This window comes from Myotis yumanensis, unplaced genomic scaffold (assembly GCF_028538775.1).
Source record: "Myotis yumanensis isolate MYYU_CA2020_CCGP unplaced genomic scaffold, mMyoYum1.0.hap1 SCAF_1, whole genome shotgun sequence".
Classification (NCBI taxonomy): Eukaryota; Metazoa; Chordata; class Mammalia; order Chiroptera; family Vespertilionidae; genus Myotis; species Myotis yumanensis.
In genome coordinates, this window is record NW_027223752.1 from 103,449,147 (window position 1) to 103,521,235 (window position 72,089).

The window sequence follows — 72,089 nt, forward strand, 5'->3', positions numbered from 1 at the left end:
GTCAAGGCCTACCCAAGTACCCAACATATAAGAAATGTTAAATGAAAGGTAATTCTCACCTCTTCCTCTCAACCTGGTGTCACTTTTGTGTTGCTGTATTTTGTTATCACTGATGTAGTAACACACTGATATGTCCTATTCTCCCAAAATGAAAGCTTTTTTTTTCTTCAATTAATGTTGGTGACTAACTTAGTTTTGTGGCTGTTCACATATTTCCCAGTTTTTAAATAAAAACTCACATAAGGTTAAAGAAAACACTCCAGTTAATTTTGGTTGGTTCTTGATTAGCTGATGTGTGATGGCTGGCAGACAGCATCCTTGGGTGGCCAGATCTGGCCATCCTACTGCCTTCTGGAAGCCTCATTTGCATCACCTTTGTACCAGTCGGATTCCAGCCAGCCACTGTCATTCCCTGGAGGACAGGAAAACAGGGTTTTCCTTATGAATTTGGCAAAGAATTGTAGATTGCAAGCAGGGGGATATTGGGAATGTTCTGTCAACCACAAGTAAACAGCAGCCCTTTCCTCAGATGAGTTGAGATAGGTGAGGCTGGTTTCCATTAATGTATAGCTTATGGAGGAAAAAGCTGACGAAGAGACAGCAAATACTTACAGATTCATTCTCCTTAGAGTGAAAGTATATTATTGAAAAATATTTATTATTCTTTTCTTAACCCCCAGGGGTATAAAGTTTTCTGTTTGGGAAGTGTCAAATCTTCTAAGCAACAGTTAAGAAACACCTCATGAACTTATTCCAGAGGGACATTGCTAGGTTGCTCTTCATCATCACACAATGATGTCCATGGCTACTGGTGTTTTTTGTTAATGTTTATTATGTACCAATCATGTTGTTAGACTCTTGACACAATATTTCTATTTCTTGAGCTGTATCCCTGCTTCTCATTTGGGCATGTACTTCCAAGTCCAGAGTTTAGGGTCTCAACTGTAGGCTGTGGGAATTAGAAATTAAATTCTGCTTGTGTTCATTGTTGATGAGTCCCAGGGGCCCCCACCCCGCTCTCCTGCTCCCCGCCCACTCCTCCACCCCCCACTGAGTTAGCCCTGAAGTAGGTGGTCCATGGGACACACTTTGATAAACAGATTTCATGGCTAAAAATAATTATGCAGTATCACCTCTGAATTAATATACAACATGTCCATATCTAAAAACAAGTTTTATTATCAACTGTTGACATAAAACTCTCTATGTTTTTTCTATAATCCTTATTGTTAGACTTTCTAGAATAAGCCAACCAGAGAGACTTCAAGGTTTTATCAAGAATTTTAATCTTTTTTTTTAAAAAAATGAGAACTGGTAGTGTTTTTCAGACTAAGAAAAATATCAAAGAGTATCCAAGTCAGCTAAAGGAAACCTTCTAGTAGGTCATCACGGAAGGGCCCTGTAGCAGGAAGGAGGGTCATTCTCAGGTCCTTGAAAAGACAGCAAGTTAAAGAAACAAGGGTTTTGTCTTTTTTAAAAAAGAAGGCCATTAAGCATTCTTTCTCTGGTCATTGCACATCTGCACCATGACTCAATAGTCCAAGTTCCTTCCTGAGTCTGTGAAATCCCTTCTCCAGGACTCCGAGAAAGGTGGCGGCATTTGGGCCCTCCAGCTGGGCTGGATACTAGCACATGCTCCCAGGCAACACTGGATTTCTAGCAGCATCACACAAAAAGTTGTTTTAAATCATATTTTAATTTTAAACCACATAGACAGTCAATATGTTTTCCTGTGTTTAAATCTCCCACAGTCAAGTAGGTGGGAGAAAGGGCCTGCAGTTGCATGGAAGCATGAGTGGGTGGTGATTAGAAGGGATGTGATCTTCCAATGGTCAAGATAAAACTTACCCATGTGCTTTCTGAGTTACAAAGACCTGACTTAGGAAGAAATGTCCTTTTATCTGAAAACATAATAAGAGCCCTGGTTGGTGTGACTCAGTAGTTGGAGTGTCGGCCCTGGCAACAAAGGGTACAGGGTTCGATTCCTGGTCAAGGGCATGTACCTGGGTTGCAGGTTCGATCCCCCTATATCCAGGTGCCTTCGGGAGGCAACCAATTGATGTTTCTCTTTTACATCGATGTTTCTCTCTCTCTCTCTTTCCCCCTCCCTCCTTTTCATCCATGCTCTCTAAAAAAAGCAATGGGAAAAATATCCTCAGATGAGGATTAACAAACCAACAACAGCACATAATAAGAATATACATATGTATATTTGTACGTGTGTGTACACATAAAAGACGTAAGATTTTACACACACACACACACACACACACACACACACGGCTGGTTTCTCACGTTTCATGTCCACCATCTCATGTCTATGTACTGGTGATTTATTTGGGAAATGGCCCCATGGATTTCCTCACCAACTTTTATCTTCCTTTGGGGAAGCACCACACTCCCCTTCACCTCTGTCTTCTTCCATTATAATGCAGTCACCCACTCTTACTCATGTATCTTTTCAACCTTGTCCCCCTTCCTCTTCATAATTCTACTCCCAAATCTTCAGAAAATCTCCCACCTTTCTACTTGTTGCCCAGCACCACCACCTCCTTCTATCCTCATTTTTTCCCATTCTGCTGTTCGCTTGAAATGGCCTTCATCATGGCTGGAGAGCCTTAGAACAGGGCTAGTGATATATCAGAACTGAAGAAAGAAAGAAACTAAACATTTTGAAATGAGGGCTTCATGATAAAGAGCCAGTGTCAGGAAACCACATAAATCTTTAAAATTGTGAAGTTGTCTTTTTCAGAATCTGGTATTTCAATCTCTTAACCTTCCTTACCAGCCATTCTGCTAAAACACAGTTTCTTCTTAAGCTTTATTTTGGGTGCTTTCACTTGTTCCTAGCATTGCTTCAATGTTGTTTTCTACTGCAACTACATAGCATTTCAGTTACATTATAAAACTTCTGTGAGGTGACCCAGAAAGCCAACAATATAACATTGTTCTATGGGGAAAACACGGATCCTAATCGCAATTTGCTGGCTGATTAATGATCTTGCGGAAACATTTGGCTCCATATGTGTCTGCATTGTGCTGGGAACATATAGGTGCTCCACAAAAAGCTATTTCACTGAGGACAAACGGGAATTGTATGTCATTGAAACAATTTATCCCCAAAAGATGTTTTATGAAAAGAAGTAATGTCACCATTGTTAATAACTGTGATTTCCTGGAAAAGCTGTAGAATCCCCCCCTCCCCCCCCTTTTTTTCCCTCATTGTAATCCTCCAGCCTGGAGATGATACCCTTTGTCTCTGCCTAACCACAACCCTTTAAGGTGCTTCCCATCAAGCCTTCCCTGGTGGCTCCAGCCGACAGAGCACTCACTATTAGCACGAGTATTAGTGGCAGCAGCTAACATTTCCTTCATTCCTACAATTGCCATACTGTGCTGAGGGCTTGAAAGACATTATTTCATTTAATTCTCATGGCTTTCCTATGAAGTTAGCATCATCATTATCCCCATTTTATTCCATAGGGATCTGAGGCTACCACAAGTAAAGCAACACATCTGGAAGAAGCCCTCAAATTGGGAGCATGCTGTCCACTACCATCTTCCCACCTGGGGTCCTCAGATACACTATAGCTAATTCACAGCATGGCACCTGATTATAGTTTTTTTTCTCCCCAGCTCTAGTGTGTTTGGTTTGCTTGCCCTCTTAGACTGTACACTCTTCATAGTTAGGGTCAGAACAAGGGTCTTGGGCCAGATTCTGCAACATGGTAATTACGTGCTTCCCTGAGTCCCAGTTTCCACCCACCTCAGAGAACTGTGTGAAGATTAAAAGAAAATAATACATATGAGGGGTTAAGACAGGGTGACAGTGAAAACAACTTCAGGTATTATTGCTTTATTGGTGTTATGGCAGCAAGCACAGCCCTAAATCCATGGTGTGGTTAAATGTTTTTCTAAAAGTTTGCTCTGCAGGGACTCCAGTCTGCTTTGCTATCCATTTTTGCCTCCATGGACTTGACTTAGCCAACATCCTGTCCTTACCCCCAACTTGTCAGCAAAGTTGCACATATTATGTCTTTTTTTCTGCTCTCCAAAGTGCAAGGACTTTTGCCTCTTAACAGACCTGGCACCAATCTAATTTCTGCTGCAAGAGAAACTTGGAGTGGTTGGGAGACTGTAAATGCTCATTCTGGTCAGAGTGCCTCACTGACCTGCTCCTACTCTTGGCTTTAGGTAAATCCTACTCCTGGCTTCGGTTTCCTCATCTGTCACTGCTGACCTCCAAGGTCTCTTCCAGCCTTCAGCTAAGATTTTCCTTTTTTTTTTATTAAGAAGTAAACCACAAGCACTAAGCTGTTGTCACCATCACTGTTTTTGCTCTTCATGCCTTCAATGTGTTTCTGTGTGTGCTGTATACAGAGGTGTTCGTGTGTCTACTTCATGTCTTTGTGTATGTGTGAGTTTGTGTGTGACTGTATATGAATGTGTGCATTTGTGTGTGACTGTACATGAGAATTTTTGTGTTTTGTGTATAACTGTGTGTGTGTATGTGTACATTCTTACACGGTTGAAGAAGCCTAAACCCAAGTGTCAGGAAAAGACAGGAAAGGGTGGCCAGCCCACCTGTGCCTTCAGCACGACCCACCCAGGCAGGGACAGAGGCCCATGCTGGGTTCTGTGTCTGGGTGCAGCCCTCCCACCCAAAGAGCCAGAGCCTGGAGGTGACCGGCCCGGCGGGGGCGGCGGTCGGTGGGCGGGGCGGTCGGTGGGCGGGGCGGTCGGTGGGCGGGGCGGGGCGGGGCGGCGGGCGGTGGGCGGGGCGGGCGGCGGCTCCGGGAGTGCTGGGCCGCGGAGGCGGCAGGCGGCTGGTCGCGCGGTTCCGCCAGCCAGCGGGAGCGGCGGCGGCGGCGCGGGGCAGCATGAGGGAGACACTCGGTAAGTCCAGGCGACTCCTCATTCCTGACTCCCACCGTGCCTTTGGCCCGTTCCCACGGCGCTTTCCGGGCCTCGCCCCCAGCGTCCAGCGCTCGCCCCCCAACTTCTCCAGCCGGACGTTGCTCGGGTCCGAACCGCTCTCAGCCTTGGGGGACATACGCGTCCCTCCCCGAGACCCCCGGCGGTGCCCAGTCCCGCAGCCTCCGCTTCGCCAGGAGGGCTGGTCCCGGCCCCTCAGGTGCCCAGCTCGGGCGCGGGGCACGGGGCTCCCCGGCATGGCCGAAGGCCGCGCCTGGCGTTAGGGGGTTCGCCTCGCCCCTCGGCGCTGCGAGGGCCCGGGAGGGCGGGGGTCGCTGTTCCACTCTCGGCGGCGTCCTCGCGACAGCCCTAGTCCAGCCACCCCACCCCTTCCTCTCCCGCGCGCCACGGTTTGGCGGAGTCTCCACCCGGGAACTGACAGCCGCTGCTCAGAGTCCCGAGGTCCCGGGTTCCCACGATACCCGCTGTGGCGGACCTGCCCACGGGACGTTGGGAGCTGGCCTCCGCGTCCCCCACTCCCTGCTCGGGTCCCCGCCCGGCCTGGGGACCCCCGCTCCTCGGATCAGGACTAGGGATTAAGGCGCTAATCGCCGCTGCTCCCAGCGAGTGCCCGGGTGGCCCGGCCCCAGCCGCGGGTAGTCAAGCGAAAAAGAAAAGAAAAAAAGGGGTGGGGGAGAGGGGAGAAAAGCGAGAGCTCCGCCCGAGAGTGCTGTAAATCTCGCCATCCGCTGGGCTGTGGGATCTGGAGCCGCCCGCCCTCCCGGGCCGCCGCGCTCGCCGTGCTCGGGTCTCCCCCGCACCGTCAGCTCCCCACCCCAGATCGCTGTCAAGTCACCCCGGAATGCCAGGGTTTCCCTAGGCGACTGGACTGCAGTGAGGCTGGGCACGTGCAGCTGAAAGCGCCGCTCCTGCTCCTTGTCACTGGCAATAGCAGCCGGGCGCCTCGGATTCTTCTGGGGGTTTGAAAAAGAAGCTGCTTTTACTACTGAAATAAATAAATAAATAAATAAATAAATAAATAAATAAATAAATAAATAAATAAATAAATACATAAATAAATAAAAACGGGAACTTTATGCGAGCGCAACCTGGACATGCCCTGGTCTTGCTCATCCAACCTCTCCAGGAGCAGAGGACTTTGGGGAATTAGCTTAGACAGATCACCTCCCCCCTTCCCCACCACACACACACACACACACAGCCACCCACGCTCCCACCCCTGCATCCCCTCCCCTTAACCCCCAGGCCCTCATTTCCTTCCTCTGGTCTTGGAGAGGAAGATGAAGGAGTGTGGACCACATAATTCGGACATTTCCCCCCGCAGCTTCATCTTTTCCTTTTTCTTTTTGTCTTTTCAGATTTGCAGATATCTCAAGAGTTAGGGGTGAGGGTTGGAAGATGATTCTTGATAGGGAAAGGGAGTGGGAAATGGGAAAAGACAGCCAGAAATTTTCTTGACAGAAAGGGCAGACTCAATAATCTAAACTTCTAAACTCAATGGTCACAGACTGTGCAAGTAAAACAAGAAAATGATGCCTTATGCCAGAGAGTTTTTGAATTTAAGAGACTAGATTAAGAACACCCAACAACACAAGGTTGAGTAAAGGTTTTTATTTGTTTGTTTTGTTAATCCTCATCCAAGTATATTTTTTTTCATTGATTTTTAGAGAGAGTGGAAAGGGAGGGGGAAAGAGAAACATGGATGTGAGGATGCTAGAGAGACACATTGATTGATTGCCTCCACCACGGACCACAATCCTGCCGGGGGATCCAGCCTGCAACTGAGGTATGTGCCCTGGACTGTAATTGAACCCTGAGGGCCCATGTTCTAACCACTGAGCAAAGCTGGCTAGGACGTGAGTAAACTTGTTTTTGGTTTTTTTGTTTGGCAAATCACACTCAGATTCTATTTCATGGGACTTGTGCTGGTTTTCATGTGAAATCGGGAGTTCAGTAAACTCATTTAGTTTTCCATGATGTACAATGAGTTTGGACTTTCTATTTACCTTGATATGAGGTGTCTAATTCTTAGCCATCACTGAACAAGCTTCCCAGAGGTCCCTAAATATTACTCTGGGCAGGCAGCATGTAGCAAACTGTTTCACTCTGGTTGGAGTGGGTGAGCAAATATTTGTTGAAGAGAGGCCTTAATCTGCTGGGTCTTTCTCCCGCCAAACATCACCCTCTGTTGTGGAGACTGGAAGGTCAGGACCTTGGCAAGCCCAAGAGATTTAGGGGGATTCAGTGGGTGGAAGAAGCCTGTGCCAGAAAAGAAAGAATTTTGTCTTTCCACCTCCTTGGAACATAACTTAAAATGCCTGAGTGTTCACATGATTAGTTTGACAATCTAATCAGAGTAATCTAATAACCCAAGTGAGTGGTCACAGATTCCAGAGGAAGACGGTAGCTATAAAATGTAACTGGGCAGGGGTGATACCATAAAGAGAATAAGTAAAGACCAATTTTTCAGTAAAACAACAACAACAACAAAAGCAAATAGGAAAAGATCCTTGGAGTCTGATTTTTTAAATGCAATTTAAAATTTAAAAATAAGTCCGAGAAATACTACCAGTAAAGGAAGCCCAGGAGTGTGTGGTTCTGCCAAGTTCTCCTTGTCCTTGCTGGGAGAGCCCTCTAGTTTGGGAGGACAGCAAACACCAACCGTGTTGCCGGAGTCCCGAGTTTCTCTCTTCATGAGCTTGGTGGGACTCCACGCCAGTTAATCTGGAGACTGTAGAACAGTTCAGAACACATAGTGTAAAGTTGAAACAATTGTTCTGTTGTGATTTTTATTTTGATAAGCAAGGGGTGTATCTCTGAAATCCTCCAGGCCTATTGCTGAACCCACTCCTGTGGTTTATTTGCTTTTTTAAACAGATGTCTTTTACCTTTTGAATGGGGAAGGGTTATATCACTCATTAAAACCTTGTTATTGTGCTTCATTTCAAGGGCCTGCTGACTTGAGGAATGCTAAGGGACACCCACTTGCCAAGGACAGCAGCCCAGGGAAGCTAGATCAGTCTCCAATGCTTTAAACACTAAGTGTCATTTAAAAAATATGGCAACTGCTCCAGTACTAAAACCTCTGTTATCTTAGTTTGATTTTGTGGTATTTTATTTAAAATTTGGATTACTACCCTTACTTCCTTTAAATATATTTTCCAAAAATTTTATATAGATAACAGAGTTGGAAACAGCCTGTCCACACTGGCAAAGATGACCACTAAATATCTTTGTAGTTTGCTGCTTATTGGTTATCTTGCAATAGCTCACCTCTTAAGCTAGTTTCTTATCTATGTAAATGAAAGAATTTAGATACTATTATAAAGAGACACCAAGATGTATTTCAAAGAGGGGAAGAAAAAGAAAGACAGAGCCCTAGCTGGTTTGGCTTAGTGGATAGAGCATCCGCCTGTGGACTAAAGGGTCCCATGTTCGATTTCGGTTAAGGGCACATGCCCGGGCTGTGTGCTTGATCCCCAGTAGGAGGGCATGTAGGAGGCAGCCGACCAATGATTCTCTCTCATCATTGAGTTTCTCTCTCTCCCTCTTCCTTCCTCTCTGAAATCAATACAAATATACTTTTAAAAAGAAAAGAAAAGAAGACAGAGACAGAGAGCATGCAAGAAACTGTATGTATAGGTAGAAGACTTGGAGAAGTAGAAATGAGTTATTGCTGGTTATCTCAGTGGGGTTATTGGAAACTTACTTTTGCTTAAACTCTAAATTATGTAGTGTTTACTTTTAGAATAACTTTAAATGACGCTTGTAATTATAAAATCAAAAAAAATATAAGAGTTATATAAAATCATTTAAACTTTAAGATTTTTATAAAACCTTGGCTCTTTTATTCTAAAGATATTTGAAAACAAAACTAGTGTGTTATAAGTTTAATAGACTGTTTTAGGAATCTTTATATGTGGAGTGTGACATATTTGATAATAATGGAATTAAATTCTAACCTATTATTAAGTTTCACATTATTTTATCAAGTAGCCAAAAATTTTAGAAGATTTAAAAAATCTTATATAATTTCAATTCAGTTCTTAATGACTGCTAATCTTTCAGAAATGTTAATGGAGGTACTTGTGGTCTCAAGAAAATGTGATGAGGTCCCCAAAGCATAATAGTGTGACGGAATTTAAAGGTAAAAGAGAGGACAGGAGTGTGTGTGTGTGTGTGTGTGTGTGTGTTCACACAAGTTGTGGGGGAAAAGACAGAGGAGATAATATTTGTGAAAAAAATGAAGTGAATAATAAGTGAATAATATTTTCTTCTCTTTATTTATCAATGCCTTAACACCGACCCAACCCAACAAGATTGGGTTCCAGGGTATTTTTTTAATCTTAGACCAAAGATTTTTCTTTCTCTTGTTTTTTTTGTCACCATATAGAAACAGGTCAGTGATGGTTGCCTTATTATAATTATTACTTCACAGATTAAATATGCTTTTTTGTCTTAGGAGATTTTTAACAACTTGAGGGCCCTAGCAAAGCTGGCCATCACACTATGTGGTTTGGTAACGACATTGTGTGAGAACTTACTCTCCCAGAACTTAAACTGGAACTGCTGAATTCTTTATCTCTTAAGACTGAAAGGGGAAACGACAATCCTATTGCTCATTATAAAGTACATAGTTCTACCATTTTTTTAAAAAAGAGCTATAGAAAGCGTTAAAAATTCACCTATCAGTTAAGCAACATGCTCCATTCCAGTTCATTTTATATCTTGACTATTTACCTCTTGTTTAAAGAAAGTACTTTGTTATATATTAATCAGAACATAGACCAAAAAGTTGTCAGTTGAAGAAATATTTTCAGTGAACTGTCAACAATTTGAGTGACTAATTACATCTTAAGTATGGAATGTCAGTGAATACAGTAAAGTTTTAGGTTCTCTAGAGGAGCAACAATGTCTAATCAAGACCTTTAGAGTGCTATTTGTAATTTTGTATTAGATTTTATCAGCAAAATATGTAATTTTAGGCTTGCTGGAAACAGGTTAAGAATCTTTGTAACAGATAAGACACATGCACCATATACTAGGCCCTTAGAACCTTATGTGATTTAACCATTTATTCTTTTCTTGTTTTATTCTCATTGAGTCATCCAAACATGTAATATACTTTCAAAGATAGTTTCTTAATCCTACCTAAGCAACACCTTGTTTTAATTTTCTGTTGATGACATAATATTAAGTTAAAGTATATGAAAGTGCCAACATTTGACCATTTTCTCCTGCAAAATGGTATTTCATAAGGTTCATTTCATGGCAGAACCTCATAAAGTACATTTTATGACAGAACATTATTAAAAAACTTATAAAATACAATAAAATATAAATAAGGACATTAAAAAAACACCACAATCCAATACCACTGTTGATATTTTTGGTATTTTTCATTTCAGTGTTTTTCTCCCCTTTACATATGTATATAAATGAAATTTGTATTACACTGAACCTAGGGGTTTGTATCCTGTCTTTATTATTTAACTTGATACCATAGACATTTCCCTGTGCCATTATATATCTGAAAACATAATTTTATATGTGTGTATACATATTATAGTCTATCATGTGGATATACCAGAATTTTGATCCATCCCTTAAATAGACATTTAATGTAATATTTTACTATCATAATTAACATTTGGATAAATATCCTTATAAAACTTTGTGTATATCTCTGATTATTTCATTAGGATGGATCCTAAGTAGTGAGATTCATCCATAGTGTTTCAAATTTTTAAAGATTTTATAACATATTAATTACTTTTTAAAAAATTTAAATTCTTTATTGTTGAAAGTATTACATATGTCTCCTCTCCACCCCCCCCCCCCCCATTGACCTCTCCCTGGCAGCTCCCCACCCCAGCATGTGTCCCCACCTTGTACTGTCTGTGTCCTTTGGTTATGCTTATATGGATGCATACAAATCCTTTGGTTGATCTCTTAACCACCTCCCACTTCCACCCTCCCCTGCCTTTCCTCTGAGATTCAACAGTCTGTTCGATGCTTTTATGTCTCTGGATCTATTTTAGTTCATCAGTTTATGTTGTTCATTATATTCCACAAATGAGTGAGATCATGTGATATTTTTCTTTCTCTGACTGGCTTATTTGGTTAGTATAATGCTCTCCAGGTTCATCCATGCTGTTGCAAATGGTAAGAGTTCTCTCTTTTTTATAGCGACATAGTATTCCATTGTGTAGATGTACCACAGTTTTTTAACCCACTCATCTGCTGATGGGCACTTAGACTGTTTCCAAATGTTAGCTATTGTAAATGGTGCTGCTATGAACATAGGATGCATATATCCTTTCTGATTGGTGTTTCTGGTTTCTTGGGATATATTCCTAGAAGTGGGATTACTGGGTCAAGTGAGAGTTCCATTCTCAACTTTTTGAGGAAACTCCATACTGTCTTCCACAGTGGCTACACCAGTCTGCATTCCCACCAGCAGTGCAGGAGGGTTCCTTTTCCTCCACATCCTCACCAGCACTTGTCTTTTGTTGATTTGTTGATGATAACCCTTCTAACAGGTGTGAGATGGTATCTCATTATTGTTTTGATTTGCATCTCTTGGATGATTAGTGACTTTGAGCATGTTTTCATATGTCTCTGGGCCTTCTCTAAGTCCTCTTTCGAAAAGTGTCTATTTAGATCCTTTGCCCATTTTTTTATTGGATTGTTTATCTTCTTTTTGTTAAGTTGTATGAGTTCTCTGTGAATTTTGGAGATTAAACCCTTATCTGAAATAGCATTGGCAAATATGTTCTCCCAGGCAGTGGACTTTCTTCTTGTTTTGTTGATGGTTTCTTTTGCTGTGCAGAAGCCTTTTATTTTAATGTAGTCCCATTTGTTTATTTTCTCCTTAGTCTCCCTTACCCTAGGAGCTGTGTCTGTAAAGACATTGCTATGACATATGTCTGCTATTTTGCTGCCTATGGAGTCTTATAGGATTTTTATGGTTTCCCGTCTTACCATTTAAGTCCTTTATCCTTTTTGAGTTTATTTTTGTGTGTGGTGTAAGTTGGTGATGTAGTTTCATTTTTTTTTGCAGGTAGCTATCCAGTTTTCCCAACACCATTTATTGAAGAGAGTGTATTGCCTCCATTCTATGCTCTTGCTTCCTTTGTCAAATATCAATTGAGCATTATGGCTTTGGTTGATTTCTGGGTTCTCTGTTCTGTTCCATTGGTCTATAAGTCTGTTCTTGTGCCAGTACCAGGCAGTTTTGAGAACAGTGGCTTTGTGATACAGCTTGATCTCTGGTATTGTGATCCTTCCAACTTTTTTTCTTCTTTCTTAGTATTGCTGCAACTATTCAGGGTCTTTTTTTATTCCATATAAATTTTTGGAGAGTTTGTTCTAGGTCTGTGAAATATGCTGTTGGTCATATTAATCACTTTTAAGAAAGGAAATTCCCATTTACATATGACCCTCCACATTTATATACCCACAGAAGGAGAAACCTCATAGCTCACTATGCCCTCACCAACAACCAATACTGTTTTTAAAAAATAATAATTGGCCCTAACCTGTTTGGCTCAGTGGATAGAGCATTGGCCTGTGGACTGAAGGGTCCCGGGTTCGATTCTGGTCAAGGGCATGTTCCTTGGTTGCGGGCACATCCCCAGGAGGGGGTGTGCAAGAGGCAGCTGATCAATGTTTCTCTCTCATTGATGTCTCTCTCTATCCTCTCCCTTCCTCTCTGTAAAAAATCAATAAAATATATTTTTTTAAAAATAATAATTGGTTAGTGAATAATGACATTCTTGTTTAATTTACATATCTTTGATTATAGGTGAGGGTGAACATTTGTTTCATATTTTTAATGGGGTATTTGTTTCTTTATTAATTTTCATTTCATGATCTAGGCAAATTTTTAAAAGGAAGACAAATTCTGGTTGATTTAATAAGGTTATTCATATTTTGTTTCATTCCACTGTCCAGGGGAGACTTATAACTGTAAATATGAGAGTAAAATATTTCAACTTTTGCAAATGGAAAGGGAGGAAGAAATAGTACCATTTACAAGTCTCAACCTCTAATGATTAGAATGCCCATATTCGAAATCACACAACCTAGACCATGACATCCACAAGGAAGGGTGTTGACAGGTCTTATGTATTTTTATGTTCTCCAGTACAGAGCCCAGTGACTGGCACTTCCAGTGTGGAACAAGAATAAGTGTGCAACAACTGCGCTCTGGAACTTCTGGGATGGAGAATTGCTAGATGGTGTGCGTACTCCCTGGCCTCCTTCCATCCCCCAGTACCCATCTCCTGTTCTCAGTGTGTGGCCATTTAGCTCTGCTCTCTTGGTTGGCCTCTGTATGGGAGCTAACGAGGCCAAGGTCAGAGGTTCTATCTTCATATGACCTATTGAGCTTTGTTTGTGTCATGGCCACAATCTGTATTCTTTTCACTGTGGCCAGCTGACATAGAAATGCATGCTGTTCATCACAAGGGAGAACAGGCTAGAAGGGGGCAGATTTCTAGAGCTAGAAGGACCCTGAAGAACCTTTCATTCAACCTTCTTATTTTTTTTCCCCCAGGGGAAGAGACTGAAGTTCAAACAGGTCCTTCCTTTTCTCTTGTGAAGTGTCTCAGGGTCAATTCAAAATAACAGATATCTATTGAGCAACATGGAGACATAGAAATTTATCCCTACAGTGAGTGTGTGGGCAACTGAACTCTATGCTTAAATGCTGATGGATTGTTAACACTTTCCTAAATCCCTTCTATGTGAATATAAATGATACATCTAATATTTAAAGAACTTAGAAATCTATCACAATAAGATTACTTTAAATAGTCTCATTCAGGTCTTTGGAAGGGACAAGTAATCTGATGAAGATCCATTTGAAAATGATTTTGGGAAAGAAAATTTTGTGGGAATTGGTTGGTTAAATGAAAATCAAATTACTTGTCATCTTCTCCGGCCAATAATTATTTCCGACTTCTATATTTCTCCTAATGAAAAGACCATTATCTTAGTCACCAAGACTCAAATTCATTTTACTTCTTCCCTTAATAATTACTCGTCTTATTTCTTTATTTCTTAACCATCTCCTGCCACTCCTACACATTACAATAGAAGGGTTTTGTAACTTCTTGTCTACACATCTATTCTTGGTCTGGCCACTTCAGTCCACTTTCTTGCTACATTCTTTGTGGAGCAGCCTTACCCTTGCTTGCCCAAACCCTTTGTGGTTTTCCATTATCTGCTCAAATAAAGTCCAAATTCTATTAATGATGTAAATAAGAGTGGCTATTTCTATATAGATAATTTTTTTCTTTTAGAATTCATTTTTTTCTGAAAGTTACTCCTCTTCCATTTAGCAGAGATATCATTTGTCTGGCTTTTCAGATTCACATAATAGGTTTTATGATGGCTCCATGTTACTGACAAGGACCCTGAAAATTCAAATGATGGGAGAGGTCTGCTGAAGGTCCTGAAGCAATTGCATGGCATATTTGTGAATTACGTGTATTCAGAAATTAATACTAGTATTGCCATTAAGGCATTACAGTCAAGTGAGGCATCGACCCTGTGCATGTGTGCGCATGCACGTGTGTGTGTGTGTGTGTGTGTGTGTGTGTGTGTGTGTGTGTGTTTGGTGTGTATAAGGAAAGAAGTATCTAGAAGAGCCATTCTAATCCCAGAGAATAAAGGAGATTTTTTTCTTTTTAAATATACAGTTTTTCAATTTAATGTCACCATGCTTTCTATCTTTTCTTGTTTATGCATTATTTGGTAAAGTGGGAACTTTTTTTGCTATATAGAAGGATGAGCCTAAAATAGTAGCATGGGTTCTGAAGCTAGCTGACCCTTACTTGATCTTGTATCTGTACTTATAAGCAGTGTAACCTTGGACTCACATATGGGACTTTCATAGGTATATCCAGAAGTATGCTGGAGTATAAGATGAAATAAAGTGTTCCAAGCAACTAACAGAGCATCTAGCACATTGCAGATGTTCAATGGATGGTTGATGTTATTGTCTTCCATATGTGCTGCTATTTTGAGCTTATAGAGCAGTCACTTTCTGCTTTGTATGTAGAGACTTTATTGGTACAGGGGAGGATAAATTAACCATGAATTGGAAGATATTCTCGATGAATTTGTTATGCATTGACCAGAGAGTATTTTGAGCATTTTACCACCTATCACAAGTATCTTCAGGGGGGCAAAAGTAATAGAATATAAACCTACTGATGTTATAAATCAATCAGAAAATCTACCAGAGGCAAACTTGGCTGTTTAGCACTGTTATTCCTCTACCTCATCTCCTTCAAACCACCAGAATTAGAGACTGCATGTAATAAGCATTTCTCTTTGGGTGTCATCTCATGAATTTAATTTAATTAAACCAGTCTCATAGAGTTAAACAAGAGAATTGTGGGTTGAGCTCTGTCTTCCCACCCAGCTCAGTGTTACTTGTTTTTTGTTTCATTCACTGTTTCTTCAATTATGCTATAAGTTTCCAAGCTTGTAAGTAGCATTTTAATAACAAAATAGAAAAAAAAAGTGTTTGCATTTATCTTATCCTTTTGTGTGTGCATTGTATACTTGGCACAGAATCTTTCTTCCATAAAAAGAGAATTTTTATAAATCCAGTGTTTCTTCTTTATGTAGCAGTTGACCCTTGAAACTATGGAGGTTAGGAGTGTTAGGGGTGTTGAAAATCCAGGTATAAGCCCTAGCTGGTTTGGCTCAGTGGATAGAGCATCAGCTTGCAGACTGAAGAGTTCCAGGTTCAATTCTGGTCAAAGGCACATGCCCGGTTGCAGGCTCGATCCCCAGTAGGGGGTGTGCAGGAGGCAGCCTATCAATGATTCTCTATCATCATTGATGTTTCTATCTCTCTCTCCCTCACCTTTTCTCTCTGAAATCAATAAAAATATATTTTAAAAAAAGAAAAAGGAAAGAAAGAAAAAAAAAAGAAAATCCAGGTATAACTTTGTATCCCCCAAAGATTTTACTAATAGCCTACTGTTTACTGGAAGCTTTACTGATAACATAAACAGTCAATTAAGACATAGTTGGTATGTTATCCTATATAATAAAGAACTAATATGCTAATTAGGCCAGACAGCAGAACAACCTTCTGGAACAACCAGTGGGTGGGGGCGGGGCTGCAAGGCAACCTGGGCCTCCACCCTTTGCAGGGTGATCAATGGGGCGGGGGGGGGGGGGTGGTGCTCTGCAATTGATTACCCCACAGAGGGTGGCGGCAGTTGGGGCTGTGAGGGCCGAGCCCCTTGCATGAATTTCGTGCATTGGGCCTCTAGTATGTATTATATATTGTATTCTTACAATAAAGTAATCTAGAGAAAAGACAATGTTATTAAGAAAGTCATAAGGAAGATAAAAATATATTTACAGTACTTATTGGAAAAAAATACACATATAAGTGGACCTGCAAAGTTCAAACCCATGTTGTTCAAGGGTCAACTGTATGGTCCGAAAAAGTTTGTTTCAATCAAATGTTTGTTTTGCTCAACCCAAGTTGTACAACCAAGCAAGACATTTTCTGAGTGGGTGGCTGGGCCTAGCTCTGATTTATTTCTAGTTAAATCAAGTAATACCACAAATTCCATTAGAGATTACTATCCTAATATACTAAAACTCCTAGAAGCCCCATAGGTTTCCTTGGAATAAGTGGCAGCCCATCTATTTTACACATGAGAAAACTGAGGCTTGGAAGTTAAGTAAATTGACAAAGGCCACTTATGAATTGAAAGCCAGGATGGAAACCTAGGTCATTTTGACATCAAAGTGCTTGCTTTTTCTTCTTACTGTGCTCTGCCACCCTCTCTACATTTGTGTAGGGCAGCAGTTTTTAACCGGTGCACCATGGCAGGCACACTGATGTGCCTGCCACAAGGAATTTTCAAACATGCAGTACCTGACTCTTATCCCTTAGATTGTCAAATAAAAAAATGACAACAGCCAACACAACAATAGCCATCTGGTATGAATGAATCAAAATTATACCTACTTTTTTATTATCCGATCAGCAAAAAATAGAATTTATTTTTTGGTGTGCCGCAGAATTTTAGTAATTAGTTTATGTGTTTCATGACATAAAAAAGATTGAAAATCACTGATGTAGGAGAAAGTCTGCAATCACCTTCCACTGAGATGAGAAGAAACAGCTGAACACACGCTACCCAGAGAACTAGATCCATTAGCATAAGTGTCCCTTTGAGTAGGCTGTCAGCTCTTCTTGTGGTGCTAGAGTTTTTAAATGGCTTTATAAGTTTTGTCTTTGAAATGATGGAGTTTAGGGATATAAGCAAGATTATAGTGGGGAAACATGAAAAGAACAAAAGTGAAATCAAAAGAAACAAAAACTGTGTCTTGACTTTTTTAAACCAAAGAAAGAAGAATAAAGGTGGCAGCATTGCATAACCATTTGCTTCCAGGGACCTGTGACTTCCCTCTGCTTCTGCAGTTCTGGTTGCTCTTCTGCCAGTGACGAGGTGTTCCCTGGCCTCAGGTGTCAAGCTACTGGTAGGTCATAGGTGGAGTCAGCAGAGAACAGTACTTTCCCTTAGGGCAGCGGTTCTCAACCTGTGGGTCGCAACCCCTTTGGGCGTCAAACAACCCTTTCATAGGGGTCGCCTAAGACCGTCGGAAAACACATATATAATTACATATTGTTTTTGTGATTAATCACTATGCTTTAATTATGTTCAATTTGTAACAATGAAATTGGGGGTCACCACAACATGAGGAACTGTATTAAAGGGTCGCGGCATTAGGAAGGTTGAGAACTTCTGCCTTAGGGAAATTCATTTCTTTTTCTGTTCTTAAGGATAGTAAAGTAGTTACAATTAGTAGCTATGCTTTTTCTTGGGAAGAACATTTCTGATATGATAGAACATCTGTATTTGCTGTTGAGAACAGAGCAATGAACTTATTAGATCAAGGAATTTCTCATAGGTTGATAAGGTCTTTGAACTTGCTGAAATTTCAGAGGTTATCTAGTCTAGCCCCCAACCGGCGTAGGAATGATTTTCATAATAGTGTTTTTCACACTGTAGGTTATGACAGACTAGAGCACCATGAAATTTTGTGGGTGGTGACCATAATTTTTAAAAGTGTAATAGAATAGAAAGTGTTATAGAACATGTTAAGATGTGAGGGTGCATACTTCTTTAATGTTTTGATTGATGTGCAGCCACATGCTTTCAATGGGTGATTGTTGAAAGAAAACAGGTTCCAAATCCATTCCCTCCACTTCTGCTTAAGAACCTCCCAGCTGGGAACTCCCCACTTTGAGAGGCAGCGGTGCCTTCATGCTTGTTCTTGTGGTAAATGTTTCTCTTGCATCAAATGTCTCTAGATATTCACAGCATGAACATGACATTTACAGTGTGCTCATTGTCTCCTGTCATTGTGTCTGGGCCCTGCCAAGGCTAGAAGTCCCTTCCTTACTTGAGACTGTAACTAGGCGCATTCACTGCCCTAACCACTCTTACTAGATGTTCCACAATGAGTATTTGATACAAGGCAACAACAAAAAAGTAGCAAAGGAAAAATGTCTTAAATTAAGTGGCTGGAAAATCACCCTTACAGGTGATCTTACTGTGCAGATCTACCCTGAGGTGGAGGATTTTTTTGGGCCTAGAAGCAATCTTCCAGATGCCTTCCTGACCCCTTGAGACTGGGTAAGGGTCCCTTCTACATCATCCTGTTCTTATCTCTGTCACAGCGCTATGACCCTGGAGAGGTGGCTAGCTTCTGCCACTAATAAATGCATATGCCATGTTTTGTTTGCCTATTTTTCATGGTCTCTACAGCAAAACAATAAGATTCTCAAGGGCAAAAAGCATGTCTTATTCATTATTATACTTTTAGTGCTTGGTGCATTGTAGGCACTCAGGAATTATGTGCTAATGTTTGGGACTATATGGAATAGCTTTTACTGTTTTAAGTGACTTGGATGGAAATTGAAGTCTGTTCATAAAAGACAAGGGATGGGTGCTAGAAAGCAGTCATGACTTTGCAAATCAAGAGTGACATCCAAAGGATACCAAAGGAATTAGGAGACGGTCCAAACTACATGATTAAAGTTAATAACTAATGTATAAGATTTCCATAAGGCAAGTAATCCTTGAGAGACAAACTAGAGCTATTGTAACATAATAAACCTACGATCTTATATTTGTGTGCTGATTTCCACTTTTACATATTCTTATTTGGCCCCCAAAACAATCTGGTGAGACAGGAAGATAGTGGCATCGCCATTTTGCAGACCAGAAAACTGAGGTTTGGTGTGGTTAATGACTTGCTTGCTAAGGGATCATAGCTGGTGCTGGCATCAAAAGGATCACACCTAAAACAGTACTGTTTGAGCTGCACATATTCCTGCCAAGTTGTGAAATCTGCTATTATAATAACTGATATTTATCCTTTTTAGTGTGTCTTTCCAGCAACCCTTTGAGGTGGTGGGTGGGTGATCAAATTAAATGCTGTTGATGTAGAGTGCGGGTATTTCAGGATTGGAAAAAAAACTTTAGAAGGGGCCATCTTTTAGTCCAGCAACTCATTGGATACCTGGCTTCTCCTTAGCCACCCAATGTCCCCTCCTGGTGGCTGCTATAATTGACATGTTAGTGAGGTGGCTCATTTCATCTTAAGTAGATAAGGATGCTGAAGAAAGTAAGCTGAATATGACAGAGATTAGAGGAGTGGATCTCAACCTTCCTAATGCCGTGACCCTTTAATACAGTTCCTCATGTTGTGGTGTCCCCCAACCATAAAATTATTTTCGTTGCTACTTCATAACTGTAATTTTGCTACTGTTATGAATCTTAATGTAAATATCTGATATGCAGGATGTATTTTCATTGTTACAAATTGAACATAATTAAAGCATAGTGATTAATCACAAAAACAATACGTAATTACATATGTGTTTTCCAATGGTCTTAGGCGACCCCTGTGAAAAGGTCGTTCAACCCCCAAAGGGGTTGCGACCCACAGGTTGAGAACCGCTGGATTAGAGGAACAGGGTGACTGTTCAGCAGTCTGTGTCTGCTGTTTAGGGTAGGCATTAAGATGAGATAGAAGCCCAGGCTCTGAGTTGGGATTGAGAAAGTGAAGAATGTGAGGCAAAGGGTTGGATGGTAACTGGGAGCACTTATTTGGGTTACGGGGCCTATGGGTCATCCCCTCCTCTCTTTTCCTCTCCCGGGGGCTCCAGTCCTGCATGCTGAAGCTGGCACACTTTGTACTCCTGCTCCCCACAAGCTCTGGCCACTGTGAGATGAAAAAGTTAGGACTTTCCAGTAATCAATATGCTTTTGTTATCAGACCTATTGGTCAAGTTATGGCTCTTAGGGGTTTGAATCTTTAAAAGATGTTTATGGCTTGACCTGGGTTGTCTTGCCATTTAAGGGTTTGCTAAATATAATTGTCATGCAGACATAGCCATAATGGCCCAACTTACCTAACCTCAGAAGGAAAATAAGTCACATACATGTTTGTGAGACTCACTTCTTACCACTCCAACAATGGACTTAACAACCAACTCTGTGGTGGATACAGGCCTGACCCTCAATCTATGTGATGGTTAGTTGAAGTGCAGTGCACTTTGCTTTTAAAGAGCCTGACATAGCAAGAGAGAGAAACGGTGAGTGTCACAAGACCTACTAGTAAACTCTAACTTTAACTGTGGTGCTGATTTGATCGTGACATTGAGCCAATGAGTCTGGGGACCTTGGTCTAGGCTACCGGGATTCTGTTATGTTAGTTCTTTACTACTGAAATAATTGTACCCCAAATCTAGTTTAAATGTCAGTTCACCCTCTTGTACACATGCACACGCCGTTTATCTAGTGAACTCCTAATCATTCTTCAAAACCTACCTCAAATGTCCCTATCTCTCATTTGGGAATTCACTCAACAATTATTTATTGAGAGCATATTATGTGCCAGATTCTGAGGGTGTAGCATCAAACAAAACAAAGACCCTACCTTCCTAACCTTGCCTCTATGTCCCCATAGTCCTGTCTGTAATGGAATCTCTTTCCTTTGCAGCCTGTAGTCCAGTGACTTATTTGATTGAATGAAAGGACAAGTGCTTGCCTCTCCGGTTCTTCCATTTCTGTCTAAGTGAATGACCCAAGTAGTACAACTCCCTAAAATACATGCAGCAGTAGTGTCAGGGATGGCAGAATTGCCATGGAGATTTTTCTACTAGTGCAGCAACTGCCAGAGCTTGTCAACCTCACATAACATATAGGAACCTCATAGGAAAGTATAGCTTTCCAAAGTCTCATACGCTCCATGCTGATAACCAAGCCTTTGCTGCTGCTGGAATCCAGCATGTGGTGAGGAGGAAGGACATGCGCAGTCAGAATAATCATATGCCTCACTAAGAATCCCCGCTGACAGGAAGCACACACGTCTCCTTTCACCTGCACACGGGCAGCAGGCATTTCCTGGCCATTGTTCGAGGGGCCGCTGCGGTGCTATTTCCGTCCACCAGTGAAGTGGGGCTGGAGCTGGCCAGCTCTTAAAGGCCTGGCCTTGGTATGCTTCTTGCCCAGGCCAGCATCACAACATCTGGGGAGCCAGATTCAGATTCATGTGATCAAACTACCTTCCACCCTATTAACAACAAGAAGACTTAGGAAAGAAGATTCTTTTGTATAAAAAGAAACATGGCAGCCCCATCTGCTTTCAAAAAACACATGCTTTCAAGCAGGTTCCTGCCCATACTTTTTTTTTTTTTGTACTGTGGCCTGAGGACAGTTTATTCTGGGAAGTAGCTGCCGTGAATTCATGTACCATGGCAGAACTCAAATGTGGACACCACTGGCCCAGAGATGTAGAATGTTTCCCCACGATTTATTGGGGAGAAATTTGATTCTTAAAAGTTTAATGTGGGGAGAAGTTTGGGATGGTACAGTGGGTTGGGTGTGTATGTTTGATAAGGGTGTCATGTGTTTTCTTATTATGCGCCTCAAAACTTAAGACCTGTTTTCAGCCGCTGGTTGACCTCCCCAGGGCAGCTGCTCTTGCTCAGTGTATCATGCTCGAGTATGTCATGGCTCCATGTTGATTAAAGGTCCCATTCTGCCCTTTTAGAGTGAAAGGTATTTCTAAAGAATGAAAGCAGGGAAGTATAATAAGATTGAGCTGGACACTAGTAGTTTCTGTTTTTAGAAATACCAAGTAGTAATTGCAGCTTCTGAGTCTGTATTTATTTTGTCCTCTCTCGTTATGCCTGTTGTTTTCAGATGACTGGGGCAAGGGATGGTGGACACTGTTAATCATTTCATTGCTCAAACACCATTCTGGACTCCTCTACAAGAGGCAGTCATCCGACGGGTCCCCAGAATAAGCGCCACACCTACAGAGCCCCTGCTCATCCACGCTCTCCACTTGAATAAGACCGAGAATCATTTCAGGCAGCAATCCCCATCCTTACACCTTCTGTGCAGGAACTGTGCTGCGTTCATAACCAGGGTCTAGTTCAGGGTGAAGGAGGAGGTGGTATCAGATGCGGCTGCAGGGAGAATTAGCGAGTCCTCACGAACACTTTCTATTGTCCCCTCAGCGTGGGTTCTGCCATGATGACCGTTCCAGTCGCTGAGCTTGGATGAGGCCAGTACATTATGTACAGTGTAGAAGACCTCCTGATTTCTCATGGATACAAGCTGTCAAGAGATCTTCCGGCACCACATGAAGGTCGCCAGCCAGCGAGGGCGAGGGAGAGAGTGGGTCATGGCTTGCTGAACGGATGTGAGGATGCCCCTACTGCCTTCCCGCACAGTAAGGCGTCCCTGGGGACAAGACATGTGAGTGATTCTGAAAATGAGCACCATGCACTGAGAGCCCGAGGAGAGCCCCAGAGCGCCTCTGCTGCCAGGATGTCTGAGGAGGGGTAAGTGTGCACCCACCATGTTCTTCTGACTTGGGGTTTGGCAGTAGGTATGTAATAAAATCCTCCACTTATAATTGGCTGGGGTCAAGGGGCATGGGCTGAGGGACAAGAACGCTGCTGTCCGTTGAGGTACTGGGATGTTCCAGTAGCACTGAGCACACGGCTGGGCCATAGTAAGCCTTCAGTAGGCAGTGGTGAGGAAACAAATTCTGTCCTACTAAATACTGCATTTCAGTACTCGGCTTCTCTGTTCTCTTGTAATTTCCTGATATTGCCTCAGCTAGGAATCATTTAAAAACTCTGTAAAAGCTAGTTTATGTCAGGCACACATTCCTAGTACTTTAGGCTTTCTTACTAATAGTTTCGGTATTTGGTATACAGAGTTGAAAGAGGTTTGTGTTCCCCTCTGTGTGTGAAGAAGAACACCTTTCTCCTTATGAATCCATATAATTCCACTGGCTCCCAACCCATGTTTCCCTTGCACACATACTGGCCCCAGTGTGGGTCCCATCTGAATATAGCTTCATCTATGGGTGTTTGCTTACACCAACAGAAAGGCCGGGTTGGCTGGGGGAATAGGAGGGTTAAAAAAGAGGGAATTTCGGCAGCTTGCCACAAAGCCAGCATGGGAGAGGAGCCCTGCAATCTCATCCAAGCCATTTGGACCTAGAGGAAACCTTTGTCATCACTTCATAAAACTGTTTGTCTTTAACGCTGTGTTGAAACCAGGCTCAGACCAGGGAAGGAGGGCTCTGCCTGTATTGAGCATCTTATGAAATTGTATGCAACTGGCAAGAAATGGACCTGTCTTTAAGGGAAACAAAGAAGTACCCAGAAAGGGGAGTGAAGTAGCCTTTAATGGTTAGAAGCCACCTTTTTACAGAAAGTATCTTTTTTGTTTGTTGATAGCTTTCAGGCAAAAAGTGGGAGGAATTTTGTTCTTATAATTCAGAGCATCTGACACCTTGGTCATTAAGTAAAAGTGAAGGTGATCACACTCTTCATGCCCAGGGCAGTAAAAGTAGGTTTGTGTGGACAAGTCAGGCCATTTCTCTGGTTGAAGGGAAGAGTTATCATTGATGGGACCAGGTCAGGGGGGACCCAGAATGGAAAAGAACTTGAAACTACTTTCATATAACCTTGCCCTTCACAAATCACACTTGTGTCCATTGCTCTCTTGAGCTTAAGTCTCTTTTGATCCATGTTCCCTGAACTTTGGAAGAGGGTGCTTATGGATGAGTTGTCTGAGAATTAGGCCAGCTTAGTTACTACAACACAGATTTGCATATCTGTATGTTCTACCTTGTATTTCAGGGTCCAAAGAGCTTGTTACAGTGTTGGGCATACAAGGCATTTATTGTATGCTCATGGATTCAGTTCATTCTTCCCACCATTGTAACAACCGTTGAGAAGCAGACAGCTCAGTTTCTAATGAGGTACTGACAGTGGCTGTGGAATCCGTGGAATGCATGGCTGTGAAATGCACGTGCCATGTAGGTTGTGTGCGGTCTCCCCCATCCTTGAAGGTCTAGATCGGAGATGAGAGTTGGGTCCCTGAGTGGGAGGTGATAGAATCCCCTTTAGACTTCTGTGTGGGCAGTGTGGCTCCCAACCCTGTCCACAGATTTCTCAGGACTTTCTAGCCCCTATGTGATAGCAGGCTCCTGGGGATCTCTAGGTGTCTGGGCATCACCTGATCTGCCAGAAGTCTTTCCTTCTGACATGAGTGAAGTACCCAGATGAGTGGCTCATGTTACTCTGGGATGTCTTCATACAGATGACAGAGATCTTGACAGTTCTAGCCTCTTCCCCCTATTCTGAGGTTGACTGATTAACTTCGGAGGTGTATACTAGCTTTGGGATTGAAGGTTGCCTGATAGGGTTGAAAGAGAAAATGCATAGGGGGAGATTAACTGGGGAACTTATATGCATATATATGCATAGTCCATGGACACAGACAATAGTGTGGTGAAGGCCTGGGAGGAGGGGGTGCAGGGTGGAGGGGGTCAATGGGAAAAAAGCAAAGGAGACATCTGTAATACTTTCAACAATAAAGATAAGTTTTAAAAAGAGAGAGAGAGAGAAAAAAAAATGCATAATACATGCTTACAGATATCTGTGCCAGTGCCTAAAGCCTCAGAGACCAGCTGAGTTGGGTTGTAATGAAATGATGTCTTTTGTTTGTTGGCTTGTTTTTAAGTAGTCAATAGAGAACTGAAAACAGGAGATGAACAGGAAGGTGGGCAGAAGGTTTTCTCATCAGAAAAAAATGTGCTTTGGGAGAAAATAAATAGGTGCTAATAGTTAACAGCTTAAAAATTAAAAACAAGGAAAAGGAAAATTAAACCAATAATACTTTGGCTTCCATAAATTCTGTATCTGAGTAAATAAATGATAGCAGGCCAGGTCCCAGCCTTGAGTCACTGGATGAATACAGCAGTGGCCCTGCAGCCTGTCCTGTCCCATAGGACCCTGCTGGGCTGGCCTCTGGGTCTGTGGGGGGACGGTGAGGTCCAGAATGGTCCTGTGCAACTCCAAGCCATCAAGGTGATGGGGAAGTGTCACAAGGGCTCTCCTTCCTGTAGGTTCTCTAGTGGGTTGAGGTCCACCTTAGAGTGTGTCCCCACACTGCGGCTGTCCTTAGCACTCCACTGACTTCCCGGGGAAGTTGGCCATCATAGTCATTTGGAAGACCCAGGGGCTGGACAGAGTCGGTTTGTTTTATTCTGGCAGGATGGTGATGTAGGCATGCTGACAGTGTTGTTATTTTATAGCCAAAGAACGTGAAGCCCAGAGAATGTTGGTGACTTGGCACGGGCCACTGGAAGCAGTGGAGGGGAGCTGTCAGGCTGGCTGCTTGCTGCCGCTCTGCAGCAGCATGGGGCCGTGTGAGGCCTGCCCTGTTTGGAAGGGGTACTCAGTCCTCTACGTGCCTTTCACAGTTGCTCAGTGCTGGACTGTCCTTTCACACTTCCTTGTCCTCTGCCTTCCCAACAGCTCGATTGGATGTGAAACTGCTCTCAGAGCCCAGCTACGTCCCTTTCCTGTGTGAAGCTGTGTAAGGAATACGTCCTGTCACCCCTCAATTAGAAACATGTACATCACTCTGCTTCTCTGTGTACGGTGCTCAGGGCTACTACATAAATGAAGTTGGGACTGCCCATAATCTGGGGTGCGGTGAGAATGGTCAGGATTTAGTTCTCCACCCTGATATTTAACATCATCTTAGAACAGAAGTATGTAAGGGCTGGTTATATCGAGTAAAACTTAAAAAAAAAAAAAAGAGGACAGACATGGAGCCTTCCCCAGGTTTCCAAACATTCAGGATATGTATTTCCTAACTTGCTGAAGAGGCTGTGCTTCGAGCTTCCACAATCATTAGATCAAGTGATACCGAACACCCAACGTGGGCCGAGAATGACAGTTCTGTTGTGAGGAGAGGTGAAGGACTGACTGAACTTGCTAAAAAGCTCTTATGCTCAAGCAGTGGAGCCAGGACCAAGAGTCCATTCTTATTTTACACAGTTGTTTATCCAAACTGAAGTCTAGAGAACTATTGTTTTCCAAAGCTACATTCAGTGTGTTGCACTGGCCGTCTCAGGGCTGGTAACTTTACAAGCATGTAAAGCACAAATGATGGACTTTGACCCTGATTGTGCGACTCCCTGCCCAGGCGCCTTCCTGGCCCCATTGCCTGCGTTGCCAACCCCCAGCTCTTTCATAGACCTTGCGGGCCTCCTCCTCTGAGCCACATGTGTCTTTCCTATGTCCTCTTCCATTTCCAGGGTGTCAGCCACACGGGCACCATGTGCTCCCCACTCTCTAAGCCCTGCCCAGAAGCCCCCAGAACCCTCTCCTCCCCATCTTCCCCGGAAACCCACCTTACCAGTTTGACTTTTTCAGCTTCCTCCAGTTGAAGTTACCCTCCCCTGTGTTCTTCCAACACTTTCTCCTAGTCCACAGGATTGTCAGCTTCCTGAGGGCTGACACCATTCTCATTCATCTCTGATTTTGCTAGTTCCTGTTAGAGACTTTTGCATTTATTCAACACTCAAACATCTTTCAGAAATACATTGGATGAAACCTAGTCCTTTTATGGCAAGGCAGTTGTGTAAGTGCGGAGTGTTTCAGGCCATCCGCTATGTGAGATGGGAGGTGGAGAAGGTTTTGCCAGGGAGAGGAGCTGTGTGAGGCTAGTTTGGGGAGGTTCCATTGTGAAAGGAGGCATACCAGCTTCCTGTGCTGGACAGTTGAGGCAGCAGTGCTGATGGCTTCGTTTGGACCCACTAACTCTTGGGAGATGAGCAGGGAAGTAGGGATGAGGAAATAACAGACTCAGAAAAACTCCTGCAGGCCCACTTGTCCTGGTGGTAAAGTTCCCCTTGTTGGTGAAGTGTGCAGGTGCAGGAAGCTGAGCCCACCTGAGTGGACAGGGGGCAGTTGTTGTGAGAATGTAATAGGGACTCTCATGGACCATCCACAGGGAGGAAACAGACTCACAGGCCTCATGCCATGTAGGGATGAGGAAGCTGGGAGCCACGGTTAGTCCATTGATGTCTCTCTGGGTTGGAGTTGTCCCCTGGGAGACTCTTTGGGTTTCTGTCCCACAATGTTGCTGTGTCTGCATCTCCCTGCATCCTCCCTCCTCTGCTGATCAGCCTCTTCCCTTCACAGACAGTTACTCTTCCCAGGAATTTGGGCTCACAGTCAGTGACTTTTGTTCTCCTCTTGCTTCTACATTATGGTTTAACTCCAGAAGGGAGGTTGGACAAGGGAGTCTGAGCTTTATCCATTGTGGGTGAAGGGGCTATAGATGAGGGCAGTTTTCAGACTGGGTGGGGGTGCTAACTATGTACCCTCAACCCTGTGCTCTTCACAGACAATTCTTTTAGGAGCTCTAAAGACTTGGCATTTCCCCTTTGCATCATTGACTCCACAGAGCTCATCTAAAGGCTAAACCACTCCTAAGTTTTCTCAATGAACAGGTTGTGATGCTGAAACTGCCTGAAGGCTTTGCAAGAAAGTCCCTCACACGCTACAGAAAACCCTCACAGGCCATGTCAGAGGTCACTATGGTAATCCTACATGCATAGCTGGAAAACCAGGAGTGTCTGTAAAACAGCACCCAGTCAGCATTCTATAGATCAAATCATTTAATGCCAGAGTTTTAGTATGTCCTATTTTTGCCATACAATCAACAACAGATACTTATTGAGTGCATCTTATAAGTGGCATCTCTGTCCTCTCTCCAGCAATACAAAAAGGATGCTCCTGAAAGCTTCTATTTACATCTGTGTTCAAAGATTATAATGAGAAGTATTCTTTTAGTCCATCAGTTTGCACTAAGTTTAACTATTTATGCACATGCTATCTTGTTCCAAAGCTTGCTTGCCAACACACACACACCCACACACACACAGATTAAGGAGGAAAAGAGGAGACAAAGGAGAAAAGCTAGCTGTTATCTATATGTGGAGGAAACTGCTGCTTAAAACCCAAGTAGCTGTAACTACCATTAAACTATATAAAAGACTGTTATCAGGCATTCACGGTTTCCTTCATGTTTCCTTTGAAATATTATAATTAGAGGAAACTGTAAAATAAAGTAACAAAGCAGAGATTTGAATCTAAAAGTGACACCATAATAGGTTCTTCTCTGCTTAGCCCCAGGAATTCTGGTAAAAAAATTTTGTTAGTTAACCATGAGAATGACTTGTAATTATTCTTCCATCAGCAGCAGTTGTAACTAATTAGAGACAGAGCAATCTAGGAGAGTCTCTGATGTGGTGGTGACCTGGGGTCTCCTCTTGGGAGGTTTACATTTGATCAGTAAACATCCATTCTAGCCAGTGCTACTGGATATAGTAAACAGTTAACTTTCAGAGGCTTTTTAAGCTGCTCTCAAATCATATCCTGCTTATAATGGTTTTCCAAAAAAGGAATGCTGCAAGTTTAACATCTGTTTCTATGTAGCTCTTTCTCTTTATAAAACCATACTTCCACAAGCATTACTTGTCTTTTAGCTGCTTGCTTCATATCCTAAGTGTTAGGTGTTGTTATTTTGACCTCTTCACAGAGAAAAGTCAGAATTGTTTGAGCTGTTGTGCTCATGAGCACACATGAAGGTTGGGATCGCCTGTTTTTCCCATTGTCTCTTTGTAGGCCCTCTTCTGAGGTGCTTTGTTTTGGTTCATAAGCAGTGTAAACCCCCGCAAGTGCCGGGATCCTCGTTCTCTCTCCTGCACACACTCTTATGTTGCTTTGCAGTCATCAGTTTTTCCCAGCAGGAAGCAGGTCGGGCCCTTGGAACATGAGACTCCTGGGAGATCCGTGATGAGGAAGCACTTCTAGAAGGGGAAGACTTCAGCAGTGCAGCCTAGAGCTTCATTTGTATTGTTGGTAGCAGTGGCCTCACCAAGAGGAGAATTATTAGTGTGGAGTTTATTCTTTAGCTGGGGCATTGGATTAGTTAGCCAGCTGGGAAATACCCAAATGAGAGACACTGAATAGTAAAAATATGAAACATGGGTCTAAAAACAAACCGAGTGGGTCTTCAGTTCCAGTCACTTTGTTTCAAAGATGACTGCAGCTGACCATTGAACAACATGGATGTGAATGCTGGCTCAACCAACTGTGGATGGAAAACAGTATTTTTCATTAGCAGTTGGGGATCTGTGGATGCAGAGGTTTGAATGTATGCCTTGTTCTACTCCATTGTATAGAAGGGATTTGACCACCTTTGGTATGCACATGGGTCCTGGAAGTGATTCCCAGCAGGTACCAAGGGATGACTGGAGGTAAAAAATATACTCAGACTTTTGAGCACTGAGGGATTGACACCCACAGCCTCTGGGTTGTTCAGGGGTCAACTGCATCCCTCTGAGTTCTTAACAAAGTACAAAGAGCCTAGACCCGAGTCTAGCTGACACACTGACATGTACCAGCTGTGGGACCTCAGGGCTTTAGTTAGCGCCCCTGGGGTGTAGTGTCCTTGTCTGTCTAGGGAGAGAATGTGAACTGGTTCTTTACAGACCCTCAGGTTTTCTGGTTTACTCATCTCTGGCGGCTGCCTCCCCTGCTCTTCACTGCTCTAAGCTTACCTTCCAAAGAATAGAGGGTCAGAGGCACAGAGAACACTCCATAAATGTTCATTGAATAAATGAATGAATATGTAAAGGGGAGGGGTGGTGATAGAAACATGAAAGGGAAGTGAGAAACTAGGATGTGATTTTTTTTCATTGTCTATGGTGACAGTGTATGGACTATACTAATGAAGATATTTTAACTTCGTAAAATATAATATATCTTTATTAAAGAGAAAATAGGAAAATACTGAAATAATCTGCCTTACTTATTGGATATATGTGAGAGACAGTGAATCGTATGTAGTTTGCTCTTCCTGCTTTGTTTTCATAAACTAAATATTGGTTTGTTCTACATCATCATTATGGAAACGGGTGTAGCTCTTCCTTAGAGACCAGGCAGCACCGGAGGGACAGAGTCTGTTATGACAGTCAGCTATATCATTGTTTCCTGTGATTGTGAAGGCCTATAGATTACGACTTAGTGAAAGACAATACAGATCTAAAATAATCACCACATTGAGACAAACAGTTCTCTTCTCTCCTCTGTGCCCCTCACCCTCTTCCTTGGATGATGTGAGAAAAAGAGTTTCAGAATTATGTACTCCACTGAGAATTTATTTTCATTGGATTAACAATAGTAATAATAACTAAAAACAAGAATTTATTATATTAGACACTTTATTAAACAGTTTAAATGTATTATTTCATTAATCTCAACAAACTTCAAAAGAAAGGAATTATTAACATCTCTTTAATATAAATGAAGAATCAGAGGCAGAGAGAGGTGGAGTATGTTGCAGAAGGCATACAGTTAGAACGTGGTGTGTTGGCATTTGAGCCCACGATGTCTGGCCAGCGCCCAGGGCAAATGCCCACTCTTTCCCGGCAATATTGCCACACTGCTCCCTGCTGGTGCATTGAAAGCTTGAGGTCACCTATTGTCTCATAGCCTTGTGCAAGTGCCACAAGCTTTGACTGGCTTTGAGGGTTGGCTACATGCTCACTGGGTTTCCCCCTCCCACCTCCCAGGCCTGACCGCAGGCACCGTCTTTTCATTCCACTCTTATCTATAAGCCCTTTCTCCCTAAAGCTTGGAGATTTGTCAGAAGATGATTAGTAGCCTGTGGTAAATGCAGGTGTAGCCACCAAGCACTCAAATGAGGAGGCCAACATCTTGAAGGAGGGAATAAAGGCATTTGCCCCAACTTTCACCTGGGTTTTACGTGCAGTGAACTGCAAGTCCAGTAGTCTCCACTGATCGGTGCCCTTAGTCTGACATGACCCTCAGCTTGTCCACAGGCTCGAGGAGGCCTTTACATCATGATGGTACACAGATGATGTTTTATATAGAGGGTTATTTACACAGTATAGTATATTGAATATACCAAGGCGTGCTGAAAAATCAAATAGCAGGCTTCCGGCACAAAGAGCATTAAGAGCAAGTTCTGTAGCAATAGGTAGCTGACCCTGTCACAGAAACATGTCAGACATCTAACACTGGGGCTGGTGAATATGAGTCACTCTAAAGAGATGCCTCAACACCTCTACCTGTCTAGAGGGAGAGATCTTCTTTGAGTATGAGGTTCTTTAGGTGGCACGTGCTACCTTTCTGCTCAGATTGTGCATCTGAGTAATACTGACTGACCCATTGGAGGGGAGCGCCTTCTGAAGGAACGACTGCAGTGAAGTGCTGCAGCCCACCCTGGTCCAGAACATGATGCCAGGGTTTGAAGGCGATGGCAGTGCCAGCATCAGCTAGGTGGCAGACCTGCAGCTGGAAGAAGTCACTGGGCCTGGGACCATTTTAGTGGGGCCTCCCACCCTCCACCCAGACCTCACAGGGAAGCACAGCTGATTAGACTCTGGGGGCTGCCCAACGGGACTGGATTCAGGATTTTGTTCATGGAGGAGGGAGGGCATCTATCCCCTGCCCACCGGCAATTGGGCATAGAACTAGATGTAGCAAGTTGGTACAGCAACTACGGATCTTGGAGTCCACTGAGAAGGTAATCCTGGAGTGTGTGAAACCATGGTTAAAGTCATTCAAATATTGCCATTCTAAGTAGGCTTTTACTTTTAAAAGAAAGGCGATATTGTGGTTGGAAATGAGTCACGTAAACCAACGGAAATGTTTCCTAATTTTTTCATCATTAGCTTTTATATGTTCAGTGACTAAGTTTACCTTTTTTCCTTTAGACATGTTGTTTTTCACATGTTTATATTCCACATATTTTTCCAAACTGTTTTTATCTGTTGTTTTGTTGGTATCGTGCCTCTTTTCTGTGATAAAGCACGGAGTTGTTCGCAAGTGTAACTTCTGTCTCTCTCTGTCCTGTTCTCCCAGGAATTCTGTATAAAGACCTTGTTTGTCTCATTGAACTTGTCAACACAATTTATTTGGGCTATCGCATTCCACTCTGCTTTCCTTATCTTTTTCCCACCCTGTATTACTGTGTTTTTGTAAAATGTGCCATTGTTAATATTTTTAAATGTAAATTATTAGTCTCATTTTTTAAAAAGAAGAATTTTATTTGATCATATTTCCTCAAAGATATTAGAAAAAAATATTCTTGGTTTTGAAGCCATCTGAGGTAGCACACATTTTAACTGGTAATAGACATTATATATCAAAGCCCATAAATATCTACCCTTGGTAACTTGTCTGAAGGAGAAATTTATCAGAACTGTCACCATGTGGGATTCTCTTGTGCCTGTCCAAGCCAGGGTCATACTAGGTACAAAATAGATATTTATTAAATAAATGCTTTATAGTTTTCTATGTCATGTGAACTATTTTTTAAAGAGATTATTTTAAACTTCCCAGATAACCTATGTTTTCCTTAAATTGGGATTTCGGTGCATTGTGCAAATAGAAAAAGTTTAATCCAGATGCTTAGCCATTTTGATGAGTTGTATATGGTAGTTTTGACAAAGTTAAGGTGACAATGTAAGATTGGGGGAGGGGAAGAAAACTGCCACATTACTTGTGTTGGTAGTTGCAGTCTGTTTATATTCTTGTCCTATTTATGTCTCTTTGTCTTCTGATTATGCTCATGGCACACAGATAGACAAGTACCACCGTGGGATTTCAGCCACCTCTTGGCATTTAGGTCCACCACGTGTTTACCAAGAAACCAGAATACCCACTGAGAGAATGAGCAGAAGCCACGCAATGTGGTTTTTTCTATAAAGTCATGCAACCCAGGAAAATGTTTGTGAGGTCGTAAGGAGCACGAATGGTGCTCATTAAAGCTGTGTGGTGTACCAGAGCCCACTCACCGCCAGCTGAAGGACAGAGGCAAGAAAGGAGACTCTGATGGAGGGCGCCAACCACATACTCCCTAATGATTTATTTCACTCTCTCTTGTTTGGATCTGTGACAATTGAACTTACTAAGTTCTAGTTTTTGTCTTGCCTTTGGACTTGCATGGAGTCTAAGACCCTATAGCCAGTAAGTGTTGAGGACTTTTAAATAGTTCATCTTCTACAGTGTTTCTCAGGCTCTGGGTGAGAGTCACAGAGGATTTCCTAAGGGAAGGGACCGTGGCTTCCAGAGCTTTGGACTGTGATTGCTGGCTCACCTGAGTGGGGAGGGGTGTGTGTGGGGGGAGAAATGTGCAAGCCCCTCTCCCTGCTGCGATGCAATGACTAATCCTTACAGAACCCGACCCATGAAGTGTTCTGCTAAGTACCCAAAAACCTAAATGTTCAAAACCTGATTTTGATGACAACAAAAGCAACAAAGAAATTGACCTTTAGCCAGGCCCACTGTTAAGACAGCTTGCACTGTGTATGCCAGTAAATGCAGAAGCATTTAGGTTGCTCAGTGGCAAATGCTTTCTTTCAAGTTGATTTTAAATATTTTCTACTTTTTCAACCCATAATTCAGCCTTGCTTTAAGTGGATGCTTAACAAATTATTGGGGGTGGGAATGGAGATAGGATTTGAAGAACTCCCTCACTTTTTAAGGCAAAGAAGTAATTACAAAATAATAATAATAATAATAATAATAGATTTTTACTAGTCATTTACCATTTAGGCTCCTGCAGAACAGCAACCTTCTGCTTATATGCTGGGAATAGACCTACTCCAGCCCACTCCCCTCAGCTGCACTGTTCCTGGGCCTTTATGTGCTGCGGTTGCACAGAACTCGTGGCCTAGTAGCCTCTCCCTATTCCCTGTCAGCTTCACTCTACTGTGCTATCAGCTGAAAAGTGGACTGTGTTGTAGAAATTTTTTGAAACTACAAATTACATGTAGACACATGACAAAAAAAATGAGCCTTACTAATGATCAAAGAAATGCAAATTAACACCAATGAGAAGTTATTTTCACTTACTTAATAATAAAAAAGAAAAGATTGTAATAACCAGAGATGGGAAAGGTTCAGCAAGGCCAGCGGTCCTCCGCACCACCTGAGGGAAGATAAAGGGGAGTGGCTAATCTAAGGTCAGATTTGACAATGGGAATAACATAATGCCCCTGCTCTGCTACTCATTCCTTTTCTAAGGATTCATTCTAAGTAATAATCTGACACATGCTTAGTGTTTGTGAACAATAATTTTCCCAAAGTGCTTTAGAATGTAATCTACATAGATATCCAACAGTGGTTAATTAAATCATGGACATATGATAGAATACAAACCCATTAAAATTATGCACTTGAGGAATTTTTCATTATATTGGAAGAAGTAAAACAGAGTGGCTAACTGAATGGGCTTTATGATCACACTTCTTGGGTTTGAATTCTTTCCCCACCTCTACTTACAAGCTGTGTGATTTGGGAGAGTTGTTTAATCTCTCTGTGCTTCAGTTTCCTTATATATATAAAAGGGAGAAATAATGGTGGTTATAGAGTTAATGAAAGAATTCATTTGGCATGTTTTGCAGAGTGCTTGACACAGCATAAATGCCCAATCGATGTTAGACAAATTAACTTTTGTGCCTCAGTTTCCTCCTTTGTAAAATAGGAATGAGGGTAGTCCTACCTCAGAGGAGTGCTGGTGAAGCTTAAGTGAGTTTATGTCTACAACACAATTAGTATGAACCTAGCACATAGTAGCAGCTATGTTTAGTTGTTTGTACTACAAGTGGTAAGAAATGTTCACATAAAACAGATGCCTAGACAGTGGACGGCAAACTGTAGCTCGCGAGCCACATGCGGCTCTTTGGACCCTCGAGTGTGGCTCTTCCACAAAATACAGACTTCTGCGCATGGGCCACGGAGTTTCAATCGTAGTGTACGTGCACGCCCGCACGTGGTATTTTGTGGAAGAGCCACACTCAAGGGGCCAAAGAGCCACATGTGGCTCGTGAGCCGCAGTTTGCCAACCACTGGCCTAGTAGAATGCTAAGGCTATTTGAAAATCCACATCCTTGCACACACACAGACTAGAAGATATCAAAATAACTGTCTCTTGGTAGAAAGGTTGTAAGTAGTGTTTGGTAATTTACTTTCCCATATTTTTCCAAAATTTCAACAATGAATACATATTACTTTCATAATTTAAAAAGCAAACAACAGTTTTAGAGTTGAAACTTTTTCTGCTTGACCTATGGTTAATCAAAATAATTGAGTGCCCCAAACTTCCTTTCAGTTAATGGTTTTTCTGTATAAAAGTCCTAATTTCTGGTGGTTTGTAGGCAGTCACTTAATATTTCTGTACAGTATAATTGTGTTCAGATTTTTTCTTCAGCTGCATTTGAACAGTGATCTTACTTTATTTTATTTTTTTTTAATCCTCACCCAAGGATATTTTCCCATTGATTTTTAGGGAGAATGAAAGAGAGAGGGAAAGACAGAGAGAAATATCAATGTGAGAGAAACACATTGATTGGTTGCCTCCTGCATGAGCCCCGACCAGGGCCAGGGCTAGAGAGGAGCCTACAACCTAGGTATGTGCCCTTGACTGGAATCCAACCCAGGACCTTTTGGTCTGCAGGCCAACACTCTATTCACTGAGCCAAACCGGCTAGGGCTGAAAAGTGATTTTAAACTTTGGATGCATGATAGACTCATTTGAGGAGATATTAAAATATACTGGTCTTGGACTCTTCACTAAACTGATTCGATCCAAATATAAGGGGGTGGGCCCTTGGCATTGACAGTTTTCAAAGGCTCACAAGGAAATTCTAATGTACAGCCAGGGGGTAAACGGCAACCTGGAGTTAGGCTGGCATTTATGCCAGACTGTGCTACCACTTCCTGCCTGGTAGATAGTTCTGCCCATGAACAGAGTAAGCCCTGGAAGTATTTCTCACATGTCTGAAGGAAAGACTCCCCTGGAGTACTTTCCAGGGGAGTTTGGTTGAAGCATCATCCTGTACACCAGAAGGTTGCGGGTTCAATTCCAGTTCAGGGCACATGCCTAGGTTGCAGATTTAATCCCTGGTCAGAGCGCATATGGGAGGCAACTGATAGATATTCTTTTTCATATGGATGCTTTGCTCTTCTTTGTTTTCTCTCTAAAAATCAATGAAAACATATCCTCCAATAAGGATTTTAAAATACACACTGCCGCCTGAATCCTAAGCCATTGACTTCCGGGGGAAAGATTTGGTAATGTGTGTCTTTACTGAGCCCACATGAGGGAAGTGTGGGAACCGATCTAGAGCTGTGCTTCTGTCTTAGCCACACACTGGGAATCCCTGGGGGACCTGGAAAAAACGCTGATGCCTAGTTCCCCTCAGGCCTCCACCATTCTAACGTGGTGGAGCTGGGATATGCCTGAGCATCAGAAGCTATGAAGTCCCTCCAGATTCTAATACGCAGTCATGGTTGACAACCACAGGCAGTGATGATTCTCAGAGTGGGGTGCTGGGACCAACAGTGCCAGCATCACCTGGGGCCCATTAGAAATGATCACTATGGTCCACATATGAGGGAGAGCATGTGGTGTCTGCCTTTTTCTAACTAATTTCACTTAGCATTATACCCTCAAGATTCATTCATGTTGTCCCAAATAAAATATTTTATTTTTCTTTTATGGCTCAGTAGTATTCCAATGTTTCTATATACAAACAAGAGAAAACAAAAACCAACTGATAGATACAGAGAACAGGTCGGTGGTTACCAGAAGAGAAGAGGGTTGGGGGTGAGCCAAAGGTGTGAAGGGGATCAATCAATTATATGGCGATGGATAATGATTAAACTTTTGGAAGTGATAGTTTGTAGTGTATATAGATGTCAAATTATAATGTTATACACCTGAAACTTAAATAATAATTAAAAATGTACCTTGTGGCACCTCATCAGGCCTGCTAAATCAGAAACTGGGGATGGGACCCAGAAGCCTGTGCCTTAGTAACCCTCTTGGATTCCTGTTACACATTGAAGTTTAAGAACCACTGTGACAGGGTGGGGCTGTGAAAAGCAGGTTCTCAGACTTGTTCACCCAGAACTCAGTGGTCTGGACTGGGCTGGGAATGGACTCCCAGTGGCCCAAGACCACACTTGAGAATCAATGCCCTCAGGTTTATCCTTGTTCCCTTGGGCATTCAAAGTTATAAGGGCCTTGACATCTTTCAAGTATAACCAGTGTCCTGATGTCTGTGGGCAGCCTGTTGCTGTCATTCCTAGGCCCTTGGATGGCAAAACATGTGACTGCCTTCCAGCCATAATTAGTGGGATGTGTTTTCTTTAAAGTTGACAAGTACTCTAGTGGGGAATCTATTTTTCAAAAGTACTGTTCCACATTTGACTTGAATAACCAGTCACAGAAGCAGTGTGTGCTTCCTCCCTTGGTGTAACTTCTGTGCCTCTTATTTTATAGGTTTTATCATCAACCCAGGCTGGCGTGGTCCTCTCAGCACCAAAGTGGTCACAACCATGCCTATTGGAGAAGAGGACAGGAGGTCGGTGGCTTGCTGGCTCCGAGAGACCGAGAAGACCTGGAGGTCAGAGAAGTGGCCCAAGCCCACAGTCTGCCCATCCACATGAGAGAGGGTTCATGGGAAGTTGGAGGAAGGACAGAGAATGTGATGAAGAAGGTGGTTTGGGAAGAAGAGCTGAGAATGGGGGGCCCTGACAAGTGGCAGAATGTAAGCCTGGAAAGCTGGAACCATACAAGGAAATTAGGAAGACAGATGTCTGATGGTGATGGGGAGAAACGGTTTCAAGATCTGTACCCATTCATGCGAGGAGAACAGGTGTTGAATTCTCAAAGCAAAGGGAAATCCCAGTCGCTGCCTAGAGTTCTCTCCCCGAAGAGCCTGAGCTGCATGGAAATTCCGTTAAGTGATGGGTATTTACCAGATGTTTCTAGAATGCCATTTTTTCCTCCAGATTGTGCACCGAATTTGGAATCCACAAGGAACCCTGAGAAGGGTGGCTCCTCTATCCCCTTACCATGGCCAAAATTTGGGAGACCCCTCAAGCCTCCCTCCTATGACTCCCACCAACACTCCAGGGCGGGAGTGGAAAACAGCGACCATCTGGACAGCCAACAGGCAGACCTGAGTGTTTCCTACAGGCAGGAGGTCTGCCTGCCCGACTCTGGTTTGGAGCCTCCAGTGTACGTGCCTCCGCCATCGTATAGGTCACCACCCCAGCACATCACAAACCCCTATGCGGAGGATGTGGCCCCCAGGCATATGTATGATGGTCGCCGTCATCCAATTGAGGAGGCTGCTGCCAGCTTTCAGCTTCCTTCTGGTTCCCTTGGGACTGGAAATGAGTTCCTGAAACAGCCCCATCCCATCACTGCTTACGATGGCTCTGTTCAGTATATTCCCTTTGACGATCCACGGATCCGACATATTAAACTGGCCCAACCCCAGGGTTTCTGTGACAAAACAAAGGTAGATGAGAAATTGTATAGCTCTGGTCCAGCCTCTGCCCCAGAGCCAGCTCATGGAAGCATGCGTCATGATGGTGCCGTTTTAAACCCACAGAGCATCATGCCCGCATCAGAGAGAGAGAGAGGCCCTGTCCTTGCCAATCCCAGTCCCCCATGGCTGTGGGGCCAGCTCCCCAAGGATGGAGAAAATGGTGGCTTTCCTGACCAGAGAGACCACTGTGTTATGAGAGGACAGTGGCCTGACGTGAGAGGCAGCCAACATGGACAAGCAGAAAGCCAAGTCTCCTCCCCAAACCCACAGGGCGAGAGTACCTGTGAAACCCAAACCAAGCTCAAAAAGTTTGAAACTGGGATTAAGACCAAGAAAAGTTCAAAGAAAAAAATGAACGAGACGATATTTTGTTTGGTTTCTATCCCAGTGAAATCAGAATCACATCTGCCAGATATAGATAGGAACAACAATGACTTAAAACAGAGTGCTGATAAGAAGCATGGGCTTGATAAGAGCCCAGCTCTGCAAGAACAAAGTCTGCTGAGCATGTCTTCCACCGACCTGGAGCTGCAAGCTCTCACAGGAAGCATGGCTGGGAGAACAGAGTTTCAAAAACAAGATCTGGGGGAACCAGAAGAAGACAAACAAACAGATGACCTCAGATTCATTCACCCCATGAAACACAGAGTACTCCAGTATTCTGGCTCGTGGCCAGGGCACCAGTACAAAGATCAGCAAACACAAACCACTTTCACGGAAGAATCCAAAAGCCCGCAGCCCCTCCCTGCTAAGTCAGGAGGGTCACCTAATGCAGTGCTGACTCCAAATTTTCTGGACCCTCCTGCCTCCGAAGCTCAGATGCACACAACATTAGCTTCCAGTGACCAGAACCAGAAGCCAAGTGTTCATCATCTAAAAGGTCAAGTGTCCCTCCACCCTTCTAGCTACAGTGCTTTTTCAAGGACTTCCTTACTCAGAAACCAGGCACCTATGCCAACAGTGGACCAGAGTCAGCCCTGCATGGATGACCGTGGACGTGGACCCAGTCCTGTGTCCAGAGGCGAGGTGGTGAAGGGGGCAACCACAGGTCCATGCAATAGTCAACAGCTGTTTGGTCAATTTCTTTTAAAGCCAGTTAGCCGTCGTCCATGGGATTTGATAAGTCAGTTAGAAAGTTTTAATAAGGAGCTTCAGGAAGAGGAAGAGAGCAGTCAGAGCAGCAGTAGCAATGAGAGCAGTGAGACAGGATGGCAGCCAGAAGGCCATGCTGGCTGCACACTCAGGAATCTGGGCTTCACTGGGGAGAGCCAGGAAAGGAGAGGGAAGGAACCGCCAAGGGGGGTGGTGCCAGAGGAACCTATGTTTAGGTCGGGAAGAGTTAAGAGTAAGTCTGAGAGTTGGAGTGAGGAGCAGAAGCCTGCCACCTGCCACCAGGGTGCTCGTCCTCAGTACCTGGGCCCCTTGCAGGTGGAGGACAGCAGAGGTGAAGCGTTACTGTCAACACGGGGAAGCTTGATTACAGAGAGGAGAAACCAAGATGTCGGGACAAGAATAAAAGAGCTAGCAGTCAGCCCAAGACCTGTGAAAAGAATAACATCTTCTAGGTCACGTGACACTGTGTCCTCATCTGCTTCAGCTGAACTGAGAGAGCCCCAGGAAGGGCAGGAGCTCCCCAGTGCTGTAAAGTCTGTGGAGCCCAGCCAAGCAGCCCCTCCCACACCTGGTGGTGGGGAGGAGAGGAGCACGGTGGGCCCCCTCTCTCTTGCCAGCAAACCTTTCGGACTCTCGGTACCAGACTTGAGGTCCGTGGGGCTGACTCCAGCACAAGAGTGGAGTGCCAGTAAGTTAGATGGGTCTTCAGGTGACAAGAGTGCAATAGAAATCCCCCCAAATGAGTCCCTTCAAATGAGGGCTGCGAGGATACTGGGCATCGAGGTGGCCGTGGAGTCCCTGTTGCCGGGTGCCAGGAGAACAGGACATAACCAGCCCTCTGAGCCTGATGGCAGTGCCCGAAGGTTGATGTCCCCTAGGGAGGAACCAGTGTCCAGTCCAGCACAGCCGGATGAGCCCACAGTTTCCAATGATGCCTTTTATGGCAGGAGAAAGTGTGGCTGGACCAAAAGCCCTCTGTTCGTAGGGGAAAGGGACAGTGCCCCGCAGGCTCCAAGGACTTCTGAACTCTCTGGTGTGGACAGGGTCGTCCCCAGCAAGGCCACTGACCCAGAGTCTCAGCCCAGTGACTTGGAGTCCTTCAATCACAAGGGCATGGGGACAGAACCATCCTTCAGGTCCACTTTGTTCCATTTTATAGAAAGGGCTCCAAGTGTGGCAGGCTCAGAAAAGAGGCTCAGAAGTACTTCCAAAGTGATTGAAAGTTTACAAGAGAAACTGGCTTCCCCCCCCAGGCGAGCCGACACTGACCGCTTGATGAGGATGAAAGAGGTGAGCTCCATGTCTCGGATGAGGCTCCTGAGCTCCTGGAGCACTGACTCCGTGGAGGATGCTGAGGAACTGAAGGCTGAGAGGGGCCCAGGAGCTCAGCCAAGAGGCCTGGTGTCTCTGACCACTGGGGACCTGGCCCGGAAGGTGGGAAATACATTCTCTATCTCCAAGAGCGCACTCTCACTGGAAGAAAATGGGCATCTGGAACCAGGAAGGGAGAAGAACTTGGATCGGGACTTCTGGTGCCCAGGTGAGGAGTCAGGCAAGTGGCAGGTGTTTGTTTGTTTGTTTGTTTTTTAATTCTTACAGGAGGATATGTTTAGAGAGAGGAAGGGAGAGAGAAACATTGATGTGGGAGAGAAACACCGATGGAAGTGTCACTTGGTTGCCTCCTACACATGCCCTGACTAGAGATGGAACCCGCAACCCTTTTGGTGTCTGGGCTGATGCTCCACCCAACTGAGCCACCAGGGCAGGGCAGGCATTCAGTATTAATTTGGAATCCTCGGAGCATGAAAAAATACTAGGTTGATGGATAATGAAAATTTGCATATTCAGAAAAGATCAAATTGACCCTGCAAATTATTATACCAGAAGATGTTATAAAATATCTAGAAGTTTCCTGAAAAATCAAGATCTTGTAATATATTTTAAATGACTGTCTTTATAGAAATTACATAAACTACTATACCAAATTATCCATATAAACAACATACTGGGCCCCTTACTGTGATGAGGTGAGTCAATAAAGTATTCTAAAGTTGGTGCAGACACCTTAAAAAATCTTGTAAGAGACCATAGCATTTGTGCTCTATACTCTCTCCTAAAATAATAGGCATTCACCCAAATAATCCTCATTGCTCTTTATTAACCTTGAAAGAAAAGATATGCAAGTTGATTAAATAAACTACTGCCCACATTTCACCTTCCAAATTCCTTGCCCTTCTTCCCATTTTTATCTGTTTTCACGACCACACCATTTATGAAACTTTAGTACACATAAATTAACAGTTTTCACTTTCTCAACACCCACCCCTAAAAGTCCACTCATTAACTCTGTTTCTTTAAAGGCCCCTAAGTTCTGATTTTGAAATCCCAGGCGATTCAGTTTGGGCAACAGCATTCTGCAGGCGTTTGGGCCTCTCCATCCTTTCACCTTAAGGTACCTTGAGAGCCTTCTCTGTTTCATAAAGCCAGGGCAGGTCCCCAATGACAGCAACAGTGATTTTCCTCGAACACAATTTCATCATCTCAACTATGACACAAACAGGCCAGGAGAACCCTTGGCATCTCTGTTTCAGACACTTTCTTCAGGGGCTGGGGATTATCAATTATGTATTTTAAAATAATCAGATGAGTTGAGGTAGTTATCCAAAGGTCTGCATCATAAACCACAGACTGAGGGAACCTTAACTCATTAATTCAGACCTTTTCACAGTAAGCTGAAACTGTGCCCCCTGAGATGAGTGTTACCCCACTACCCTAGGACCCCAATCTGACCTCCTGAGCCAGGCCCCTCCTCCTTCCAGTTTGCCCCAGCGGGATGGTTCCCCACCCTGCTTCTCTGTTTTTTATTTTGAAATCCAAGGGTGTATAAGGAGAGATGTCATCTAAATATCTCCCTTTTCAGAGTTCAAAATGTCAATATTTCTTTCAGCTTCTTTTTACTTGTTTTGAAATAGGTTTGAACCTTGTGGTGATTCTTATTTATTTATTTTACCCATTTTCCCAATCTCCCATCCCCTTTGTCAACCATCAGCTTGTTTTCTATATCTGTAGGACTGTCTCTGTTTTGTTTTCGGTATTCATTTGTTTTTGTTGTTGTTATTTTTAGATTTCACATGTAAATGAAATAATATGGTATTTGTCTTTCTCTATCTGACTTATTTCATTTAGCATAATACCATTTAGGTCCATGCATGCTGTCACAGTGGCAACATTTTATTCTTTTCTATTGCTGAGTAATATTCCATTGTATATATGTACCACAACTTTTTTATCCATTTATCTATCAATTGGTTGCTTCCATATCTTGGCTACTATAAATAATACTGCAGTAAACATAGGGTTGCACATATCTTTTTGAATTAGTGTTTTTGTTTTCTTCAGATAAATACTCAGAAGTGGAATTGTTGGGTCATAATGGCAGCTCTAATTTTAATTTTTTTAAGAACCTCCATACTGTTTTCCACAGTGGCTGCACCAATTTACAATTCCACCAACAGTGCACAACCATTCCCCTTTCTCCACATCCTTGCCAACACTTGTTGTTTGTTGATCTTTTTTTTAATGGCAACCATTCTAACAGGTGTGAAATGATATCTTGTTGTGATTTTATTTTGCATTTTCTTAATGATTAGTGATGTTGAGCATCTTTTCATATGTCTGTTGGCTATCTGTATGTCCTCATTGGAAAAGTGTCTAGTTAGGTCCTCTACACATTATTTAATTAGATTTTTTATTTTTTTTGGAGTTAAGTTGTCTGAGTTCCTTATATATTTTGGATACTAACCCCCTGTCAAATGTATCATTTGTGAATATGTTCTCCCATTCAGTAGGTTGCCTTTTCCTCTTGGTGATCGTTTCCTTTGCTGTGCAAAAACTTTTTAGTTTAATATAGTTTAATGTGTTTACTCTTTCTTTTGTTATCCTTGCCCAAGGAGATATATCAGAAAATAATATTACTAAGATAAATGTCACATAGTTTACTGCCAGTTTTCTTTTAAGAGTTTTATGATTTCAAATCTTATATTTAAGTATTTAAATCATTTTTACTTTTTTATATGATGTAAGAAAATGATACAGCCTTATTTTTACATGTCTCTGTCCAGTTTTCTCAACATAACTTATTGAAAAGACTATCCTTACCCCCTTGTATATCCTTGCCTTCTTTGTCATAATTAACCATATAAGCAAGGATGAAATCCAAGAATTTAAAAGTAGATGGAAAAGATTACTTGTTTCAGTTAGAAGAATCCAAATATTTTTGTCAAACAAAAACATCTACTTGGCGCTTTTTAAATTTTCCCAGAAATGCAGTATGATTCTTAGGAGTGTTAGCCAATGTTGCTCTTTGCCTTATGCAAAATGCTACATGATTTTTTTAAAATTAAATCTTTATTGTTCAGATTATTACATTGGTTCCTCTTTTTTCCCACCATAAGTCCCCTCCACCCAGTTCCCACCCCACCCTCCGCCCTCACTCCCCACCCACTGTCCTCATCCATAGGTGCACGATTATTGTCCAATCTCTTCCCGCACCCCCCACACCTTTTCCCTCCCCCAAAGAATAGTCAGTCCATTCCCTTTCTATGTCCCTGATTCTATTACAATCACCAGTTCATACTGTTCATCAGATTATTTATTCACTTGACTTTTAGATTCACTTGTTGATAGATGTGTATTTGTTGTCACTTTGTTGTTTATAATTTTTATCTTTACCTTTTTCTTCCTCTTGTTAGAGAATACCCTTCAGCATTTCATATAATACTAGTTTGGTGGTGACGAACTCCTTTAGCTTTTTCTTATCTGTGAAGCCCTTTATCTGACCTTCACTTCTGAAGGATAGCTTTGCTGGATAAAGTAGTTTTGGTTGTAGGTTCTTGCTATTCATCACTTTAAATATTTCTTGCCACTCCCTTCTGGCCTGCAAAGTTTCTGTTGAGAAATCAGCTGACATTCGTATGGGTACTCCCTTGTAGGTAACTGATTTTCTTTCTCTTGCTGCTTTTAGGATTCTCTCTTTGTCTTTTGCTCTTGGCATTTTAATTATGATGTGTCTTGGTGTGGTCCTCTTTGGATTCCTTTTGTTTGGGGTTCGCTGTGCTTCCTGGACTTGGAAGTCTATTTCTTTCACCAGGTAGGGGAAGTTTTCTGTCATTATTTCTTCAAATAGGTTTTCAGTATCTTGCTCTCTCTCTTCTTCTGGCACCCCTATAATTCGGATGTTGGTGCGCTTGAAGCTGTCCCAAAGGCTCCTTACACTATCTTAGTATTTTTGGATTCTTTTTTCATTTTGCTTTTCCGGTTGGGTGTTTTTTGCTTCTTTGTATTTCAAATCTTCGACTTGATTCTTGCGATCCTCTGGTCTGCTGTTGGGAGTCTGTATAATATTCTTTATTCCAGTCAGTGTATGTTTAATTTCTAGTTGGTTCTTTATCACAACATCAAGGGTATCACTAGATTTCTTGAAGATCTCACTACATTTATCGGCGGTCTCACCAGTCTTTTCGAGGGCCTTACTAAATTTATCGGCGGCTTCTAGACAGTTCTTTAAAGACCTTAAAAGTGTGGTTTTGAACTCTATATCCAGCAGTTTGCTTTCCTCCATTTCTGTCATTTGTGTCCTGCTTCTTTGTCTCGGCATTTTTTATGCTTCGCTGTGTCGATAGAGTGCCTTTCTGTGCTAAGTGTCTCCATTACCTGAGGAAGACACTCTTGGTGCCTCCCCTTGTGGGCTTTGTGCACAGTCTTGTTGTAATTAAGCCTTGATTGTTGTAGTTATCACTGGGAGGAATTGACCTCCAGGCCAATTGGCTGTGAGAATCAGCTGTGTCTGCAGTGGGAGAACTTCTGTGCTGGAGACACCCCTCTGGGGCAAGACTTGCTTCAATGGGGCTTTGGTGCTCACTGAGTCTGCCCCATGAGTGTGTCTTTTATGGTTCCACGGAGCTACAAACTGGATGGTCCCACTCTGACCTCTGGGCTTCCTGGCTCCTGGATCTCTAGGGAGGTGCTAATCTAGCCTTTGCCTGCAGCTATCCAGCAAAAGCCTCCCTGCAGGGCTTAGGCAGGGCAGGTCCCACAGGATCAACAGGGCAGGGCTAGCAGTTATGGCTGCTCTCAGTCCTGCCCTCAGAGGCTCTGCTTCTCAGTGTCCCAGTAATCGCTGCAAGCCCCTCGGAGAGAAAGCTGCCCTCGGGTTCTGACTGATGCCAGACAGTCCCGCTTCTCCCGTATGAGTCTGGGTCCCTAAAGACTTGCCCGGAACTGGAGCTCAGAGCCTAAGACTCCCTCCCGATTGAAAACCGACTACCGTGCCCTCAGCCGCCAGCCTGCTCCGCATGCACTCCACACCTTAGTATTTTACTTCAGCACTGCGCCTCCTCTGAGTCTCGGTATGCTTTTCTCTTTCCTTCTAGTTGTAGAATTTCCACTGAGCCAGCCTTCCTGTGGTTCTGGATGATGTCCTTTCCATCTTTTAGTTGTATTTTTGAAGTAGTTGTTCGAGGCAGCAAACTCCGGTGTTTACCTATGCCGCCATCTTGGTTCTCCTCAATGCTACATGGTTGAAATAACTGATTTGTCATGGCCTTCTTTGACCATCTCATTTGACAAATTTGGTCTTTGCTGAGGACAAGAACCTTTGCCATTATGGTGGAAAAATGTTACATGACCCATTTTTGGGGCTGTGGGGATTTATTATGCTTCAGCATAATTCCTCCTCTCCTGTTCCCCCCAAAATATGCCCATTCATATGTAAGTGCTAGTTAAGAAGACATTGTAGCTTTTAAGGTGAGTTTCTTTATCTATAAAATTAGGATGATTTTATCAGTCCTACCTCATCCTGAGAATTATAAGGACTTTAAAATAAGACAAATCCTATTAAAATAAAACACCTGTTTGTAAAGATTTCTATGTCCCAGTCTTTGGCCACATATTACAGGTAGTATTTTATAACATAAAATTTCTAGTTCAATAAAGCACGCCCTCAATTTTAGCTTACCATTTACCATATGAATGGGATGCAATAGGTATCTGAAAACACTTAGATAATGCCAATTTTAATTTTATTCAGCCATTAAAAACACCTCCCCTGTGGCCTCTTTTTTTTTTAACCATAGTTACTAACAAGTAGAAGTATTTTTTTCTTCTCTTCTGATGTATTTGTTAAAGTATAATAAAATGACCAAAAATCTGAAGGCAGGGAACAACTTATGATGACAGACAGCTACCCCAGCCATTCTGAAGTAATTGCATAGCAAGACACTACTAGGGAAGATTTCTTACATGTGCAGTGGCCCAGGTGAAACTCTATTGGCCTTTCATGTGATGGCCATCAGGCCTCAGTATTCAAATTAGTTCCTTGGAGAAATCTTATGACTGAAGTAGTAAAATTTTTCACAAATGTTAAATTTTCTCTTCAGTGTTGCTTTACAAATTAGAATAAAGCTTTGTTGCTGGTAAACTTGGACTTTGTTTTACTTTCGCTAAATTTTATCTTATTATTCATTTATTTTAATCCTCAGTGGAGGACATGCTCATTAATTGATTCTAGAGAAAAGGAAAGGGGGAGAGAGACCGAGAGAGAAACATCATTGTGAGAGAGAAACATCAATTGGCTGCCTCTGGTATACACCCTGCCTGGGACTGAACCTGAAACCTAGGTATGTGCCCTGACTGGGAATTGAACGCGAAACCTCTCAGTGCATGGGTCAACGCTCCAACCAACTGAACCACATTGGCCAGGGCTTGCTAAGTTTTATTTTGAATACAAGACTCCTCATCTCTATCCCCACCCCACACCTGCCTCCATCACCCCAATGTATCAGAACTACTTCACTGCTCCTAAATGCACAGCCCACTCAAATTTAGATTTTGTTATGGAATTTCAAAATGAGAATATACCATGTTTATCTATAAGTGCTTCCCCCCCCCCACACCACCTTCCAGAATTTTATTATCTATTTATCTATGTGGTATTATAGTACCTATCATCATGAAGTATCTTTATCTCAGTTTAAAGATGGGCATTTCAGCTAACATCTTTTCAGTGGGCTTTTGGGGCACTGGCTAAGAAATCAGCAGCTCAAAACTAAGTCAGGGAACAGAATGCTCTCTCCACTAGATGGATTATGTTCCAATTCACAATGTAATCCCAGGCACAGATAGTGTTCCATTCACTTCCATATATCCTCTTAATGTGCGTGTGGAGGAGAGACTGCCTCAGGGCTGCAGTGAGGAAATCTGGGAAGGTTTGGTGATGCCACATAATGGTATTAGAAGGCTAGACATTAGCACATCTTTAAGGGGGTGGCAATATGTGAAATATCCCCTGGGGCAGGCTTAGTGACTTCTCTTCACCTAAACATTGCCCACAGGAGCCAGGATTCCAGCTCCTCAGAGAACCTCTCTGTTCTCTAGACCTGGCGGCAGTGGTAGCCCTGTCACATGTGGTCCTGAGCACTTGACTGTGGCTCATCCCAACTGAGATGGGCCATACGTACAAAACACACACCAGAGCTCAAGGCGTAGTACAAAAACAATCTAAAATGTCTCAATTTTTATATCAATTACCTGTTTAAATGATATTTTGGGTCTATTTGGTGAAATAAAATATAGCATTAAAATTAATTTCCCCTGTTTCTTTTTATTTGATTTAACGTGGCTACTGGAAAATGTAAAATAATATTATGTGGCTCATTTTTAATGGACCCAGATGCTCCATGACCTGAGGAAGGAGCCCATGTTCTTCAGAATTCTCTTCCACTCTGTCTTTTGGCCCCTAACTTCAGCAGTGGGGCTCTGGAGTGCAGGCACGTTCTGTGGAGGTGTCCCCAAGTACCTGGCCCTGAGGGGCTGGTTAGTGCCCAGGCCTATGTGATTTGAGGCCTCCCAGATGCTCAGCCTCTTCCCCACCTCTCACCAGCTGCAGTGCACCCTTTCCAGAGCCACCGTACGTGACCGCCCACCTCATTCTCAGTGGGGAAGAAGACCTCTTTGCTCACAGGTGGTCCCTATCAGAGTCAGCTCCCAGTGAGGCTGGTGCAGCGCAATAGTGGCGCTCAGCTGTTAACACCCTCTCGTCCCACTGGATGGTGTTCTGGGTAAGAAATCAGAAGGCACTGGCTCTTGGGACTCTGCTGGCTTTAGTCTGATGGGCACTTAGTGCAGTGAATCACGTTTGAGGAACAGCAAACTCCTCTTCCCAAATGCAAAGACTGCCCTATTGGTTCAGTGTCAGAGTCGGAGTGCTCTAGATGCTGTCTCGGTTGTCACAGTTGTGGCTTCATGCAGTAAATATGTTGTAGTTGAGCAGGTGTGAGGAAGAGGTGATGCTGGAGACACTGGGATCTGTGTGAGCTCATAATACAGTTCTCCAGATGACTTGAGAAGTGATTGTTTGTAATACTTCTTATAACTATCAAATTGTACCATCCTTCCAGATTTTTTATGTATCCTCTCCTAAAAAGTTAGAAAACCTTTGAGCTGCTGTGGCAGGACTTTCTGACCATAGGAGGCAGATGTGTGAGCTTCAGGTTTGCCTGCACCCAGAGATCTATGACTCGCAGGTGGTCACAGTCAGCATCACCGGCTGCAGCACTAAGGACAGGTTAGGGCTGCTGCTTGCTGTTTTGTTTTTTTTTGTGGTGTCCTGTCTGGGAAATCTAGGACATCTGGGCCCAGTTTGGGATTTTCCAGTGTGGGCTACAGAATGGGTCTGTGGGCAGTCCAGACTCATACCTATGTGTGGAAAGGCCCAGAAGATTTGTGCTAACAGGCCTGTGTCCAGCCCCTGGGCTGGCTGGTGGCAGTCAGAGGCAGGAGGCCAAACAGTCAGGATTTCAGGGTCCTCAAGCTTTCCGGTGACAGCATTCGGTCATGAAGATGCACACAGCAAAGCAAACTTTCATTAGAATTGTAATTTACCAAAAAATTTAAATAATCCTTGGTATCAGCCAAGCACACCACTGCTGGTTAACAGGCATCACATTTAAGGTTAGTTATATTTCATTATGAACAGCAGGAAGAGACCATCAAAAATATTAAGCAACTCACATTTTTCCATTGGTGATAATACATGTCCCTTTAAAACAGCTTTCTGATGACAGTTTTTCACTCAGTGAAAACAAGATTGTTGAAATAGATTTTGTTCCCTAAACATATTTATCTGTGGTCTGAGGATCAAACAGGAAACAGACCAGTTGAATATTCCACTAATTTTCTTTTCTTTTTTTTTATAGATTCGTATGACCCTAGCAGGGTGGAGCGGGTGTGATGAGATGCCAGTGAAGTGCATCCACCATAGTTGCAAATTGAGTGTTCTGTATCAGCTGGAAACTGCTGGCTGTTAGTGCTCTATGGTATCACTACCCCTGCTACCAGGAGACTCGTCATGCCTTCAGAATCACTTTGTGGAAGTAAAGAAGTAGTCCATTGAAACTATCTGTTTTTACAAATGAAGAGTTAATACCTGTGTTTAGAAGAGTCACATGGACTCTCCTGCATGATGGATTTAGCCAAACTGGTAAAATGTTTGGTGTTAATCTGCTTCTGTGACAATTTGAACATGGACAATAGAGTGAATGATTTTTGAAATGACTGTGAATGTCATAAATTCCCTTTCACATCTCCAGGGCCTATGGTCCATGCTCATGTAAAGGAATTTGGGACAGCGTTTCTGCACTTTGAGTTTAAGGGAAATGTGAATGACTATATCTGATCCATTTCTAATAAATTTGGCCTTTTGCTGCTGGAAGTAACTTCACTTATAAGTAACTTGCCATCAGAGACTAAAAGCAATATCTTTTTAAGTTCCTAAAAGATTAAAACTTACTAAGAATATAATTTATCTTGTAATGAAATATTTTAATCGTTTGCAAACATGCCATGTCTGCTTTGCACTCAGTATTATCTATTTTTATTTTCTGTATGGACGTTTAGAAATTCTTTATATGAAAAATAATTGCTGGTTTAAAATAGACCATTTTAACAAAGTAACTATATTTCTTTTTACAAAAATGCTATTTTTCTATGATGTAAACAGTTGTTAGATGGCAGATTTTTAAGGGAGTTTTATTTTATTTAAGAATCTGTATCCCTTTGTGTGAGAGAGACCCACAGAGGGTTCACATCTGCTTTAAAGCACATATCCCTTACCTGCTCACAACTTGGCTATTTTTATTTTATCTTAGAAAGAGATCTCAATATAGACATTTTACAGGATTAAATAAACTTTTCACAAAAGTTTTTTTTTTTTTTACAAATATAACTATAAGGTTATATGTGAAAATAATCCTCTCAAAACTAGCCAATGTCCACAATTTTTGCTGCCATATCCACTAGAATTACCAAAAAGTGTAGTTTCATTTTTGTATATCTATGGGGGTCTGCCCTGAGACCATGCTTTTCTCCCCCCACCCTTTAAAAATATGTATTTTTATCTAGAATGATCCTTACTTAATCTCTGCATATTTTAAAAATGTGCTAGAGACATATATATGCCATTACAAAAGTATTATGAGGCCTATGTATTCTACTGTGTTTACTATTGCATTATCCTGCACAAAGTTTATGCATTTTTATGCATTTGTCTCTTCTTTCTAAGTAAGGTATTCTTGTTAGCTAACATTTCCTGAATGGGTTCTTGTCTACACCCTTCCTCCCTTTCTCCCTCCCTCCCTTTTCTTCCCTTCCTTCTTTTTCTTTTTCTTTTAAATCTCTCTCTCTCTCTCTCTCTCTCTCTCTCTCTCTCTCTCTCTCTCTCTCTCTCGGCTTTTTGTCCTTCTTTCCTTTTCTCTCTCCCCCGCCCCACCCTTTTTTTTTTTTTTTTTGAGAAACCACCTGATCTATTTTTAGACATTTCAGATTCCTAAAATGTGAATTGTTGGGTGGTCTGCAATTTGGCCCTAAAACAATTCTGACTGGGCTTTCCTGGCCTGTTTTTATCTGTAACATATGATTTTATTTCATAAGAACTTCATGTATTTGGACTGTAATAAACAGTACAGGATCTAAATAATTCTGAAAAATCATTTCGAATACACTTATCTGTAGTCTTGGTTCCTACCTATTACTCATAGCCACTTCTTTCCTGATTTTTGGCTTTTGTGAAAAGTTGTAGTAGGCTCTTGTTTTCACAACACAAAGAGAAGGGCCAAGTGACTGCTAGGCATAGCTTAGATTGTTTTTCCCAGGAAAAATTTAGTGAGTAAGAGGTTTATTACTCTGTCATGGTCAGTGAATCACTTAAGTAATCTGGTAGAACTAAATGAGGGCAGTTACATGTTTCCCTCTTTAAATGCAAGTGAAATGCATATATCTGCATATGTTTATATATATACATATATATAAACATATGCAGATATATATGTACATATACATATAGACACATACATATATACATACATATATTTGAACTGTGTTCTGACTTCCTTCTAAATTTTGTTGATCCCATACAAAGACTTCTTTTAATGAAAAGAATTAAATTTTAGTTTATTCCTCACGAGAAAGAGAAGAATCCTAAAGAGAAAAAAAATTAATGTACCTTATGTTTGATACTTTTATTTTGTTTTATTCTAAATTATTATAGTTTTCTGAAACCATTCTGAATTTAGTTGAAATTATCAATATTTATACTTCTAACTTTCATTTCTGGATTCCAGCTTGAATATAGTAACTTTGAAAATTTGACTTTTAAACTTGTGTATTCTAAGATAAATAATACAATCTAATCAGAAATAGCTTTCCCAGAGGTTTTGAATTTAATGATAGTTATTCTTTTATTACTTCTATTGCTCATACATACATACCTCTTTGTTATTAGTTGTGGCTGAAATTTTTTTTTTTTGTATTTTGTGTTTGTCATTGTTTTTCTCATATGTTTGACTAACTTTTGGTGTTTAATAATTTAGGGCTTATAAAATTAAATTAAAAGTTCTAATTTTGACCATTTGAACTAAAAATTATATGAGGAATTATGTATGAAATGTATTTGTATTTCTTAATTGTAAAAGTAGGGGAAAATATTGGTATATAGCTCTAATCACTTCTTTGAAGAAAATTTCTGAATGATTGAAAACCAAATATCTTTATTAACATTTTCAATCTTTCGTTTCTGCAAACCACAGACAACTTCTTAGAAGTGCAGCCCCTGACTGCAGGTTCAGAATCCTTTTCCATGGTGTTTCTAACTTTGGGTTTTCTTTTTTAAAAGTCACTTAAAAACGTGTCTACTCTGAGATCCTGGTGTCCATACTAGAAATGTAGGTTGAGGTTTTGATTCATTTGGAAAATCTAAGTAGAACTTTTGCTACTCAAAGTTCTGACTGTTGGTGAAGGGTTGGTGTTAATGCAAGTTCAAGTGCATAAACTCCAATGGTTGTAAAACTAGACCCTGGCCATTTTTTGTGACAGTAAAAGGGTTACTCTGATAGAAGTTCGGTTTAAGGGCTTCTGAGGGGAAATGCTGAGCCCTCTCCACAACTGACACAACTACTTCCCAGCTCTGAGCAGAAGAGACCAATGGAAGATAAGATTAACCCACATTTCATCTGGTCCCCAAGGATTATGTTTATGTGTTTTGGCTATTTTGTTGTTTTGTTTTGTTTAAAATGGTTAAATAATACACAGTTAAGTATCAGGTTAGCATCTTGCAAAGTGACCAGCGCAGCAGAATTTTCTCTAAATATCTGAGCTTAGAGAAACACTTCCAGTTTTCTAAGTTTTTGTAGGCAGTTACTTTTGTGTTTGGGCCATTGTTCTGCTAGATCATCTGCAGGAGGCATGAAGTGTAAGGGATGGAGTGAGGGATGGGAGTGTGTTTCTTGAACTGAAGCTGTTAGAGTAGGCTTAGGGGGGAGATGCATTTTTTGTTATGCTTTTCATTGCAGATTCTGTACATCTGTTTGTGGGAGGAGAGCTGCTACTCAGGACAGGATTTAAGAGACACATTCCAAGTGACCTTTAAGAATCTGCATGGTAGGAGGTCCTTTTCCAAAACTCTGTGTTGGTCCACTGTGGGACTCACCCAGGGAAGATGATAAAATAACATTAAAGAAAGAATGGTCCCCAGCCTGCATGTTAAGGAGTGATTAAGACTGCAACTCAGATTAAAGTCCTTTGGAAAGATCTGTATGGTCTAGCAAACTGCCCGTGGAAACAATCCTTAAGTTCATCAGCAGGGCCGCGAGATGGGCAGTGCAGCGAGGTGGGCAGAGTGCGCCTGTGTGCACATTCCTGGCTTTGACTTTTGAGAGCCCTTGTCAAAGCTGTGTTCAGTACAGGGGACAAGAAGGACCTTGTGCTGTGGCCTCTGACTGAAACTTTAACCCAAAGGCAAGACTGGCTATTTGTCCCACTGCCTTCATTTGGGGTGAGGAGGAGCGCTCCCCCAACTAGTAGTCCCTTTCCCCTGTGGAAGCCAGAGGGGCAGCTGAATGTCTTCAAGGAGCTCTTGTATTTCTCTGCATAATGTAAAGACTTGTTATTTCAGGATGACTGACCTGCTCAGTGACACACATGTTCCAAATAAAGATTTTGCATGAAAGTACCTATGTTCATTGTCTTTGGCTGTGGGTGCCAGAGCTGCCCTGTAAGCCTTAAAGGCTGGTCCCCAGAGGGCAGCAAGCTGCACCGAGCACAGCTCAGATGGTGTAGGTAACAAAGGGACAGGTGGCCCAAAATGTCCCAGCACCTTTAGTCTCCACCAAATACTAGTATTTCCTGGGTGTTGAAGCTCCTCTTCACGTTTTTCACAAAGGCTTGCTGACGTGGGGACTTGGTTTTCATTTCGAGTCCATCACTAACCATGTGGCCTTGCACCCTTCTCTACCCCAAATTCTGTTTTCCAATCTAACCTCTCTTACTCCTTGACTGTAAGAATCAAATACATAGAAAAGTGCCGGGGTCTTTTCCGCATCTACAAGGGTTCAGGTATCTGGAGAAGGGCTGTGCATAAATGAATGACAAGACTAGAGAAGAAATATGAATTTAGAAGGCATTTTGGGGTGCCAGAGGGAAACTTAATTCTAGTGACTAAGCTCTCCGAATCTCCAGACCCCTGGCTTTTTATTCCCACATTTTGTCTTATAGCAAAGCAGATGTACATATCAAAGGTAAGGTTTGGTAAACAAAGTATTATCAAGTTGGGGGAACTGCCCTCAGCTGTCTGGCAGCAGGCAATAATATATGCAGATCTTCAGCCCTGCTGAAGCCCCAAGGTTCATCAGCCTTCTGATGAACTTCTTGCATAATTATCACCTGCTGGAATTTGCTTCCAGCGGAAAAGCCCCTGGCACACTGTGGCATTCCATGCATGGAAAGTGAATGTATACCTGTACTTTATGGGGAACAGAGTAAATAAATGTGTGTCTGGCAGCTTGTAGGTTTTAAATCCAGGCCAGCCTTGGTCTTCGTTCAAAGATCCATCTCATTTCTAGTATTGGGATTCTAGAAGCAGAAGCACATGCTTTAGATTGGTTTCTAGTAGCTCAATAAACATATAAGCTGTTGTTTCTGAGTTTGGTCCTTCTTTCAAATTTAAGCTCCTTGTCTGTCCCATTAGCTTTTGTAGACTATTGTCCTTGTTCCTTCCTTGGCTCTGAGTGTGTGGGTCTCAACACTTGAGTGTACCAGTGCCCTTGCAGTAGTCTGAAATTTCAGATCATGTTGAGATGTGGGTTTTAAAATAAGAGCTATTCCAAGTTGGTTGATAATTGAATCCATATATTAAAATTTAACTGAAAAAGACCTTGACCAAACCTACGAATCAGAGAACCCAATCCTGGGCCTGGCTCTGTGTTAACTAGCTGTGACCCACCACCTCTCCTACTCTTTGGAAGTGGAGAAGAGAGATTGAGCTAACTGGTTTTTTCCAACTTTGAGATTATATAACTGCCCTGGCTGGCATAGCTCAGTGGTTGAGTGTCAACCTATGAACCAGGAGGTCACAGTTCGATTCCTGGTCAGGGCACATGCTTAGGTTGCTGTCTTGATCCCCAGTGTGGGGCATGCAAAAGGCAGCTAATCAATTATTCTCTCATTATTGATTTCTCTATCTTTCCCTCTTCCTTCCTCTCTGAAATCAATAAATATGTATTTTTTAAAAGATTATATAACTATTTCTTGGAAAAATTGGAAGTCCCATAGGGTCTTTTGCCCTGCCTGAAAACTCCAGAAGTAAAATGATTTCAAAACTACAGCTGCACATGACTGCAGACCAGGTCATGGCCAGGGCAGGAAGCCCTGCCATTACTTTTTTTTTTTTTTTACCAGGGTGGTCTACTTCCCCATTCCACTAATTTATCATGCTCTCTCTTCCACGCCATAGCTATGGAGCAGCCAAGAGGCTGACAATCTTGAATTCTCCCAATATATTATTCTTAGGTTAGAGCAGGGCACTGAGGTGTTTATGTGCCTGGACATCAGCCCAAGGCTCACAATTTGGCTGCTTGGGATCCTTTTTAAAAAAGTCTTACCATTTATTCAACACCTGTCATTTGCCAGGTACTGTTAGATACTTTACAATCATGATTCCTAATTCTAAAAACTGTTCTTAAATAGATGGTTAAAGCTGTTTTTTTAAACAGAAGAAAATGCAGCTCATTAAAGTTTAATGATTCATCTATAGCAGCGGTTCTCAACCTGTGGTTCGCGACCCCTTTGGCTGTAGAAGGACCCTTTCACAGGGGTCGCCTAAGACCATCCTGCATATCAGATATTTACATTACGATTCATAACAGCAAAATTACAGTTATGAAGTAGCAACAAAAATAATTTTATGGTTGGGGTCACAACATGAGGAACTGTATTTAAATAGCCAGAAGGTTGAGAACCACTGATTTAAAGCATCACAGAGATGGTAGGTATTAGAACTAGGTTTAGAAGACAGGTTTTCTTCCACACCACACAACACCTACTATAAGGAAAAGTAGCAGAATAAATTGCTCTTAGTATTTTATCCAACTTTCATTTCATGGCCTAGTATTCTCATATAGCAATATCTATCTTTCATAATATCCTATATAATAAAAGCCTAATATGCAAATTGCCCCCTCGGGCAGTCATTTGACTGGGAGTTCAACCAGGAGACTGAGAGTTCGACCACTCGCTATGACATGCGCTGACCACCAGGGGGTGGTGCAGAACATGGCGGGCGTTGGCCATGCGGGGCTGGCAGGGGGAAGGAGTGGAGGCACTGCCAGCCCCCATAGGCATCGCCGAGAGTGGGACCACGGCAGGATGGTGGAGCAGGTGAGTGGGTGGCGCCAGGCCAAGGCAGGTGCGAGCAGGGGCCCAATCGCCCTGCCGATTGCCCTGAAGATGGTGACCAGGGGCAGCCGCAGGGGGCAGAGCTTCTGCTCAGATCCCAGGCACTGAGAGAGCTGGGCAGGGGACCGTGTGGGCGGGATGGTGGAACAGGTGAAGGGGCGGCACCAGACCAAGGCGGGGTGCCAGGCGGTGCTGCAGGGCTCCGAGGCTGGGGGCACGAGCTGGGGCTGTGAGGCTGGGGACACAAGTGGGGGCCCAATCTCCACAAGCCAGCCCGAGGGACCCCACCCATGCACGAATTCGTGCACTAGACCTCCAGTTAATAAATAAATAAGAAAACCGGTTGTATTCTTACCATGAGTTTGGAAAGCAGTGTTATCACAGATAACAATAATAAGCTATTCTTATCCTCAATTAGTACCTTTTACTGAAAATAAGAAGCCCTCTGATTGAAATATAAAACACAATATTCTATTTAGTAAAAAACACCCAAAACACCATTTTTGACCCATTTCTGAATCCAGCCTGCATTTTTTCCATAATAGGAAGAATATTAAACTACAAGTTCCTGGAGAGATCACAGTGTTGACAAAATTCAACATAATGGTGGAGTCTTCACAGACACAGGAAACAAAGCTTGGCCCTTCCACACAGCTATAAGTCCTTGGGATGATTTCATTTTAAGTTAATGTTTCTTTAAGTCACACATATTCCCCAATGTCTGCTTGATGAAATACCACAATCACCATGGGGTCTACTTTCCTGCAGTCTTGTGTAGACTTTGCTGCCACCCTAAAACCCAAAGGGCAGTCTGCAATGGAGTACACCACCACTCCCCATACTGAGAAGTATTTTCAGTGTTTCGATCTAGATTTTAACACATGGTTTGCATACCGGAAGGACTGCTCTGCTTCAGCTTTATCCACACTTTGTACTTGGCATAGGGTGTGAGGTAATCCAGAGCTGTGATGTGCAACTGGAATTTGTGAGTCTTTCCCAAGCAGGTCCCCAGCAACATCAGCTTGTCACCAGAGATGTTGGCAGCCAACTTCAAGATCTTTTCACTCACACAGTACACCCAGTAGGAGTGCAGCATGAAACAGTAGGTGCCATCAGGCCTATTGTCCAGCAGCCCAAGATTCTCCCTGATGTATTTTGCTATCTTCTCAAACATGACATGGGCCCCATTTTCCCACTGTTGAAAAACCGGATCCTGCTTAGGATCCTTTTAAATGCACTTAGTTTCAGAGATGTTTGAGTCTCATCAGGTAAGCTTCTACCTCACACATAAATCTTCCCCCAGGCTGTCAACTTGTATTTATTTCACAGGCTGGAAATGCTGTCGGTCACTCCATTGCTTAGAATTTTGGGGACAACAGCTCCATGGAAAGCTAAGTGCCAGCCCTTTTAGTCCCAACTGGCCACTGGTGTGGATTCAGCTGGAGAACCCAGCTCTTCTCTGAGCTGTGGGAGGTTTGTACCTGATCACAGAGGCTCCATTTACTGTTTCTTCTCCTGGCTGCCTTTCTCTCTTCTGTGCTTCCTGCTGCATTAACTGGATGTTTTTACCTTCCTCAACCACACTGCTGTATTTCCAAGATTATGATAGCAGGGTCAGCTTCTGGAGAAATAAACCCAAATGTGCATTTATTTAGAGTTTCTTTGGGGTATTTAAAACCAGTTATCTACATAGGGATAAGGGGAAAACAAGGACATTAATATTTTTGGGTCCTTCCTATGTGCCAGGTATGTTATATGCATTGATTTATTTAATACACATCATTTCACAAAAGACAATGGGTACAGAGAAGAATAACTCCTTACAGAGGCAACAAGCAGCAAAGCAGGGATTCAAACCTATTTCAATGCCCCAAAGTCCATGCTATCTATCTTAGCTTACTGTACCCCAGGAGAATGAGAGAATGATCCTCCAGTGAGTCAGGAAAGTCAAAGGTAACAGCTTATAATATTAAATGAATTTGTTAAGATTGGGTTCAGCTGTTAATGTCAGAAAATTGGAAACAATCATGACTTAAACATGATGAAAGCTCTTTCCCTCACACTTCAAAGGAATCCAGAGGCAGGCAGTCCAGCATGTTAGCACCATAGCAATTGGGGAGCCAGCCTCCTTGTATCTTTCTGTTCCAGCATTCTCACATAGTGCCTTCCATCCTCAAGGAAACCTCATGGTCCAAGATAGCTTCTAGAGTGCCAACCATCTTAGACACTTTCCAGGTAGCAGAAAGGAGGAAGAATTCTCCTTAGCTTCCTTTAAAGAGACTTCCAGGACTATTCTACACTTTTCTGCTTATATTCCATTTGCTGGAACTTGACCACATGGTCAAACTAGCTGCAAGGGAGGCTGGGAAATTTAGTCATTTAAAGTGGGCACCATTGTGGGTCTGAATAAAAACCAAAATTCTATGACTAATAAAGAGAGTGATGAGAGTTATTGACTGGCAACCAGCAGTCAATGCCACACTTAAACTACCTCAAGACATTAGCCTCAGGGGATGGATGCTCACCAACCAGGAATGCCTCCTATGTCTCTGTGGAAGGCTTTGTGATGGGAGCCTCGCAGGTAGCAATGAAGATTTTGTCTCACCAAATACTAAGGATGTTGTTCCATAGGGGGAGTTTTTAACAGTGCCTCCTTTCCCAAGAGGGAGCAGTCACGAGGCCAAAAGGGCCAGCTGTGAAGAACCACCTCAGCAGACCAATCTTAGGGTCTATCAATTGCAAACCCTTATTTTCCTGGGTGAATCACCTTCAGCAGAAAAAATGATTTTACCACATTGGTGCCCATGGTAAACAAAAAAAGTGTGAGGAGAATGGCAAACGGAAGTTTAGATGCCAAGTTTCTGGTTTCTGGGTTCTGGGAACAGCAGACCTTGTTCACCCCTGTCTGCTCTCCTATGGACACTCATCGCACCTTCTTCAGAGGCAGAGATGTGGATTCTGGGTTGTCTACATCAGGGTCCCAATAATCTTCAGGAGAAGACCTCAGGGTGATAGGACCAGCAACCGCGGAAATGGAGGGAGCAGCACAAGTACCTGCATCCTCACTGGAAAGGCTGTGCCACTGCCTTCCTGCCTGAGATTAGACCCTTTCCACCTTGGCCACCCTGCAGTTTACCACAAGGGAACCAGAACTAACTCTGAGCAGTTCAGATAGCAGGTATTACCACTGAACATTCTGCATTTCTAATTATTTTCTTTCATGTCAGTCACAGTGGAAGAGTTCTGAACTTCCTTTCCTGGTTTGTTGAGATTTTTATTTGTAGAGTTATTTTTTTGTTGAAGAAAATACAACCCAGAAACACTTTTTAATTTTTTGTCAGACTTTATGACTAAAGTAAAAAATGAAACAGAAACCACAAGAAAACATTTAAAGATGTCAGGGGGGAAAATGTTGCCACGGATGGCATGTTCATGCACCATAAATTAGCATGGCATAAAATACTGTGCCCCCTGGTGGATCTCTCTCTGAGAGGGAGCAAAAGTGTTCACTTCTGAAGGGGTGGGTGTGCTAAGCTAAGTCGGCGGGGATGTCGGGAAAGTGGGGAAAGACAACTACTAAATTTCAACAAACCTTGAAGACATGTCATTATTTGTTTTATTATTAAAAAGGAAGAAAATGCTATTAATTAAATTATTTCTTGCCTTGGATTATAAGTGTATCCCAATTTTAGAGCTGTTAAGATGTGAAAAAGAGAAGTGCCCGTACAGCTGGCGAAGTACAGTAACTAACCTTCCTTCCTCACTCTCTGGGGTTCCACAAGCACACCTCCCCCCGGGGCACTGCTCGGCTGGTTCTGGAATGACCTGTGATCCAGGAGTTCCTGACCATCAGCACAGGCAGCAGAGATGTTTGGGCTGTGGCTTTGAAACTTGGGTGTGTATTCCAATGCCTGGAACTTGTTAAAAGAGAAAAGGAGGCTGATTTAGTATGTCTGGCAAGGGAACTAAAACACTTATTTTTTAACTAGGACATCACATGATTTCAATGCACTCAGCCCCATAGACACTTAGGGAAATTCTCTGGAGTCTTCAGAAGTGTTTCAATAGACCAGAAACCAGAGCTTCTCTCAGTCCTTCCTGGCTCAGCGTGCCCCTGCATGCTCATGCCTCTCACTGGCTGGCCTTAGCCTTCTCTTCTTTTGACAACATCCATTCATCCTTCAGGTCTCACTTAAGTCTCAGGTTTTGCAGCCGCTTCCCTGACCTAACCAGGTGAGCCTGGTACTTAGGTCTAAATGTGATCCCCCCAAATTCATATGTTGAAACCTAACACCCAAGGTGAAAGTGTTGGGAGGTAGGGCCTTTGGGTAGTGATTAGGTCAGGAAGGTAAAACCCTAATGAATGGGATGAGTACCCTTATAAAAGAGACTCCAGAGAGTCTAAGATGGTGGCAGATTAGGTGGCAGCTACATTGACCTTCTCCTGGTACCAAACTGAAATTCCAACTAAAATATAGAAAAATAATCCTGAATAACCAACTGAAGACTAGCTAGAAAGAAGCCTTATAACGAAGGACATAGAGAGGAGGCCAAATCAAGACTGGTAGAAAGTGTGGAAATGTGAGAGAGCTGGCTAGACTCCCATAGTCAGGAGCAGAAATTCCAGAGAGATATCTCATGGGGGGGAGGGGGGGTCCCCCTGAAAAGTCTAGAGTTTAAGCCCCAAACCTGGAACCTCAGCCCACAACTCTATAACTGGGAAAGGTGCCCACATAACATCTGGCTGTGAAAAGTAGCAGGGTTTTTGTCTATCAGGGATAGATGGCTAGAAATGCAGGCACCCTCTTAAAGGACCAACACATAAAATTTCATTTGCAGCCACTCACCTAGGGCCCCAGCAGAGGAAGGGCAGAGTAGACTAGAGCTGTGTGAGGAGAATATAGGGTTGGTGTCTCTGGGGAGAGAGCTGTGAGGACAGCCACCTGGACCTGTGCTGAGTCATTCTCCCATACAGCAGAAGCCATCTTTCTCAGGCAGACCTTTCCCATATATGCAGCATTAGCCTGGGGGAAACAAATAGCCTCACCCTTTGGAATCCTTCTTGCCCCACCCAGTGAAGCTTAGCCCTGACTATAGCCAGAGGTTCATTAAGTGGCTTAAGCTAATAGACAGCTTGCAGGCAGAGGCAGATCCCTGGTTGGTTTCAGTCTTTGCCTGACCTGCTCCTGGGCCTGGGGCTAGTAAAATCAGATCTTGGTGCACAGCTTGTTTCTTTCCACATGCACCCAGGTCCAGCAGAGGAAGCCACAAGCTGTGGATCACTGATAGCTCCAAACAGGTGCTCAAGGACAAGCAAAGGCAGTGTCTGACATTGGCCTGCACCAGAGTCCCTCCGAGAGGCCCAGAACCAGTAAACCCAGTTGTAGTTTCAGACACCCATAGAGCAGGATCCAATAAGCTTCATAAGCAGCATATCCACAGGGAGATATTGGCAGGCACCAAATCCTACTGTGGTGAATTCTGTTTCATGTGATCAGCACCTGCACAGCAGCCTGCATGCTGTATTGGGGGTTAAGCCTCACCATCAGCCAGGCTGAAGGTCGAGCCCACACACAAATGGGCCAATAGCAATCAAAACTCAGTTACAAAAAGAGGGCCCACACAATGTAAAAAAAGTAATTCTTAGAGCACCCGGTTCTGGTAATCAGGGAGACTGTGCCACTGGATACTACAGGCAACCTACTATATAAGGCAGGGAGTTTAGTAAATCTACCTAATATATAGAAACAAAGTCAAACAGGCAGCCAATATAGGGAGACAAAGAAACAGGCCTCAAATGGAGGAACAAGGGAATTCTCCAGAAGAAGAATTAAATGAAGTGGAGATAATCAATTTATCAGATATATAGTTCAGAATAATGATTATAAGGATGCTCAACAGCATGAGAAAGAATATAGAAACCATAAAAAAAGGACCAATAAAAAATGAAGAATGAAATGGAAGAAATAAACAGCAGGCTCAATAAAACAGAGGATCGAATCAGTGATTTGGAAGATAAGGTAGAAAAAAACACCCAATCAGAACAGCCAAAAGGTATAAAGAAATGAGGACAGTTTAAAGGACCTTTGGGACAACATGAGTGTCAACATCCATGTGATAGAGGTAGAAGGAGAAAAGAAAGAGCAAGGGATTGAAACCTATTTGAAAAAATAACAGAAAACTTCCCCTACTTGGTGAAAGAAATAGACTTACAAGTCTAGGAAGTGCAGAGAGCCCCAAACAAGAAGAACCCCAAAAAGCTCACACTAAGACACATCATAATTAAAATGCTAAGGGTTAAAGACAAAGAGAGAATCTTAAAAGCAGCAAGAGGAAAGCAGTTAGTTACCTACAAGAGAGGGCCCATACGACTGCCAGCTGATTTCTCAACAGAAACTTTGCAAGATAGAAGAGAGTGGCAAGAAATATCCAAAGTGATAAATAGCAAGGAACTACACGCAAAATTACTCTACCCATCAAAGCTATCATTTAGAATTGAAGGTCAGATAAAGAGCTTCACAGATAAGAAAAAACTGAAGGAGTTTATCACTACCAAATCACTATTACATGAAATGTTGAAGGGTATTTTTTAAGAAGAGGAAGAAGAAGAAGAAGAAGAAGAAGAAGAAGAAGAAGAAGAAGAAGAAGGAGGAGGAGAAGAAAATAGCAATAAATACATATCTATCAACATTTAAGCCTAAAAATCAAAGTAAACAAATAAGAAATCTAATGAACAAAATAAATTGATGAATAAAATAGAACCAGAGGCATGGAAACATGAAACAGACTGATGACTCTCAGAGGAAAGGGGGTAAAGGGGGTAAGAAGAGATTAAACAAAGATCTTATATGCGTATATGCATTACCTATTGACACAGATAATAGGTAGGGGTGGGTGGGAACCAGGTGGATGGGGACAATAGGAGGAGATATCTGTAATACTCTCAACAATAAAGATTTAAAAAGAAAAAAGAAAAATAATGCCAAAAGTTAAAGGAAAAGAGAGAATCATAAAAGCCACAAGAGAAAAGACAGGCAGTTACCTACAAGGAAGCTTCCATAAGATTGTCAGCTAATTTCTCAACAGAAACAATTAAGGCCAGAAAGGATTGGCATGAAATATTCAAAATGATGAAAACAAGGACCTACAACCAAGGCTACATTACCCAGCAAAATTATCATTTAAAATTGAAGAAGAAATAAAGAGCTTTCCAGACAAGAAATAGCTAAAGGAGTTTGTTACCACCAAACCAGCATTAAAATAAATGTTAAAGGGCTTGCTTTAAGAAGCAGAAGAAGAAAAGGAAAAACAACACACATGAATTGTTAAAAAAATAAAATGGCAATAAATATGTACCTATAAATAATCACTTTTAATGTAAATAGCTTAATGCTCCAATCAAAAGACATAGGGTAAATGAATGGGTAAGGACTCATGTATATGCTGTCTTCGAGAGACCTACCTCAGATTAAAGATACACACAGACTGAAAGTAAAGGGATGGAAAAGATATTTCATACAACCGGAAAGGAAATAAAAAGCTGGGGCAGCAATACTTTTATCTAACAAAATAGACTTTAAAACCAAGGATATAGTAAGAGACAAAGAAGGATCCTATATAATAAAAGCCTAATATGCAAATTGACTGAATGGCAGAACAACCGGTGGAATGACCGTTCACTATGATGTGCACTGACCACCAGGGGGCAGACGCTCAATGCAGGAGCTGCTCCCAGTCTGCAGGCCCCAGGCCATCTAAGGTGGGTGCCAGTAGGGGTCCCTCGATTACCCTGCCAGTAACCCCACAGAGGGAGGCAACCAGCGGTGGCAGTCAGGGGTGGGGCTGGCTGGTGAGCAGGCCAGCCCCACCCCCCCAATCACCCCACCAGTTGCCTCCAAGGTGGGTGCTAACGGGGGCCCCCTGATCGTCCTGCCGGTTGCCTCACAGATCAGCCCTGATCACCGGCCAGACCTAGGGACCCTACCTGTGCATGAATTTTGTGCACTAGGCCTCTAGTATTACATAATGATAAAGGGATCAATCCAGCAAGAGAATATAACCCTTCTACACATTTATGCACCCAACATAGGGGTACCTCAATATGTAAAGGAAATCTTGATGGACATAAGGGGAGAGGTGGACAATAATACAGTAATAGTAGGGGATTTTAACACCCCATTGACATCAATGGATAGATCTTCCAGACAGAAAACCAAAAAGAAGATGACAGCCTTAAATGACACACTAGATCAAATGGATTTAATTGATATCTTCAGAGCATTCCACCCCAAGGCAGCAGAATATACATTTTTTTCAAGTGCACATGGACTGTTTTTTAAGGATAGACCACTTATTAGGACATAAAAAATGTCTCAAAAAATTTAACAGGATTGAAATTATATCAAGCATCTTCTCTGACCATAATGCTAAAAAACTTGAAATCATTCACAAGAAGAAAATGGAAAAAACACACAAAGACATGGATGCAAAATAACATTACTAATCAATGACTAGGTTATGGATCAATAAGATCAAGAAGAAATCAGAGACGTTGAAATGAATGAAAATGAGAACACAACAACCCAAAATCTATGGGACACAGGGAAAGCAGTCCTAAGAGGGAAATTCTAGCATCTCAAGAAACAAGCAAAACCTCAAATAAACAATCTAATTTTACATTTAAAGGAACCTGAAATAGAACAACAAACAAAGCCCAGAGTAAGTAGAAAGAAGGAAATAATATAGATCAGAGCAGAAATAATGAAATAGAGTCTAAAAAAAAATACAAAAGATCAATGAAACAAAGAGCTGGTTATTTGAAAGATAAACAAGATTGACAAACCTTTAACCAGACTCATCAAGATAAAATCAGAGGACCTACATTAAAAAAAATCAGAAATGAGAGAGGAAAAATAACAACTGATATCAATGAAATACAAAGGATTGTAAGAAAATATTTGAACAACTATATGCCAACAAATTGGACAATCTTGGAGAAATGGTTAAATTCCTAGAAACATATAACCTTCCAAAACTAAATCAGAAAGTATCAGAGAATCTGAATAGACAGATTACAACTAGTGAAATTAAAAAAAAAAAAAATCTCCCAACAAACAAAAGCCCTGAACATGATAGCTTTACAGGTAAATTTTATCATACATTCAAAGAAGAACTAGCCTATCCTTCTCAACTATTCCAAAAAATATTCAGGAGGAGAGAAGACTTCCAAGCTCATTTTATGAGGCCAGCATTATCCTAATTCCAAAACCAGCTAAAGATACTACAAAGAAAGAAAATTATAAGCCAATATTCCTGATGAACATAGATGCTTGAATCCCCAACAAAATAGTGGCAAACTGAATCCAGCAATGCATTTAAAAGATCAAACTTGATCAAGTGGGATTTATTCCAGGCATACAAGGATGGTACATTATCTGCAAAACAATAAATGTGACACTACCTAAACAAATTGAAGGATAAAAAACACATGATCATATCAATAGATGCAAACAAACAAAATAAAAACATTTTATAAAATCCAACACCCATTTATGATAAAAAAAAAAAATTCAGGAAAGTGGGGATGGAGGCAACATACCTCAACATAATAAAGGCCATATATAACAAATCCACAGCCAACATCATACTCAATGGCAAAATCTACAGCGTTCCCTTTAAGATTGAGAATAAGACCAGGATGTCTGCTTTTATCACTCTTATTCAACACAGTACTGGAAGTCCTAGCCATAACAACCAGACAGAAAGAAATAAAAGGCATCCAAATTGGAAAAGAAGAAGTAAAACTGTCATTATTTGATGATGATATGATATTGTATAAAGAAAACCCTAAAGATTCCACCAAAAATACTACTAGAACTGGCCGGGCCAGTGTTACTCAGTGGTTGAGTGTCCACCCAAAAACCATGGTTCGATTCCCGGTCAGGGCTTATGCTCAGGTTGTGGGCTCAGTCCCTGGGATGGATGGACCTGGAAATTATGCTAATTGAAATAAGCTAGTCAGAGAAAGACAAGAACCATATGATTTTACTCATATGTGGAATTTAATGAACAAATTGAACTAACAAGCAAAATAGAGACCGACTCATAGGTAGAGAGCAGGCAGACAGCTCAGAGAGGAGGTTTGGGGGGTAGAGGGATTGAGAAAAAAGGAAAATAGAGAGAGAGAGAGAGAGAGAGAGAGAGAACTCATGAACATGGACAATGGTATGGTGATTGTGGGGGTAGAGAGGGATGGGTGCAGGTGGAAGAGGGCACACAGGAAAAAATAAATAAAACTGACTACCTAGGCAAAGAGAGAGAGAGAAAGAGAAAGGGAGAGAGAGAGAGAGGGAGAGAGAGAGTCTCCAGTGAGGTCCCTTGACCTTCCACCACAACCAGAAGACACAGGAGAAGTCTGCGGCCCAGAAGAGGGCCCTCACCCCCCATGCTGGCACCTGACCTCAGACTTCGAGCCTCCAGGATTGAGACATCAATTTGTGTGATTTATAATGCACCCAGGCTATAGCAGCCCAAGCCGACTAAGGCATTTAGTTTTAGCTCTGAGAAGCTCTTCCCCTGCATGGCACTATGACTGTAATGCAGTGTATTTAAAGTGTTGAGTGTCACTGTGCCCTCCTCCTAGGCAATAGCATCCTGAGGGTTTGGATTCTATGTATCGCCTGAGTCCATGGGGCCTAACAGTCTGGCACAGATAGACAGTATAGGTTATCAAACATTTTTTTAAAGCCAGAACACAGCCGTTCAGATGTTAAACAAAAGAAGGAAGTAGGGGCCACCAGGTCCTCTATTTTATTTTGGTAGAGCAGGAAGTGAACACCATAGTACAACAAAAATTTACAAGTCTGGAAGTGTTTACACCAAAGTATTAACAATCGTTTTCTCTGGAATTGGGATTATGGGTATGTATGTATTGTTTATTTGGATTTTTCCATAAGGAATAGCTATTGCAGGAAAAAAGGAGAAAGGTTAAAAGAGAAAGAGAAGAGGAAAAAATGGACAGTGAATTGAACTGGATCCTGAGATGGTGGATGGGGTAGGAATTGCATTGGTTAAGATGGTGTAGTTGGGGTTCTACTAGGCCAGCGGTTCTCAACCTGTGGGTTGCGACCCCTTTGGGGGTTGAACAACCCTTTCACAGGGGTCTCCTAAGACCATCGGAAAACATATATAATTACATATTGTTTTTGTGATTAATCACTATGCTTTAATTATGTTCAATTTGTAACAATGAATTTGAGGAACTGTATTAAAGGGTCGCAGCATTAGGAAGGTTGAGAACCATTGTCTAGGCAAAGGACACATGGGGAGGGAGACTCGGGGTTGCCCAAAGCAGAGAGGGCCCAGCATCCGGCATTCAAGAAAGGTGGCAGAGGGCCTGAGCAGCCGTGGGAGGGAGGAGAGCAGGATGCACCCTCGGGGTTCTCTGGCCTGGAGACACTCTTGTCCCTCACACAACCTCAGCTGGGCCCTCACTGGCTTGACACGTGGGCTGTGTGGACTCATCATAGAAAGGGCACCACCACTGGAGAAAGCCGGCAGAACACACACAGCCTCTTCTAACCCATTCACTCTCACAAGGTCCAGTCAAGTTTTACCCTCAAATCTGATCTTATGTAAGCCAGCGCAAAGTGACTTTGGAGGTCCCCGTTCCTGTTGGCTCATGCCTACCATTCTTTCAACATGGGACAATGCCTTTTATTACAACTAAAGATAAAATCCAATACTGTTTGATGTGACTCTTGACTGAAATTTACTCTGAAATCACTAATTATTAATATCAGGTTATTTCCCTTTTTAATAGGAGAATGGGGGTTCTTTGAAAAAGGCCTCTGAAAGTGAGCTGGAGGTGTGGTAGTCAGCCTCCAAAATTAACTCATAATCCTTGCTCATATCCTTGTGTAGTCTCCTCCCACATTAAATAAGCCTGAACTTTGTAATAGATTAGCATTTTGCAAAAGTTATGGTTTGTTAATTCTGAAACTAGGTCATAAAAAAAACTGGATTTTAACTTGCTGACTTGAGGGAAGCCAGCTTCCATGTCAGAAGGACACTCAAGCAGCCCTGTGGAGGTCCACGTGGTGGGGAGCTGAGGCCTCCCACCAACAGCCAGCACCAGGTTGCCAGCCATTGGAGTGAGCCATCTTGGAAGTGAACCTTTTAGCCCAAGCTCGCTCTCCTATATGCTGACAGAAACAATGTGAAATAATAAATGTTTATTGTACTTCTAAACTGCTATGTTTGGAGGTGATTTATTTTGCAGAAATAGAAAAGTATTTTTGACCATGAACTGAGAAAGGAAGCTAAAAAGCAAATGGGAATCTTGTGATTTCTGTTGGAAAAAGAAGAAATATAGGACTAAGGCCTGGGAGGATTCATTTTGGTAGCTATGGCTAATAATAACATGTTAGCAGATATGATCTGAGCAAAGGCTTGAAATGTGCTCACTTGTACTTTTCCTCTTGTGCTTCTCCTATACCATGAGGCTATGCCCATTATTCTAGAAAAATAGTAGACACACAGAGGTGCGCCACTCCAGTTACCCTAAGAGCCATAGCTTGGCACCTGGGGTGACTCATAGAAATGAGCAAAACAAATGCTATTGTTCTAGGTCCCTGAAATGTTGTGGTTGCTGGGGATCACAGTGAGAGTAGCTGCTGACTGAAACATGGGCTTAGCAGTTTTATTTATCTGCTACTGCACTTGGGAGGAGAATTGTGCACTCTCAAAACATTTACGAATTGTTGACTTGCAAATACCTCAGGTTAGAGCCTTCAGGAAGATCGAGTCTCCTAAAGGTGTGTGCTCAAGAGTGTCCCTGCCCTTTGACCTTGCCCTGGGAAGCCTCTCTGCTCACCCAACCCCATTTATACCTGAGGGTCAAGTTGAACTTGGACTTTTCCTCTTAGGCTTCTTCTTCAAGAGCTAAAAATCATTGGAGGGCTCCTTTGTTTTGGTACATTTGAACATTTTTCTAAAATCCTGACATGAGGAGTGTCTGTGTTCCTTATGTATAGATTTGTTTCTTTGGAAATATGCTTGGTTTCTAAAGGGATAGTGACATGGGAGAGAACAGGAAATATATTTGAGATTTGTGGAATCCAAGTTGAAAATCCAGTTGAAAATCAAGTTGAATCAGCACTTGCCATTGGCCATTGGAATAAATGCCCTCATGGATGAAGACTAGTTAATGATGTACAAATGTCCCTGTTAGAGAAAAAAACAACAACACACAAACCCTCTCATAGGTTGAAGCCTGCGAGTTTACTGGGAGCTCCACACAGGGATTTTCACTCAGAAACTCTTGCAGTCTGAGTGGGAGAGGGCGCCAGGCAATGGCCCATTCTTCAGAGTGTGAAATTCAGTCAGGGCTCTCTGCTCAGCCCTCAGGGAAGACACCCTTTCATCCTGAGTAGAGTGTCCTGCTGATGTTTGAACACTAGAGGGCGGCGCACGCTCATGCCAGGGAGGAGCCGCTCCTATGCACCACAGTCCCTCTGGGCTGTGGCAATCAATGGCATGCAGTTTTTCCTGCGGACAGAACACACAGCCCTGATTATCCAAAGATCTGGTTTGAGGTACTTTGCAGCAACAGCGCTAGCACGAAAGAAAGACTTTTAAGGGATTCAGTTCCTGGACCCTTATTTTATTTGTGAAAATGTGCAGATAACTAACAAGCACATATGGGCCTTAGAGCCAGTTGGGCTGTTGATGAATTGAGGTTTTGTCACTGTGAACACAAGCGTGTCATCATAGAAAGGGTTCTTGTGAGAATTAAATAAGATAATGCCTGTGAAGAGCTTAGCAAAGTGCCTATGCAGTCATGATAATTCAGTCATACTGGGGGACTGGAAAAGAGGCCAGTGAGGAGACAGTGCAGGCACTGGGGCTCTTGTACAACCCACCCTCCCCGCAAGGACCCAGATGCGCCTCCAGGGAACGAGACCCTCATTGACATTTGTTGAAATACCAAGAGAGCCCTCAGTCCCCAGGCCACACACCTTCATTGAACAGAAAGAAGCCTCATATATGGATCCAGGGGAAGGCAGAGCAACAACAGACAGATCCTGTGTGAGGGCTGCTGGCTGCCCACCAACCCCTCTGCCCGCAGTCCTGCTCACCCCTCCTCCTAGGCAACTCCGGGTCTCCCTGCTCAGGAAGCTCTCAGCAGCAGCAGACCCGCTGTGGGGTCCGATTGCTCCTGGGTGTCTGTGAGCTCCCTCTGATGCCCAAGTTGGCAGGTGGGAGCAGCTCCTGGAAGCACTATGCCAACTCTGAATAAAGCCCTGTTGTTTAGGGCACACACCATAGCACCTGTTTGCAAATGAGCTTGGCCATGGGAGCTTCAGAAGTTTCTGGAGTCAGTGACTGCTGTGTGCTCCTGGATGTTCCAGTTTGTAGATGGCAGTGGGGATGAATGAAGCTTGAGTGACGTTAAAGGTCATTTTCCCAGTGGCCTGGAGTCTAGATTTCTCAGTGTTGATTCACCAAGTAGCTTGGTGGCTTGAGCAAATACTTAACCTCTTATTGCCTCAAACTCCCTGATCATATAAGCAGCATAATGATGTTTTTTGCCCCTCCCTTCTGAAAGGACAATTACCAGAATATATGAAGCAGGAATACTTGATGGATGTATAGCACTTACACATTACATAGTGCTTTGGTAGGGAGACAATTCTCCAAGGGTCCCGTGTCCGCATGTCATTGTGCCCACAGAGGCACGGACTGCTTTTGTTCTGGACTTTGTTCATGACCAGCTTTTCAAGGATGTTTGTAGAATGAACAACCTCAGAAGACAGCAACAGTGTCTGTCTCCAGAGCACAGGGCAGGTTTGTTGAGTGCCCAGTAAAATAAGGAGAATGTGTCCCACTGGGGCAAAGCTTGGGCAGGCTTACTGCCCATTCTAAACAATTAGGTT

The 72,089-nt window shown here is 42.6% G+C and overlaps 1 protein-coding gene and 1 pseudogene across 6 annotated transcripts; one reads left to right on the forward strand and one right to left on the reverse strand.

Annotated features, from left to right (window-relative positions):
* Positions 1-4,811: 4,811 nt before the first annotated feature.
* On the forward strand, positions 4,812-54,433 carry JCAD (junctional cadherin 5 associated). 6 transcript variants are annotated; one of them, XM_070428699.1, is made up of 6 exons: positions 4,812-4,896; positions 6,603-6,721; positions 13,085-13,180; positions 22,520-22,846; positions 37,704-41,425; positions 50,127-54,433. In XM_070428699.1, the coding sequence occupies exons 4-6, from the start codon at positions 22,578-22,580 to the stop codon at positions 50,159-50,161; spliced, it is 4,026 nt and encodes a 1,341-aa protein (XP_070284800.1). In that variant the 5' UTR covers positions 4,812-4,896; positions 6,603-6,721; positions 13,085-13,180; positions 22,520-22,577; the 3' UTR covers positions 50,162-54,433. The 6 variants fall into 6 exon arrangements, with proteins under 6 accessions (XP_070284800.1, XP_070284782.1, XP_070284825.1 ...); XM_070428681.1 differs by lacking the exon at positions 13,085-13,180; XM_070428724.1 differs by lacking the exon at positions 13,085-13,180 and having other exon boundaries at positions 37,704-41,413.
* Positions 54,434-57,833: 3,400 nt separating this feature from the next.
* Positions 57,834-58,327, reverse strand: LOC139004671 (60S ribosome subunit biogenesis protein NIP7 homolog pseudogene; annotated as a pseudogene).
* Positions 58,328-72,089: the final 13,762 nt, after the last annotated feature.

What these genes read in the sequence shown, in the direction of transcription:
- JCAD (XM_070428699.1), top strand. Translation starts at nt 22,578, where the DNA reads ATGTACAGTGTAGAAGACCTCCTGATTTCTCATGGATACAAGCTGTCA. An exon ending in GCCAGGATGTCTGAGGAGGG is followed by an intron (nt 22,847 to 37,703) that starts GTAAGTGTGCAC and finishes CTTATTTTATAG; the next exon opens with GTTTTATCATCAACCCAGGC. An exon ending in GTGCCCAGGTGAGGAGTCAG is followed by an intron (nt 41,426 to 50,126) that starts GCAAGTGGCAGG and finishes TTTTTTTTATAG; the next exon opens with ATTCGTATGACCCTAGCAGG.